The sequence below is a fragment of the Abrus precatorius genome, unplaced genomic scaffold (assembly GCF_003935025.1).
Source record: "Abrus precatorius isolate BTA unplaced genomic scaffold, Abrus_2018 Scaffold9, whole genome shotgun sequence".
Taxonomy (NCBI): domain Eukaryota; kingdom Viridiplantae; phylum Streptophyta; class Magnoliopsida; order Fabales; family Fabaceae; genus Abrus; species Abrus precatorius.
In genome coordinates this window covers 28,550,095-28,622,183 of record NW_020874439.1, presented here as the reverse complement: position 1 = coordinate 28,622,183, position 72,089 = coordinate 28,550,095, and the positions used below count along the sequence as shown (strand labels likewise).

Sequence of the window (72,089 nt, the reverse complement as noted above, 5' to 3'; positions counted from 1 at the left end):
AGAAAAAAATATTAACATTGTATAATCACTGTGTGTTAATAGAACTAATTATGAGTGGTTGACAAATATTTGGATACCAATATCATGATTAAATTAATTAGAACATAAAGAAGTGTAGTAGATGAACCATATGTCCTAAGGTCATCTCATCTGATCTCTCTTATACATCGTATTACTGTTATTTTAATTTATTGTTAACATTAAGCTCTATTTTTGCTCTATTATAATCCTGTTACGTTTAAACAATCGAATCAAGTTATTCTTGGTACTTAAAAATAATCTTTGTGGAACGATAACTTAGGAACAATTTTTGAAAATCCTTTATTACTTTTTGATAGGTACACTTGCCTACAAACACACAAGGCAATACGTTTCTGCTACCAACCTTCTTGCATTTTTCATAAAACCTATATTACGTCTTTCATAAATTGTGACATTCATTATGTTACCCAAAGGATCTTTAAGCTTTACCTCTTTGTTGACAAGTTCATAACGTCATTTCTTATAAAAGTCACCATTTATAATTATATCATCCTACAAACTCCGAACACCGTTTTAAATATATAACATTACTTTACAAAAATCGAAAACATATTAACTCAATACTATGTCATTTTTTAAAATTAATATAAATAGAGAGAATAAACTATTTCAACCATATTAGAAATGTCATAATTTTGATATATGTGAACTATGTTATGATTCTCATATATGTCTTTGTTGTAATTATATAAACCAAAGTGGCCGAAATTAATAAACTCATACTTACCTCATAAGGCTTCAGTTGATACCGAAATATCCCATTGTCAGCATCATTTCCTTGTTCAATGTATATCGAATATCTAATAGTAGCCATGTCTAATGCTTCACTCTGCTCTCTTAAGTAGAATCAAAATTGTGTCAAATAGTTTTTTCGTTTTATGTTGTAGTTTCACCCTATTAATGAACTTTCATATGTTGTTTTAATATTTTATGCATTGGCGACTTAATGGAATTTTCTTCAATTAATACACTTTACATACTATAATAAATATATATGTATGAAAAGACCCACACTGATGCAGTTACGTTTAAATCGACTTTACAATTTGCACTGTTTCATGATTCGTTGGTACGCTTCTTCACTTATTTGTGCATAAGGTACAGAGATATTTGTCTACCAATCATGATGACTCACGTAATTAGGCGCACATGTGAATCAGTGAATGACTTTACGATTTCCAAACAATGTCAAGTCAGGCTGTTAGCCCACTCAACTGCCATATTAAAGACAATGGTTCAATAGCATTGGTTTAAGTATCCTATTAATTTTATGACCCACATGACACGTCCACCTGACACGTCTTGTTGCTCATACATTCCTCCAACAAATATCATTGAAAGTTATAACGCAATATTGCTTGGACCCATGGGTCAGGCCCACTGCCCTTCCTCTTCTCCTTCAACAAAATTTTTTTAGTTTCATAATTTGTATGGGATGATTACCGGTAAAAGGCCTATTAAGCCAATAATTGCTTCATAACATGAATCTGGGTTTTGGAGTCATAGTTTAATGTATATCCGTCATTTGCACAATACAAATAGTCAACATTTTTATCATAAGGAAAAATCAGTTATTAATATAGTCATGGGGGTACTTGTTTTTTTTTCCTTCTAGAAAGAAAGAAATGCATAGGGGACCATCCTTTTTTTGTGTTGTGGCATGCTCCTCAGATTTATGGATTCGCAGGGGACCTCAGGCCTTATTTAGTTGACTGACAATGACAAAGGCTTGCGAAACTAAGTAGGGTTTGAATGAATTGAATCTTTAGTAGTCTGTCTATCAGTGGTGCAAAGCGGCTTTGTGCCCCTTTTCAGTAGGGGAGCTAAAGGTTAGACCTTAGAAAGTAAGCGAAGGTTCTTCTATGTAGGTATGGCCTTCCCCCTTGACTCTCCTAACGTCGAGCTAAGTGACTTCGTAACCTTTGCGTAGCGTAGTAGAATGAAGGCTACGCACTGACGCTCTCTTATCTATTAGCCTAAGCGTCTTCGCTAACTCGCTCGCCTACTATACTATACCCTACTATACAATACATTAGTAGGGTAGGCTAACCCATAGGTCCTTAGTAGCGTTGACAAAGAAGAACAGCCGGTTAAAAGACAGTGAATCTTTATAAATATATATTAAAAAAAAAATTCTATAATAATGAAAAAGATATTTTATATAGGCCAGCTTGACAAGCTACCCTTCCTCTTGATCTTAGGTGCGAAGAGAAAGATCTCTTTTTTATGACTTCCACTTATCTATCGATCCCGGCCCGGAAAAGTGACCGACCAGGGCCCTCTTTTTGAATGAAAGAAAGGCTTTATGAGCCCTAGCCCTGTAAGCCCACACCTGTGTAGAGTAGATCGTTCAACACCTGCGGCACAAACCCATTTTTTACCTATTGGTCCTAGTATCATAGGCGACCGAACGGCCGCCCCCTAATTACTAGACCAACCTGCTGTAATAATTCCATAAACACCTAACGAAGATATGGCAAACAAATAAAGTAGCCCTATGTTCGAATCTGACAATACCATACCAAATCAAAAGGTACAACGGCCCGAGCGACCAGACTTAACATAAATGTAGCCACTGGAGCCATTCTAAAAAGGGAGAAATTAGCACTACTTGGTGAAATAGGTTCTTTTAGAATCAATTTCAAACCATCTGCTAGAGGTTGTAACAATCCGAACGATCCCACTACATCAGGACCCTTTCGACGTTGCACAAAAGCCATTACTTTACGTTCAGCTAGCACTAAAAAGGCTACTCCTAGTAGAAGTGGTAGAATTATTCCAAGTATTTCAGCTGGAACAGCTATGTACGTTTTCGATTTTCTATTCACTCATGATCTGGCCTGGTCGACCCAATCATGATATTGAAGGATGGGACCTTTTCTCGAAAAACTTTTGTTTCACATTTTCGGAACTAGAAGACATAGTTGATTAGATCTAAAAAGTGTTCGCATAACCAAGCATTTTGGCCATGTAACATGACATCATAATAGTCATTTGTCAGAAAGCCCGGACTGTCAATCCGATCGTCGGAAATAACAGCCCGAACAAGGCTAGTAGTATTAAGCGGGCATCGTCCATTCGGGAGGTAATTGCCTCCCGCTTCTCCTAACCCACTTAGTGTATTCATTAGAGATTCTATTAAGTCTCCCCTCAAAGTCAGGTGGAGCGCTTTCCGCATCTGACCTAGTGGAAGAGGTACTTGACAGACTATCTAAAGACATATTCCTAGTATCCGATAGCATAAATTGGACATCACTGGACGTTGGATGTCCATAGAGAACTAACGCCTGCTCATTCATGATATATTTATTTGTTTGTAAACGTGCTCTGCCCCCCCAAAAAAAGATAGACTTGTTGGAATTTGAAATCACCGGTTGGGTTGGTCCAACCAAGAAAGACATGGGATTTGGGGACATTAATGAACACAAGACTCAGTCAGCTTTTTCTATTTATTTCACCTTCTCAGGTCTTTGTTTCCTTATGAAATTTTTTATTTCACCAATAAGCAAGCTATAGTAAGTAAAGTTTTTTCATGTGTGGTGTGCTTTGGTGTAACCAGGGGCTGAGGCAAAAAAAACTGTACCGGGTGTCCTTTTCTCTCGTCAGGCAGCTATCTCGAGCTCATTGAACACTAACTTAAACCTTATTCTTTTCAGAACTTTTCCTTTAGTTTTGTGTAATTGAGCTTGACTTAGTTGGTTTCAAAGGGGCCCGTGGCAGGTAACCAAGTCAGCAAACCAAAGTTATACAACATTTCATTTACCAAAAACTTGGACTTTGGTTGTCCACGAGAGAAAGAAAGAATTTACCTTTTAGTTGCACTTTTCTTTAAATATTTGATCATTTATCTTCTTAATAGTTAAACCCTCGAATATGAGCTCCAAACTCGAAAGGTCAGCTGCAAATGACCACGTTTAATATTCCTCCTTCTGCTATTTTTACATGACTCATCATAAATGTCAAAGAAGGTGGACGGTTGAGACCAAGTTCTTTTAACTGCATGTCACCTAAAACACCATGCACGTTTTACACGTCACACAAATAAATCTAAATCCACTATAACTTCCTATGAAATTACCTTGATGTCTTTCATCATCAAAATTGGTTGGATGGACATCCACTATGAAAATGGATGTTCAAAATTTACATTTTTTTCACATCAAACTTCACCTCTACCAGATGTAGAATTCACTGTTTTTGAAATACATCGCCGATATCTGCATTGGCTTTCTACATGACCGATGTTATTACTTTGATGTCCTTCATCATCAAAATCGGTTGGATGGACATCTGTTTTGAAAATTGAATTTAAACATCACATTATTTTGACATCAGACTTCACCTCCACCAGGTGTACAATTTACTATTTTTAAAACACCTCGCCACTATCTGCAATAGCTTTTTATGAGACTGATGTTGTAACCTTTTTGCTTGCAAAATATTACAGTCTACATCGTACTTTTTTTCTAACCGATATACATAGTATATGATCCATAACTAATTTTTAAATACATTGCCACTATCTACATTGTCTTTCTACTTAACCGATGATCAAAATTATTACTTCCAAACATAGCAGTCCACATCGCATGTTTAATCTAACTCATGTACATAGTATAAGAACCATAAATGTAGGAATCCTACATTTTACATTGAATCTTCGAAACCCCATGATATTTTCCTCTTTAACCTTATTTTATCCATCCTTAATCTGAGATAAACTTGCGTAAAGTACCCTTTTAAATTTTAGATAATGCAACCCTTAAACTCTCCACACCCATTGACTAAATATTGTATACCAAAATTGTAACCAAAATCATAACTTAATGTTTGTAAAGACAATAATTTTGCAGATTTGAAAATTGAAATGCTTTATTGTACATAACTGTGTAGTAACTGATGAAGTATACAGTACTCACAGAACAAATGGATACAAAACAATATGAATACGACCGTCTACATTAAATTACCGATTCCTCCTTTTTTAATGTAATTTGTATGACCGGTTACCTCTCTTCCATTTTAGACCATTAGATTTTCATCAACAATTCACAATGATATAACGCTTCTCAAAAAGATATGTATTCCTTAATTTTTTGCAATGAATAGGAGGACCTTAGAATTACCCAGCAAACTACAAAGAAATCATTTATACTCATTTAACAAATATTACTTCCAATTTGTAACAAAACAAGTTGGTTCCTTTTCTATAGTTCTTGGTATATTTCCATATTTAAAGTCTATTTTAAAGTTTTGAGTATAAATTTAAGAATTTTATTTTTAAATACTCTTTAAAGTCTATTTATGGGCATTTAAGTTCATTAGTTACTGCGTCTCTTGTAGTTTTTAATAGTTTTGATACCAATTTAAATTTTTTATTATTGTGAGTTAAGTAGTAATTATAATGATATTTTTATAATTATTATTTTAATTATTTAGACTCAGTTTAAGAAAATTTTTATAAAAAATTAATATAAAAGTTAAATACTTTTTTATAAGTTAAAATTAACTTATATACTCAACAAATTTATGAGAAGTTATATTAAAAAATTATAAAAAAATTATTTTAAATTTATATGTTTCATATTACTATTTAATTTTTTACTTTATAAGAACTTATTAAAATAATTATCTAAATTGTACCCTGATATGTTATTATTGTCTTATATTATTTATTTATGAAAAATATTTAATCTATATTTTTTTTTTTCTAATCACTTCAAAACTATTGTATTATGATTTTTTTCAATAACATGTATTTGAGTTTGACTAAAATAAATAAATAAAAACTGAATCAATTGTATGACAACCTATATTTATTATTGTTATTTTTTAAATAATTTATGTCAAAAATATTTTTTTATTATATTAATAATAAAAGTAGTTTATATAAATAAATAAATTGATAGCAATAGAAGTTCTCATGACACCCCTCCTCCCGGCATTGCAAAAATTGAACCGTAGACGTCGTTACATGTGAACATTACACCGACCGTACATTCATCCTTTTATTTTCCCCAAGCATAGAATCATCTTTTTACTTTATAAATGTTTCAAGTAACCAAAAAAAGTATCGAACAGATCAAATCATTTTTGCAGTTCTTCAAAACCATTCCATCGAATAGGAGTCCAAATTGCGATAGATCAGTTTGGAACCAAAATGTACAACTTTTAGGTGAAAAAGAAAAATGTAACTGTGACACAACCTAATTATGAAACTTTCGTACAAAATCAACAACTTCATTTTTTTTTAATAAAGATATTAGTTGACATTAATGTGTTAGTTTTTAGAGGTTATTTAACATTAATATATATGATTTATTAGTTAATTTTATAAAATAATCAATGTTTATATTTTTTATTTATTTTATTGTATATCTAAAGATTTTGACTTATTTTATAGAATTATTTAACTAAAGTATTCATATTTATTGATTATTAGAACAAATGGTAAGGTTTTAAAAAGTTAAAAAAAAATCCAAAGTCTAATTAGAATCAGAAATCGCATAAACAGGCATCTTAACACTCACAAATTGTATAATTGTTTTGTAAAAACAACTAAACATTTCAATGCTAGTTCTTTTTAACACTCAACATTCAGTCAAAATTTATAAATAGATATTATGTGAATTATTTTTTATATATAGTTCCATTTTTTTTATTTTGTTGAATTTTGTTTCACTTAGAATTTTTTTTTCTCTCATTTTTATTTTCTTAAGAATTTAGAGTTTAGGGTTTGTTTTCTTCTTTTTCTTCTTTTTTGTCTTGTTAAGTACATACATGTAACTAATTATTTCAGGAATCAATTTAATAAATTGTAACTTCACCACAGATTTCAATAAAAAACTAGTTAAGGCACAGTAGAAAGATATACAAATGGATCAATTAATCTTCTAAATCTATTATACTCTTCTACTCTCTCTTTTTTTCATTTTTTTAGAATTATGCTTTGAATTTTTTTTATTAGAGATTGATGTAACCTATTTAGAAATTAAAATTAATTGTGATCTAAATTCTAATTTTTTTATTATATTGAACATTAATTAATTTCTTTTATACAATTCTTAAATTAACTATTTAATTGAATTGATTTTCAAGATTTTACATTAATAGAATTTGAGTGAATATCTCAAATTTGAATCTCAAGATTTATGATATTTTAGAAATAAATATTTATTATTTTGTGATCTCTTAATTTCTTTTGCTTAATGTAATATTTGATAGACTTACACTTTAAAAATTAGGGTAATTGATTAGATATTAAAATCATTGAATTAAAGAATTGAACTTTGATTAAACTAGTGAAATTGATTATTAATCAATTAAAGTACTTAAGAATTTAAATCACAATTAATTTTGTAATTAACAAATAGGTGAAACTAACCTTAACTTCATTTGATTAGTAATCTCTTTTTAAAATCCTTCACTTTGTTTGTTATTTTTTTCTATTTTACTGCACTTTTATGTTTTTGTCTCAAATATTCAAACCTTGTTAAATTTCTATTAAAGTCAAATAGTTTTTAATCTTGCAAATCGGTAATTGATTATTTCAATCCCTAATAACAATATTTAAAACTTATCATTCTAATTTCATTACTTGCTCTAACTATTTAATACGTATAATTGCTATATCAAATTTCAAATATGTAACATCAAATTGACTAAGTAAAAACACTAAATTGTTTAGTTCATAATATATTAGTTATTTGAGATAGCTAATTCTATATATTCCTTGTGATTTCTAACCAAGTGTATTAGCCACCTAATACATTTATTCTATTTTTATATTTTATATGTTTAACCATCTAGCAATATGGCAAAATACCTGCTATAGATTTTAATTCTTCAAAAAAAATTTAACAAAGGGACAAATGTACTAATTAATTGTAGTAAAAGAGAGCGTTTCAAACCTTCCACTATTGTTTCCACAAATATTACATTTCAAATGCCTTGCTACTATTATTCTTTAAATAAAAATGTTTGGATTAAGATAAAGTTTGAAATTAGAAAAAACAAACACAAAATGAAAAAATCACAAATGATTTGATATGGATAAAAGTATGATGAGGTTTTGCTTTCTTCCTGTAATTACCTATATGTTTCTCAATTTAATTTTATTAAATTATATTAAAACAATGATTAATTATCTAATTAATCATTACCATTACTTAATGATCATAAAATAATGATAGACATTTTGTTTATATGTTATATTAATAATCATACAAAGCAACAAGATAAATAAGGGTATTAAAAAATATCAAATTTGTTAAACTTAATTAATTGATTGAAAGGATAGATGATATACTGACTCTTTAACTTCTAAACTCAAATTATCTCTTAATTTTGTTAATATATTAATGATATAATTATCTATTATTTGATTAACTATAATTTATTTTTGGATGGTCAATTCAAGAATAACAACAACATTAAAGGGTCAATAATAAAAATTCATAATCACAAATAAAAAAAATGCTTGTGATTTGATTTTCCTCAAAAAAAAAATTATCTTTTATTCTTTTAATTTAAATAAAGACACCAAAAATTATTAATATTTTAAAATAAAAGTATTTCTAATAATAAGAAAAGGCTCAAAATAACATTCAACCCATCTATTTTCAAATATCAGCGAATCAAATAATCTCCTACACAATCTTAGGAACTGTTGTGCTGGTAACATCAGAAAAGGAGTGATGCATGATGTGCATTTGTCAAATCCAATCTTCATGGTTCTTCAATTCCCATTCAATCGGTCATCATTAGAAACTAGAACCGCTTTTCTTCAGGTAAAGCCAAACCATGCATTGCATTATTAAATTCCGATCCAACAAGCATCGGACAGTCAATTGTTTATTCCTTTTTCTTTTTCTTCATCCTTTTTTTTTTTTACACAACCTTTTAATTTTAAGTCATCAGTCTTTAAATATAATGTATGTAAATAAAATTTTAGACTAAAATATTTATTAAAAATAAAACCAAATCTATTTTTTAAGAGTTAATTTTTTATTACATCAAATATGTATTTTTTTAATTTAACATTAATTTAAAACATAATGTAATCTTTTTTGCTTAACAAGCATAATGTAATATGTTTCGTGTTTATACATCAATTTAATGTTTTTTTAAAGATAAATTAAATAACGATTTTGTTTATCTTAAGTTTTAGACTGATTTTAAATATAAATTTTTTATTAGAATAAAATTGATTTAAAGATTGATATTAACTAAAGATTATGGTTAAAAACTTTAATTTAAATAAAAATGAAACTCAAAATTAATTCAATGTTGTTTGTCCAAAATTGAGTTATTTTTCTCATAATCAAAATTAATTTAATATAATTTAAATGTACTTCATTGATTCATATATACTTTTTTAAAATAGTTGCATAAGAATTTAGAAAATTACCATATAATATGTATTATTGAAGATTAGTTTAACTAAAGTACATTTGAGGTAAAAATTTTAACACGTAAGACCCACTTACCATAAAAGTGAAATTTGTTAAATTTACTCTATTGAAAAATATTATTAATATAAAATTTATAATTTTATTTATTGAAATTCAAGTTTTTAAAATTAATTAATACTTTATTAATAATTTTATTTAATATCATATAATTTTTAGTATAAAAATAAATTTCAATTGTATGATTAATATACATATCTTATGATATTGTTTGTGTGTGTTTTCACTTTTTATTTAAGAATAACATAAAAAATTAATAAATATTATTTTTTATTAAAATTTATTAAATTTAATATTATTAAAGCATGTAATATTTTATTATTTTTAATTAAAATATACTATGTATAAATTTTTAAAGTATGTCTTTAAATATATATATATTAAAAAAATCATATATATATATATATATAATTATTTAAATAATATCATATAATTAAGTTAATATTTAAATTTATTAAAATTCTATTTTATATAAAAATAGTTTTTGGAGCAAGTGAATTTTTTATCGTATTCAATATTATGAATTCATAATTTGATTTTTGTTAATTTAACAAAACAAATGGAGAAAATAATTTAAAAAAAGGGACTAAAAATACATTACTTTTCTTAATCAAAGACTAAAATAAAATTTTAATAATTTAAAAAAAAATAAAAATATATTTAACTAAAAAATAAATAAATACTACCTTTAATTATTTTTATAAAAATAAAGATAAGTTATTATCTTAATCATAAAAAAATAAAAATCATTTTCATATATATGTTATTAATAAAAAAAAATTATACCTTCATTTACCATTAGATTAGTATTACAAAATATTCACACCCTCCGTCCATATACGTGGATAGATGAGAACATTCACAACTTGGTGGGACTGTCTCTCTCAATCATTATTTAAGATATACTCACTGTTACGTTATTTATTAATATTATAAATAATTTGATATTAAGTTATTAAATTAAAACTTTTTATCATATAAATTATATATTTAAAATTATTTATTATCTTATTCATATACGTTACAATTATTATAATTTATTCTTTTAAAATATATGAAAATAATAACCTTTGAATTATATGCTTTTAGTTATTCAATTTTTATAATATTTAACACAAATAATTAAGATAACATATGATTATATTTTAACAGTTTGATTAACGAAATTTACATTCTGTAAAAGTTATTGATATTGTATGAGTAAATGTAAATTACGCAGGCGTAATTTAATCTTTTTCATAAATTTATAATATATAATTATTTTTTATTAGTTTTAATAAGTTAATTCATTTTTTATATATAAAAAAAATTAATCTCTCGTAAATCGTTATACCATAGAAGTTTGAACTAATAAGTCTATAAAGAGGGGGGAAAACATATGCGCATTGAAATGGATGAAGCACAACTAATTTGACTTAGCGCATTTATCTAATTACCAGTTTAAATATTTACTCTTATTAGTGAAAGGCTTTGTTGATTTTTACTTTTTAACCATATTGTTTAGAGCAACAAATTGAATCAATAAAACGAAATTTCGAAGCACCTAATCCAATTAAAACAGTTAAATTTGTTTGTAAAAAAGGAAAAAAAAGAACAAAATGGGATCGACAACGTCCTCTATTTTATATCTTAGGAAATTCTTGATTTAGATGTAGCAAGCAAACAAACAACAACAAAAACGTTATTCATCGCCCGCTATTTATGTCTGGGAGAAAAAAAATGAACAATAGGAGACAAATAAGAGAGAGAAAGGTTTGGTATGTATGCAGCCAACATCTGAATTCCCTAACAAACGAAGAAGGGGCGAAGACTGGTAGAAAAAACACGAAGGGTAGGTAGAGCTTAGTTCTAACTCAGATTTTGTACAAGATCACATGCAGGAGGTGCAGAACAGTTACCACGTTTGAACACAAAACCACCTTATTTTATTTATTTTCTGAAACCGACAAATGCAATAAGGGAAGTTGAAAGGAAATTAAGAAGCAACAGCACGAGAGTGAAGAGAGGATAGGGTGCAATATATGTCCTCTCTTGATAACAAAGAAGACTCGAGAGGCATTTTGATTTTTGGGGATGATGGAAGATGTAGCAATAATTGGAGGGTTGATAGGGGTTCAACTTGTTTTCGCGGGGAATGCTGTGCTTTTGAGTTATCTTATGTCTTTGGGCATCAATTATCTTACCCTTGTCATTTTTACTTCCTTTGCCACATTCCTTGTTCTTCTCCCCGTTGCCTTTTATTATGAAAGGTCTTTCCCTCCTTTCTTTTTCTTTCTGTTTTGGGATCCCATGGCAATTTTAATTGTTAATTTGGAGATAGATTTCATGATCGTGTGTATCTTTTGCAGGTGTAAATGGCCCAAGAAAGTTAGCTTCAAGTTGCTTATGCAGCTTCTGTTGCTTTCATTTGGAGGGTAGGGGCTTATGACCATATACTTGTTCTCAATTTCCTTCATCATTATATTCTCTCTCTCTTTTTCTTTCAATATTTTTAATTCTTTTAATTCCTGTTTTCAAACCTCTTATTTTTTGCTGAATTCTTTTGGGTTTTGACTTTCAAGTGTAGCTTTATAAATTAATTTCCGTTTTATAAAATCCGGGCATGGAAATAGTTTTTGAATTGGTAGAATCTTCAGTCCATCCTAGTAATTAATCCACCAAATAAGTTCTATATAGCATGCAAGGTTTTTGAATCCCCGTTAGGCCAGGAAATTATGAGCACCGCAAATGTTGAAGATGGTAAGAAACTAATTCTAGGGTATTGTTGAAGGCGGATACATTATCATGGATTTTAAGGAATATCTGATCCCTAGGATCTCTCTGAAGACAATCTTGCTTGTGTCGAGCACCAAATTTGTCCTTATTTTCCATCTATAGAGTACGTGCAGGCACCGTTCTTTGTGCTTATCTCTCTATTAAAGGAAGGCCTATCTTATCCTTTTCTTGTTTCACAGCAAAGGCTTACTTTATCCCTTCATAACCAAAGGTAGATAATATTTTAAGGAAATTGAGAGTAAAACGACATAAATTGTTATTGTGTAAAATGGATCATCACCAAAGCATGATGGTCTGCGCAGTAAGTATCTTGATTTTTCTTTTTAAGAAAATGCATGCTGATAGAACTTTACCTCATAAGTGGGTCTATTTACCTCGACTCAAATTAGCGAGTATTGGAAGAAACTTTCAAATACCAAAAGTTTAAGAGGTGAAAAAAAAGTGGTGGATCATGACTCATTAAGGTTCTGGATTTAACGAAAATGTCAGAATCCAAGTATAATTCTTGCAATAACTTCTAGTTAAATTGTCACTCCATTTTCTAATTACCTGAACTTCATCCAAGTGGCTTTTAATATTTTTTAATTCTTCTGCCTTTCCTTTCTATTGTTTAAATTGCAGGTTATGTTCCACCCAAATTAAATATTTTACTTACCAACAATTTATCTTTAATTGTTATTTGTATAGAAGAAATAAAACTAGCAAAAAGACACTACAATCCTTTCTACTCGTCATTTTATGATGATATATTGCAAATAATTTTCTTTTCATCCCTTTCTTTTTGTGTTTCCAATTTCTTATATGTATACCTAGTTTGCCCGTATTCTTTTTCTTGATAATTGGTATCATGGTATGCAGGGTAACAATGTTCCAGTCTTTATTCCTTAAAGGAATCAATCTAACCTCGCCAGCAATGGGAACTGCCATGCCAAACCTTGCCCCAGGTCTTATATTCATCATCGCATGGATTTTTCGGTAATATAATCTTTTTAACATGGTCTTGACAATTTCAACTCTTTTCTTAACACTAGAGGATAAAGGGTGTATTTTATTGCAGAGGAAGATGTATTTTTCAGTTATTTAACAAAATCAATACTTTATATTCTTTTAAGTTTATTTTGATTTGATTTTTGTTTATCTTTTTTGTTTTATTTTCATTTTAAATTTGGCCCTATTTATTAATTGTGATAATTTTTTACCACCACAAGTAGTTATTTTTTGGTGTTGTTAATTATAACAGTTTTTTTTATCAGTATAAATAATAAAGAGGAACAAAATTGAAGTCAAACAAAGAGATAAAGAACCAAAATAAAGAGAGCAAACTAAAATGAAAAAAAAAAAAAATATTAAAAAATGGGGAAAGGGCGGTTGGACTTATTAAGAGGCATTAATGAGAAGCTCATTGGAGTATATTTGATGGAATAAAGATAGGTCTAAGATTTTGTATGCATAAGGTATTATTTGTAGCTAGCATTTCCATGCTGATTAATGAAAACTTTGATGCTAGGCAGGTTGGAAAAAGTGAAGTTAAGGTGTACATATAGTAGAGTAAAAATCATTGGCACATTCCTTTGCGTCTTAGGGGCTCTCACAATGAGCATAATGCAAAGCATTTCTAAACCTACACCTTTGAACGAGGGAACAATTCAATTATCATCTGCACCGCCAAATGTAACCTTTGACAGGCAAAAGTTAATCGGCTGCCTCTATCTCTTGGTCGCAGTCCTCATATTGTCATGCAACATTGTCCTACAGGTCTGCTATTATATTTTTATATTTATTTTTCTCCGGTTATCTTTTATTTTTCAAAATTATTTTTTTAAAATTATGTCAATGTCATGCAACATTGACATAAAAATTATTTTTTTAAAAATAACATAATTTTAATCAATTTAAATAAATAATTAAAAATATATTATAAACATTTCTCTTGAATAAATAAGAGCGACAATATTCATTTCCACTCGCACGTTTTATTAATTAAATTTGCTTACTCAACAAATTTTGCTGTTCTTGCAGGCTTTTACCCTAGGAGATTTTCCTGCCCCCGTGTCCCTGTGTGCATTAACTTCGTTTTTTGGGACCTTCATGACTGCAGCAGTGAAATTACTTGAAGATCACGAATTCAAAACTGGTTGGCCACTTGTGGGTGTTGGAGATATGATTGGCTATTCTCTTCTGGTAATTTCACTTTAACTCGGTACCTTTCCTGTTGATTATTTGAAAGGAGGTTACAAAACTAGTTACTACTCGCATCAATTTTTTAAAATTTTATTTTAATAAATTTTATGATTGAATTGAGAATTTTGTTAACTTAAACTATAAAAATTAATTTAAACATTTAAAATAATAATTTTTTATTTTAATAAAAAACACATTTATTATATCAAAGATATAAAAGTGTGCCAAATATTTTTTTACTAAAATCTTACTATTAGTTGTTTAAACTTAGTCCTAAAAATTCAGATCAATATTTTTCTTAAACTTATGGCATAAACTATTATATAAAATATAATATATTAAATAAGTTTTTAATTAAATTACTTTCTTAATTATATTATAATTTTTAATGTCTATTTAAATGTACAAAATAAAAAATTAATAACTAACAAATTTTTTATTAAAAATAGAAAATTTAATATATTATACATGTATATTTTGAATACAAATGAAAAAAAAAACATTGATTATATACTAATTTGTTTTTACTGTAAAATAATAATACCCTTTGACACTTAATTTAGCATGTGATTTTTGTATAACATAATGTAGCTTTTAAAGGGCTTCAATTTGGGTTGAATGCAATAGTTTTATATTCTCATTGACACGGGTGTTTGGATATTAATATTAAAGGCATAAATTCTATTTACACAGGCAGGTTCAGTGACTGGAATATGCTTAAGCTTCAATGGTTGGGCACTGGAGAAGAGAGGACCAGTGTTGGTCTCCATGTTCAGCCCCATAGGCACAGTCTGCTCTGTCTTTTTCTCGGTTGTTACACTAGGAGACACCATTAATATTGGAAGGTACTTTGTTAAGATTCTTAGCTATTGATGTTTCATATCATGTATATTATCAACTACAGTATCTTATTCTTCAGTACAATACTGCATTGTAGCTCTGCGGGTATGCTCCTCATGTTCACTGGGCTCTACTTTGTGCTTTGGGCCAAAGGGAAAGAAGGCTATGCAAACGGAGGTGACTTAGACGCAGAGAAGCCTCTCTTAAGTTAATGTGTTATCAAATGTCTATGTACTAGACGCAGAGAAGCCTCTCTTAAGTTAATGTGTTATCAAATGTCTATGTACATAGTTTATCCCCAGAAACAGGAAAACAACAAGAAGTTTAATTTAGAAGGTTTTTGTAGTATGCTACTGACTGTGTTATACACGTATATGCGAATTACTTCTAATTAAATATGCAATACAATTAGATTAATAGGTTGTGTAACGCTATTTTAACACCTCATTTGGATGTTTATATCAAACACAGTTATTATGTAATTTGTATAGAGTGTGTTTGTTACATGCATCCAAAAAGTGTTAAAAATAATATTTACGTTGAGACAACATGACAAAGCAAGCACGTGTTAACTTTTTCTGCAGAACCATGTTATGACAAAGGGTATATTTTGAATTTTTCTTGAGTACTCTGGGATGCAACTGAAGCAAATCTACATAGGAGCAGAAGATTTTATGACGCTATTATGCTATTAATTGAGCATGTGCCATTTGGTTTAACATTTCCTTAACTTAAAACAGATATCCTGTGAAAGTGGTAAAGCCACTTTTTGTGGCATGAAAAAGTCAAAGAAATATAATTAATCATAAAGAGTACAGTGAGAACCTAAGTTTCGATCTTTCTGCTACAAGTTAAGAAATGAGAATAAATCTCCCACTATTTTTGCGGTGGCATTAAAGGTTGGAGTTTTTTTTTTAAAAAAAATGCTTATTAATACATGCATCTTCTTCCATTAGTTTTAGTATTTCATTTTTCAAGTTGCATATTCTACTATTTTGAATAGGATATTATTATTTTCTTTCTTGTATTTACAGAGAAGTAATAATTTATTTAGGGAAAAATATAGTGTTATTTGTAGTTTTTCCCTCATTTTTGTAGGCTTTTTTTTAATCTAAAATGTTGTTTTACTTTTTTTAATCCCTATTTTAGTTACGTCATTTTATTTTAAGGACTCTAGTACGTAAGAATGAAAATAAAAACTGCCACAATTTTTACATGAAAATTCATCTAATATTAGAGAAAAAGTATAGGTAATAAAGTAGAAGGTTTTCACTGAGTAAAATATACTCCTTTTGGATTAATTTATATATGATTTTAGTAGACAAATTTATATAGACTGTGTATGATAGGATAAATAAATTAACTTATTTTAAAATTTTCTTTGACTAAAGTAAATTTGTTAGATAAATAAGCCTATTTTACTAACTTATAACATTTTTTAAAAGGTTATTTCATGTAACATTTGCTTGGGTTTATAAATACAATTTTTGTATACTCTCTCTATTTTGTTAAAAATATTCATTTACTTTATTTAATTTCAAAAGCTTAGTATTCTATTTGAATTCTACTATGTTCAAATTTTTTCACGTAACAATCCTAAATTTTGAGTAAGAATTAATTTTGGGGTGCTGTGGTATTTTAAATTTTTTTTGAATATTATATCTAAAAATTTAAATTAATAAAAAAATTATATTTTAAAATTATATATGTGAATTAAATTAATGATTCTTTGACATGTATTTTTAATTTCTTTTAGAATTATAACAGATTAGAGTATTATTTATACTCTAAATTTATTTAGTAATATATATATATAATTATAAGAAATATATATTATTATATATTTTTATTATTAAAGAAAATTATCAGTTAAATATACATATAAATATTATGGATCGAAACGTATCTAAAAGTTTTTAAAGATAACGTAGAATTTATCTTAATCTTAAATTCTGAGTTTAAAGATGCTCTTTGACTTTAGACCAATAAAAAAATTAATACTGTGTTAGATTCTTACTTTCATTAAATATTATTATTTTTATATAAATTCATTTAATTGAGTTATTATTTATGTTATCTCATTTTATTTAATAAATATATTTTTAAAAGGTATTATTCTAATTTTAAATTAATAATTTTTTTGAAACAAATTAAAATATAAATAATAGTTATATATATAATTGAATATATTTTTTATTTTTATTTATTACCTAGTTTAATAATTAATTTAAGGATATATAATAAAATTTCATTAAAAATCAAATGATCAAATAATAGATTTATAATATTAAATATTATAACTTAAAAATATTATTTTATTAATATTATATATATATATATATATATTTTTAAAACATATTAAAAAATTATTTTAATAAAAAAAATTTAATTCAATCTCATATCTTATTAATTTTTCACTTGCAACTAATTTGGTCAGGAGTTTTTTCAAACCCACTTATATTTGGTGGCTCTCCGTAACAGAGCTTTAAGACGTGTTTTTAATTTTTTCATCTGAAGGGCTTGGGATGCTTAACGACAAGTCATAACACTAACATTAATGCTGCTGAAAACACACATTTCGCAATCATCCCTACAGGAATCAAACACTCCATGTGCTAATTTATTCTCTCCTCTTCAAAAAGCGACAAACAACTAACTAGGAAGGATTTTTCTCTATCATAAACATAGTTTAGTTTTTAGTTGAGTAAATGTTTGTTTTAATTTTTTAAATTATAAATGTTGACTAAATTAATTTTATCAAAAATTTAGTTTAATAGTTGACTATATAAAATTACATTAATTTTAGTTTTTTAATATATAAATAAGGATAAAAAATAAAATAAGTAATTTTTAAAACATTAGTTAATTAAAATATTTTTATAAAATTAAAAACTATATTATTTAACGCTTACTATTTAAAAATAAATAAATATCAATAAATATAACTATATATAGTTTTTAAAAAAATTATCATTTGTCTAATTCAAATATAATTGTCATTTTTAAAAAATAATAAATTTTTTTCTGGGTATCAGGTTGTAGAGAGGTGTTCTGTCCTATGTATATTATTTTGTACTTGTATTTTTATTCTGTGGAGTTTACTGGTCTTCCTAACAAAATACTATTCTCCTAAGTGAATATACTTTATAATGTAACTTTCAAACTGAATTAATACAATATATTTCGATCATGATGTTGGAAGTTCATCAAAAGTTTCTTCAAAGCCTAGTCTCAATTCTCAAATGGATGAAATTCAATGCTACTGACCTAGCTGGATAGTTTCGAATTGACTTATTACCCACTCTTACACAAAAAATTAGAAAAAGTTTGTTTAAGTTGGAAAAACAAATAAATATAATATATTTTTTTTATCTTTAAATTATTATTTTTAAATTTCTACAATTTTTTAGAAAATTTATTTTTTAAAAAAGTTTGGCATAATTGTTGTAATTTTTAAATATATCTTTCAACAGTTTAGATATTTTCACACTCAGTAAATGAATATAAAGTGAGCTGAAAATAACAGAAAGTAAAAGATATGATAAAAAAATAAGAATAATAATTAAAAGATGGTAATAGTGAAGATATATTTATTAATTTTTTATACTCTCTCATTTTCTTTAATGTTTAAGATTTTACATATATTTTTTATTATTAAATTTATCTTAAAATGATGTATAAATTATATTATCTATTATTGCAATAATTTTTTATTCACTTTCATGAATTTTGTTGTAAATTAATTTTAGAAATAAAAGTTATTAGTTAACTTTTTTTATTACTTTACGGTCCTATTTGAATAAACTTTAGAAAATATTTTTATATAAAAGAATTAGTATAAAATAAAAAAACTTGTTTAGAAATTAAAAATAATTTATACTTCTTTATTTTTTAAAAAAATTATTTTACTTTTCTAATTATTTTTTAAAAAAATATTTTAAACTTATGATATAAGTTTTGTTCACTTCTATATCAATTTTTTATCTATAAGAACTTATCTAAAACTCACTCAAATTAAACTTATATAAACTTTTAAAATTCTCGTGAATATCTATATTCATATTTATAAAAAAAAATATTATTTTATAAATTTTTTAAATTCTTATAAATACATATATTTATATTTATAAAATTCATAGTTTTTTATATATTATCTACATTACTACAGTGAAAATTGTCCACAATTACTCATCCTCACCTTCATCCATAAAACTTTTTTTTTCCAAAAATTACTTATTTTCATTTGTTTAATAAAATTTGTATTATTCTCAGATTCTCTATCTCATAACCTTTTCTCAAACACCTTCATATGTTTTTTTTTTATACTTCAAAACATGTCTTATTTTTACTTTTTAATGAGTTTAAAATTTACTTTTAATAGTCATATCTCGTAAATTCAAAGTTGTAAATATATATTAATGGCTGATATTTAATTAATTTTTGATAACACTATATAATAAAAATATTATTTTAAAAGTGTTGAAATTTTATTATTTTAATACATATTATTTGTGATTATACAGTTAAGTTAAAAAAAATTTAAAATTATTATTTAAAATATTATTATTATATATAATTATGTAAAATAAAATATTTTTACATTGCATATGCTACTGATTAACTTTTAAAAAATTTGTAAAATACTCGTAGTATTAATATAGTTATTAAAAATAATTTTAAAATGTTTAAATGAATTGAAAATAAACACTTAGTAGTAACAATAAACATACCCTTATAAATTTGTATTAAAATTTATCATATTTCATTTTATCAATAAATTTAATCTTTTAATATTTTACATTATATAGATTCCTATTATATTTTATCGACACATTAATTTTTTTAAAAAAATATCAATAATAAATAGTACATGCATCCATGTTCGGTAGGCGTTAATTGATTAACTGTAGAACTTCATCAACCCCCGCATGAGATGGGCTCCAGAGTTCTGCCTAACTTTCCAAGGCTACCAATCCTTGTCATTCACAAACTCACAAGTCACCACAATTCGATTACCAGTCTTAGAAAGCCAAGAATTTTGGTACAACTTGCTTATCTCCTGTTTTTAATGCAATTCAACAAACCTTGGCTTTTTTTGTTATAAGAAAAAAAATACAAAAAAATAAATTTTGAAATAAAAAACACATAAATATGGAAAATTTCTTTTAAAAAAAGTGGAAATATAGTAAAAATTACTAATGCGTTTTTTTAGTACTTTAAAATTTTAAAATAAAAAATCCACAACCCGCACAACTCTTTTTTTTTTTTCAACGTTTATTTATTACATTTTGCCGGCGTTGATCAAGCAGTTATGGGGATTCGGTAGCATGGCAATACATTACAGGATATGCGTTCCATGCAATGCAACATCAATTTCTCATTGACCCCACCAACTTTGCATTGTTTTCTATTTGTTTATGTAAATATATATTTTCTACTACTGGATACTCTTATCTCAGCATGATCTGTAAAGACCGATAAAAGTGCGGAACGGTAACTTGTCAGATGAAAAAGGATTAAAACAAACAAAATGATGGGTTTTTATATGTTTGTTTCTTCCTTTTGTGTTTGGATACTGTTCTACACTTCTACTAAGTAGTTAATTTTGGGATAACATTTTGCATTTTTAGCATAAAACTTTTGGACATTACACTTATGTTATGAGTCTAGTTAATAATATATTTTGTAAAAGGATTTTGTTGTTGTTTATTATTTTTGGGTTTTGGGTTTTGTAGCTTACATAGGTTGGTTGCAGTTCCAGCAGACAAGGGGAACAAAAGGGAACGACCCGTCTTGTAATGTAGGCCATTCCATAATCTTGACACACGTCTCTCAAGTTTGGTCTATTGCACCAAAGGGTGGTCCCTCATGATTCATCTCTTCTTCGGATGCAAAAGCAATGCCCTCATCGTTGTCATCATGCCTGTCATAATATACTTGACTTGGAAGCCAAAAACAAGCATTTGATAGGTGAGACTTAAAGGTAGGTTGGTCCTTTTTTTGGAGCAAACAAAGTCTCAAAGGGTTGCACATTTTTCATTTTTCTAAGCATGTTATCCCCCTATATGACCCGACCTAGCGTCATAGATATAATACCCTTCATTCATTTCCTATCTCATGTGAAGTCAAAGTCCTCAAAGGTGAACAAATGTAAGAGCTTAAGTGCAAGGAAAGCGTAGTGCCTAGCTACATCCTTTTCTCTGTCAGACTCACTACTTGCTCTCAGTAGCCGGTAGTAGTAGCACTCTACTTGCCAAAAGCAAAATCAACAAAAGAGAAAAGAAGGAAAAGATTTACTACTTTATGTTTGTCGTTGGGACAGCATTTACTCTTTCTTGTTCAGTTTGAATGCAGGAGCAATTTTATATAATTATTTATTTTCTGTCACAAGGCATGAATGATTTGAAGCAGTACATTTGCATTTTGAAATCCCTGGCTGTTAATTAATATGGTAAAGCTGGTATTTATCACTATCACAGAATAGATACTTACTGCTCATAGATGCTAGTAGGCTCTGATGTTGTGTGTTACATATATTTTTATAGTAATTTATGCAAAACATTTTATATACACAATAATAGGAATCAACTTTTTTACAATTTTTATATGTATTTAAATTTTTGTGGTGTCTAATTATCAAAAAGTTTTGTACACACCAACATAAAAATGAGTTGCTTAATGCATTGGTTATCTATATAGCATTTTCATTCATTCAAGAAGAGATGTTATCTAATCGTCACGTTCATAAAATCTGCGACCAGACTTTTTATAACAATTACCATTTAACAAGTATTTTTCTTTGAAAGATTTTTAAAACAGAGTGATCCCATGTATTTGAAATAGCATTTAGGTTTGCTTAGTTAAATAACATTGCTTAAGTCAAAAGCCATCCTTTGTTTAAAATACATTCCCCTTTCGCTTTAGGCGGATGCAGAGTTCCAATTATATCTTCTCCCGTACCCTTGCATGCTTTGTTGAATGTTTTAGTAAGACCATTTGAGAATTAAAACAAGTGCACAGTGTAAAGAGGCAATTATAGCCACAGATTTTAAGATTTTTCGTACCCTTGGGAGATAAGAATTTGTCCTTTGAACATTAACTCGGTAGTCTACTTTAATCTTGATTTCTATAAATGTGACTCTTCTAGATTTATATACTGTAGAGAACAAATTTGTCCTTTCTACATTAAGTAAACGGTCTACTTTAGCATTCATTTGCACAAATGTGACTTTTCTAGATTGAGACACCAGAGAAGAAAGCTCAAGAATTATTTTGCACTACAACAAAACCCATGTTGAACAGCTATGAATGAGACTATCTTTTAAGGGATTATTCTTGTTGGAAAAAAAATAATTTTTTTTTTATCAATCTCTTAATTTTCCCATTAGCTCTTTCATAAATTAACTTCTCCTTCAAAAATTTTGGATTGTCTGTGTTGTAAGGATGGGATGTTCTTTATCATTTACCAAGAGTTAGGAAGGTTCGTGGGATTCTACTACAATTTTCCGGCCTTATTGCAGGCTCTAAGTAACATGTTTTCATTTAAATTTACTAAACCACATATTCCAAATTAAGTTTTCAGTATGAGAGTATTGACCTTGTTTGCCTCTTTGCTTGAGTAGTAAGCATTATGTGTAGAGCAAATTTAAAGACTTTTCTGTTGATGATTATAGTTTTTTAAAATTTCTTTTAGCATAACAATTGTAAACCCAAGTCTTAATGTGAAAATTAGCTCTTGCCAGCTTGTGAGAAAAATAAACTCTCTAAGGAAGCAGCCTCAATCCAAGTTACATTGTGAAACAAAATCAAGAGTGTGACCAGTATCTTGGAGGGTTTCTGGGTCTAGTTTACGTGTCTAGCTGTGAGCCTAAAACTCCAATTGGAGACAATGATCTAATAAAGTCCTTTATAAACTGCATTCGAATCTTTGACATCACAAATAATTGCAGTCAACTTATACTCCAACAACTATTAAGTGGGTGTAACTTTGAGTTTGGATACAAGAACTCTATTTTAGAATTTATATTATATATTAACCAGGTACCAGCCCCCACAGATATTTTATTTTGAATTAAAAATATATTTAGTTTAATAATTAAGAAATAGTTGTTTATATTTTTAAAATAGTTATATATATAATGATTTTTTAATAATATTTTTATTGTATGGTGTCAAAAAAATTAATTAAATGTTAACAATTAATAATCATAAAAATGAAAGATAATTTTTAAAAATAAACTCCAAATTCAAAAAAATAATATTAAAAATTTAAGTACAATAAGTATAAAAGTGAGCTTGCTTGTATTATAAATTTTGATTGAAAAGGGTAATGCAAATAATAGATTAGGTATTATAAATTTTATAAATATATACAAAAGATTTAAAAGTTTAGATAAGATAATAAAAAAATTATAAATATAAATGTGTATTTAAAAAAAAATATGAAAGTTTTTATAAGACAATAATTTTATATAAATGTAAATAAATATTCACAAAAAATTTAAAATTTGATATAGAAAAGTTAAATAACAATTTTTATCTTCAAATTTTAAAATAAATTAACAAAAATATGAGGAAAAAAAGTAAATTAATTATTACAAAAGAAAGAGTAATTAACAAAATATTCTCAATCAATTTTAATTTTAAAAAATAAACATAACTGACTATAAAAAGAATTAATTTTATTAAATGTTTTATTTTATAAATAAAGTATCCTTATTTATTATATAAAAGTTGATTTATGAATTTAAATGATTTATTTTATTTTTTCTTTATTAAATAACTTTTGAATAATTAAGAGAGGATAAAAAATAATATTATATATACAATTTATCTCATAATTAATATATTTTATAAAAAAAACTCAATTGTCTATTAATTATGTCAAAACTTACCAATATATATAATTAGAGTTAGATATTGACACCAGATATTAAAATTGAACATTTATATTATTTAATAATTTTTTATAAAATAAAAAATTGATCAAATTTTAAATTATTTTATATTGTTTTCATTATCATATATATATAAATTAAATTTTATATGATTTAGATATTTGTAAGTATATTATCTAAATTTTACGTATTTTTATATTTAAAAAATATATTACCTATTAAAATAAAATAATGTGAAAATTACTGATTATTTTTATTTTTATATAAAATTTTATAAATTTAAATCACTTGATACAAATTTTAAAATAATAATTATATTAATTAATTTTATATTTCATAAGAGATTATTAAATTATGTAAGTGATGAAATTTAATACTATGCACAGTAAATTAAATTAATTAATTAATTTTAAAAAAAATATATTTGAATCTCTAAAAATGAATGACACTAAATTGGTTTTCAAATGATTATTTCCTTTATGGTAATTTTTAATACACAGGAAGGATATTTTAATTTTGAAGTAACACATTTTTATATGCTAAAGATTGCACTGTAATATTTTGGATAAACGAAAAACACGTCAATTTTTATCAAGAAAGATGCTTACTAATACAAATTCGTATGGTAGGAAAACTCTATACAAAGATGCACTTGATTTGCGTCAAAATTTTTACTTTTATTTTTTAATTTAACATTTGTTCAACAATATGCAAACATATAGGGTCGTAATGCATTCATAGAAAATAAATAAAATTAGTATATTTTTTTTTACCCTTTAAATTTACGGCTATTTGTAATTTTTTTAGAATATATTTATCTTTTAAATTTTATTTTCACCTTAAGTTATTTATTTAATTATAAGGGTGTTAAATCTTTATAAAAACTAAGTTCCTTATGAAACTATAAATTGGACCATTTTGATTCTTTTAACTCTTTATGTGTAGGTAACAAAACACAATAAATTTTACGATCCACGTGTTAGTATTGAATAAAAACTTAATCAAATCATTATACAAAAACAAAGTATTATGTTTTGAAGTAAACAAATCATGAAAAAAATATTTAATTGAAGAACATCTCAAACGATTTCAATAATCATTGAAAATGAAAAAAAAAAAAAAAAAAGATATAATCTGTGATATCAAAATTTGATAAAATTAATGAGTAACTTTTATGCTTTGATCAGTCATTTTAATTAATAAAATTATTCAAAATTTGGATATGTTGATTAAATTATAATTTTAAATATTATAATTTTTTTCAGATTTTGATAAAATCTAATGTTGTTATAATAAAAATACTAACTTAAAATGAAAGTAAAATTTAGAGAAATAAATTAAATAAAACAATTAAAAGATGAAATGAAAATTAACCTTAAATTTGGAAGGTAAATAAACTAGTTTTACCTTGAAAAAAACTAATTTGGTGGTAAAGTAATGCTGTTTTATTATGTATGTACATGTTTAGTTTTGATTTCATTAATACACAAGTTGAGTTTAAAAAATATCATTAATATTTAATCGGATTCCCATTCGTATACTTATTACAAAACGTAAAATGAGTAATTAGAAAAATAAAATAAAACCGTGCATCCTACAAGATCGATAATTAGATCATTTTTTATTTTTTATGATAAGTGAAGTAAAGTCAGTGCACATAATGAACTTGGTTTTAAAGGACTATGATTTCTGTTTTATTGGCTTCATAGTTATTGCGCTCCTACTGTATGGAATCAATGCTGAGTTAGTGCATAGTCTATTTAGCCTCCAAGTTGCTCAACCGATTATCAAAACTAAAGTGCAACCGACTTCTCACTATCCACCATGTGCCACTTTCCAAATATGATTAATTTAGCTCAGAATAACTTACCTTCTGTTTTTTGCATCTGTTCATTTATTTTCATTTGTGTTCTAATTATTCGTGTAACTTAGTATTATCTTTCTTTTCTCTCGCTTAAAACAATTTTAATAAGAGTTGCTTAAAAATAAGTAACTGTTGTGTAATAACTTACATGATCAAAGTTGTTAAAAATAATGTAAAAAATGTGTAAGAATAATGTAAGTCTTTCTTAGTTAGCTCCCAAACAGAAGATGGAATGATGAGTGCATTTTTATGATTTATTGCTCCACAGTGGTCCTGATTTGGCAAAGCTTTCCTCTGGCCGTAAGCGGCGGTGCTTTTGATGGTGATTCTTGCTAATTGCTGTGAGTGGCTGAAACAAGTTATAGGCATACACAAGGAAAATTCTACCAAGTAGATACTTTATTTGTTAGATTTTCGTAATGTGGAAGTTTTATAAAACACGAATTAGAAAGAGGTTGTTACACTGGCAATCACTCTAGTTTGTTGAGGAGAATCATCACTGCCCTCACATTTCTTCATTCCTTTACCGGTTGTTAGATTTAATTTTATTTTCATCCATTTTAATATTACAAAACCAACATACAATAAATCAAAGTTAAAATCGATCACATTTGTTCTGTATTATAATTAATTTTTATATTATAAATTCTTTTTTTTTTGTTTTGTATCCCAGGTTCATTTCTTAAATTCTCTTTCTCTTTATGATATATAGGAGACCGATTCAAAATTAATTATTTGAGAGAAAAATACTCAAAAAAAAATAACATAATTATTTTAACAAATCATATGATTATAATTTTTTATTATAAAAAATTATACACGCACATAAATTGAGGAGAGAGAGGCTCAGATCCCCCATTTTACTTTGCTTTTATCTCTACTTGTAGCATGTGACTTTACCATTACTATAAGCTTTTTATATATATATATATTTTGAAAATTATAAGTTATTTTTAATTTCTTTTTATCTTAAGAATTTTTTTTCAAAATTTAAATTTAGTTTCTTATTTTTATATTATTTTTCATTTCAAATCTTATCTTAACAATGAGAGTTGTTATTTGAAGGTGAAAACACTTGACTTGGTAAGTTAAGGCCGTTTGGAATAGTCTATAAAAATATCTCATACTTTTTATTATTTTTAAATATACCATAAATTTTCATATAATAAGAGCTTATAAATAGTAAAATAGATATATGGAAAAAATAATAAACGCATTAAAAAATAGAGGATAGTAAAATAAAATATAGGATAAGTATATGAAAAATTCTCATTAGCAATTTTTAAATCTGCTAGCATTTAAAAAAAATAGTATTTTTTAATTTTTAAATTTTTTAAATTCACTTTTGACAATTTTTGAATGTCTATATTTTTGTAAATTTTCTAAAAATTTTATCTTTTCATAGATATTATTTTAAATATTATATAAAAATAAAAATTTCTACAAATAGCTATTATTATGTCTATCTATCTATTATCACATTTAAATTAGTATTTTTAAAATACATATATTTATTATTATTTTGATCAACTAAAAATAATAAAATAAAAATTATCTAAATAAAAGTGACAAAATCCAGGATAGAATAATTTATTTTAGTTGTTTATTTTAAATATTTATTAAACTTAAGAATGAAGTAACTTATCATATTAAATTATTATCTTATTTTATCTTCATAATGTGTTACAAAATATTACGATAAGATAACCTTTTTTTACTACCTTCTTATTTATACTTTATTTTTTAATATTTTATAAAAAATAATTATTTTAAAATATAACTTTAAAAAAATTTACATAAAAATATTAAATAAATATTTTTAATAATATAAAAAATATTTAAATAATTTTATAAAATAAAAATTTAATTTTTTTAATTATAACTATTTTACCAAAAAATTGATTTTAAAAAAAATTTAAGAAAATTATTATATTTTAATATCAAAATTTTATATTATATATACACATAAAATTTTTTAAAATTAAATGAAATTTTTAAAAATGATAAAAAAGTAATTTTATTATTTAAATTTTAATTATATTATATTTTATTACTTTTATTTGTCTCAAACATTAAATGAGAAAATATAATATTATCTGTTATAATATCTTAGTGTATATATTTGATAAGATAAAAGTTTATCTTTTTTACCCTAAAAATATAACAAAATCAGATTGGGCGAACAAAGACGGTTAATGAAACAAGAGGCCCAAATATCAGCACTTACAGAATAAATTTTACGGAAAAGCAAAATACACGTAAGGTGCATGTTCAAGAACAACACATAGTAGTAATAAATCTTTTGTTCAGAATATTTGAAGTGATATGATAGGTAAACCAATTTTATTCATTCATTTAGGATTTGTGAAGAATTCCTAATGTACTTGTTTTTGTGCATACGCAAGTGCTCTGTTGCTCTCGTTTAATTATTTTTTAATTAAATTTTAAGAATAGATACACTCTTTTACTTTATAAATAAGCTTAGAATGTTGTGTGATAGATACCACTAACTAATTAAAGGGGAGACATAAAAAGAAAAATACTCTGATGAACCTCTAAGCTAATTTCGTATTTTGGGATTTTGGGCTACACAGAAGTAGAGAACTTAATTTGGTTTCGTATGGAAAATTTTTTTGACTTGATAAAAAATCGAAAATACTAGCGATTTGAGTCCATAACGTGATATTATATCCAATCATACATCTTCGTTACATTTTGCAATCAGAATTTAATATAACCACCAATCATTCAGCATTAGTGAGTTGCACATCACAACAAAATAATTATCCATTGTCGCAGTTTCTATTCCGATGAAAATATATTTCATGGCCCCATATTTTGTTTCGATAGCAATCCTACTCTGTGAAGCAAGACGTACAAGCGAAATTTGCCAAAAGGGTGACACGAGTCCGCAAAATAATCCGATTTGAGCCTGCAAGAAAAAGATATTTACATTGAATTTAAACGAGCAAAAACCCATTTATAAAATTATTTTTCCTTCCAACGCTGATTTGGAGAAGCCACAAAGCAATTAATAGAAAAAGGTTATTCGATTTGGGCAGCAAGGTTTGCATGTTACTTATAGCTCTTTTCCTGTTCACGATCACACTTTCTTAATTTTGGGCGCTGAATAATTAATGTCACTGTTATAATGTGTTTTGACATTTTAGCTTGCACACACAAGTCATATTTTTATATGTGCCCCCCAAAAAAAGTCATAATTTTTGGGTTGTGTGTCTTTTGGTGGAGGAATGCTTGTCACCTACTCCTTTTAAGTCCCCAATTCTCCTAAAAAACTTTTGAGTGAGAGAGAAGAAGAAGGGAAGGAGTAAGTAAAAGGGTTCTTCTGTTCTTCATCTTCTCAACTTGTGTGGTGGTTGATGATGGAAAGGCACAAATGCAAGCTTTGTTCAAGGTCATTTGCAAATGGTAGAGCCTTGGGTGGACACATGAAGGCTCACCTTGCTACTCTTCCCCTTCCACTTAAGCCTCAAACATTCACTGACTCTGCTAGTGCTACTTCTTTGTCATATTCCTCCTCTTCTTCTTCTTCAGAATCGGAACAGGAAGAAGACGAAGAACAAGTGGTGGCAAATAGAGAATCAGAGGAAAAGTCTCTGATTTACGGGTTAAGGGAGAATCCCAAGAAAAGCTTCAAGCTTGCAGATCCTGAGTTCTCTTCTTTTGCACCTGATACTGCTTCTGTGGTCCAAGACAGAGAGAGCGAGACCGAGTCAAAGAACCCAACTGGCCAACGATCCAAGAGGAACCGCAAATCCAACGTGGCCTGTTTCATGGTGTCCACAACGCCACCACCCACCGACCCAGAGCCTCTTAGCTCCGTTTCTGACACTTCCCCTGAAGAAGACGTCGCCATGTGCCTCATGATGCTCTCTAGAGACAAGTGGAAGAGAAACAACAATGTGGTAGAGCAAAGACCAAACGGGAGCTTCAACAAAGAGATCAAGTTCAAGAGAGTTCGCGGGAACCTCCGCTGTCACAATTGTGGGAAATCCTTTCGATCTTCTCGAGCATTGGGTACTCACACAAGTATATGCTTTGAAGCAGGGCCTAAAGCTGAAGGAAATAATACTACTACTACTACTAATAGCAAAAGCAAGGTTTTTGAATGTCCGTTTTGTTATAAGGTGTTTGGGTCTGGTCAAGCACTTGGTGGACACAAGAGATCTCATCTTATCCCTTCTTCTTCAACTGCTAAATACAAAGAGAGCTTCATAGATCTCAACTTGCCAGCTCCGGTTGAAGAAGATGACCTTAGTGTTCTTTCTGATGCCTAATTTACCCCTCGCTATGTTTTATTGGGTAAAGTGAATTTTTCTTTTTTAAAAAAAGTAGGTGAGAATATTTGTTTATGTTTATTGATAGATCAAAATGCTTTTGATTCTACAACAATGGTAGCTGAGTATAAGTTATGTTTTCACTTTTCACCACTGGCTGCTATGTCTAGTGTTACACAGCGAGTGAATTGCTAGTTAACAGTTGAGTTTTATTCGTTTGTACTCAACTCGGTTCATCGTACTACAAGTCTTCATCGTTGCAATGCAAATTTGGGATTTAGTTGTGGACCAATAACTGTGGCCTGTAAAGTACTAAAGCGCTCCTGCAATTCTGTTTTAATGCTTGGGTTCTGCTCCTGCCGATCTCTAACATGTCCTTCCAGCTTGCATTTTTTTTATTAAAATAAACAAATTAGTGCCTTTTTTTTTCTCACTTTATTATTGCCTTCTTTTGTGCTTGTACTGTTTTCTAGTTGAGTTTATGTTGGTATTAGTGTGAAGCATGAAAGCAATGATTCCTAAGACCGAGTCAGAAACTGTTACATGATGAAAGAAGCCAATAGAACTATACAATTCGTTTCTTTTCTGTTCTGATGCTCTTGGGGTTTCAGAGATAACTAGGAAAATTTTAAAAGCCACCTCAATTTCTGAACGAGCTTCTTATTTTGGTGGGTTAGAGATAAGTATATTTTGTTTTATTATAGTAAACTTTTATCTTCCTTGGAAAGAACGAAGTATCAGGGTAAAAGGAGGAGGTCCCATGCTATTCTGGCAGAAGAATCGGTCAGATTTGTCATATGAAAAAAGCATATGCTGATCAAATGCTCGTTAAAATAGATTAATAAACTAATTAACTGTGTCTAGCAACTGAGAACAATTTTTTTTAAAAATATAATAGTAAATAGTAATAAATTTGCCACAGAAATTTAAAAAAGTGGTAAGCAGGGGTCTTTTTTTTTTTTTGTTCATGTGACATATGTTGCTTCACAAGAATTTTACCTAAACAGAATAAGAGGGCATGTAGTAAGTTCTGTCACAAGCCGAATAATAACGAGAAACGAACATGAAGTATAGTTATGGCTCATTGATTTCGATTCTTTAAGATAGACATTCAATGAAGAAAGAAAAGCAAGGAAAGAGGACAAATGAGAAGCCAGCTCTGGTCCTAAGTAGCTTGCTATCCAGGATGCTGCGTAATTGGGATTGGAGGGTGAAATTTGGCCATTAGATAAGATCAATAGACGACAAAATTTACGTTACAAAATTGTCGTCTATTCCCAACCTCAATGTGCTAATTGTCATTTGTGATAAACCTTACATAGTTCATACACTACTTTATCCTTGTTCTGAAAGGCAATATATCTATTTCCTAATCTACACGTTTTAGAAATCATTTTGCATTTTGGCACCGGATACCAAATTTACCTTTTTTCTCTTCTTTTTAATATTGTTAAATTGGCCAGCATTTTAACGTCGTTGTGAAAATAACTGTTGATTTTAAAAAGGATTTTTCACTGCCAAAACGATTATGATATTTGAGTCTTGAGAATCTTGAAGAGGGCCCTTCCAACTAAGGTATGAATAACAACTACAACAGCGAAAAAATGAGAGTGGAAAATGAAAGGAAATATTATCAACGTCATTCAACTTTTTCTATTTCTCAAGGATTCCCACATTCTTCCCTTACCTTGCGGGTTATCAACGTCATTCACCAATAAAGAATAAACATTTTAAATAAAACTCAAATTCGGGTAAACTAAATCACAGATTCACAAATCCTCCAAATGAAAATTCCCGTGTGGCTAATCTCTGTCTGGGTGTTTACAATTTGATTAAAAAGCAATGACCTGTCAAAGCTGAACCAACTCCCACTGCTAAAGGAGCAAAATGCCATTTACTACAAGAGAATTTGTATTTGTATATATTTTTTATAGAATAAAGAGAAAAAATAATAAGAAAATGAATGTGTGCGATAAAATAATTAATATGATTAAAAGAGATAAAAGTAATATTATTAAAAATATATATATCAATAATATGATTCTCGCCACAAAAAAGGACGTGTGACAAAGACTAATGGCCATTAAAGTCACGTGTATGACACTTGGAGAATGCTTCTTAAAAAAAAAAAAAAAAACTAATCTGTGACGGAATCTACAGTAACCACTTACTTATAAACTAAGGAGATAAGGGATGTCATTGTAATTTCTCAAATAATATGGAATGTTAACGCTAACCTAACTTAGGAATACTATGAGTAAAGATTTAAAAACCCCTAAAGTACGTGGATTAGTCAAAGGGTGTAGTTTAATGCTTTTTATCTTTCATTGAAGTATCGACACGTTATTTAGCGCTGGATTACCTACAGTTTAGAGTTTTAAACAATTACATTGTGTGAAGTTTGAGATCCAATAATTCATAATTTCTTAATTAAATTTTACTTTATTATTATAGCATAAAAACAAAAATTTTAAGGGAGCAGATCCTTTATGGTGAGAAGAACTGCAGAGGATCTTGATCTAGATAATATCAAAACTTTATTTTGATAGCTTTAACAAAAAATAAAATAAAATCTCATTCCATGAGATTATCTCATATCATTTGGGTGCAAAAACTGAGAAATTCACATTTGTCTTTCACCACCATTTTCAGTGATATAGCATTAAAGGTGATGTAATAAACATCAAAGTACAGAGAAAACAACCTCTGCTTTGTCCTTCGAAAATCTGGGAATTTCCTACACCACTAATCCTTTATATATAGTAGTGCTTATAGTAAGATAAAAAGTAAACATAAAAATGAGGTGAAGTCCTTATGAATTCCCAATAAACGAGTGATCTCTAATATTTATCTTATCTAAAAAGGTTTAATATAATTAGTAGACAGTTGATCTCTTAAACTTGTTGGCTAGGGGTCAATTCTTACTTGTGTGTCTCAATAAAAAATGTTAAATGAGGTAAAGCTCACTTTGATAAAATCTACATTTAAAAAAGAAAAAAGCCACCGTTGTCGATTGGGGAATTTATTGGGGCACATGAAACAATTAAAGATATTGAATAAAAAAAAATTGTCTCTAATAGAAATTAAGAGTATACTAATAGAAATTATCTCAATATTTGAGAGTTTTATCAGACGAAAAAAACAGTGTATGCTCTAATTATTCTTTTCCATTTTCAGATATTTTATTGATAAAAAAAAATGATCAAAGCATGTGTTGTAATAAGAAACTTGAAAGCATTCACGCCTTATGGACCTATCTACACAACGCACAAACCTTCATTTCCTAGTTTTTGTTGGAGAGTTAAGTTTGATAGACGTTACTGAAGAATGGTTTCGCATTTGGATCACATGCAGCATCAAAGTTTAGGGACCGCAACCCAGCTGGATCCTCCTAAACAAAATGCACTTCCCGCATTTTTTAATACTAACTTACTGCATCTTAATTATTATCAACTCCATAGTCAATGTTCAGTTTCTTCGTTTCTTTAAAGTTTTGTTTATAAGTTAGTTTTTAAGATGAGAGAATGAATGAGAAAAACTTATGCTGTGATTATTTTTGTTTGACAAACACACTTAACTTAACTGTGATGATAAAAAGAAAATTAAAAATAGTGACTCGACTTTCTAAACAGAGAAGACAATTTCACAAATAGTCTCACTTTTTAGATATATTATAAAAATTATTTAATAATCAAAAGTTCAAAAAGTAATGAAATAATATTTAAATATTTTTATTGAAATATATAAGAATAATATTATAGACTATAAAAACTTATAAATATTGTATGGTAATAAAATATTTTATCAATTATTTAAGGAATATAATGATTTTTTAATAATATTTAACAAATATACATATAGTTTTTTAAGTTTAATTTGTTGATTTACCAACATAAATACTTTTAAATTACTAACCGATTAGAATACATGACAGGTATAATTTTTTAAAGATAAGCTATTATATAAATAAATGACTTTGTTGATATGATAATTTATGATTATACGAATATATGAAAAATCTTTTCTCTATTAGTACATTAATTCTAATGAAATTTTTAACTTTTATTCTGTTATTATTTAACATAAAAAATTGCTAATAATATTGTAAAAACTAATATATCTAATTTGTATATTTGTTGAAAATGAAAAAAAAAATTATGTTACCAATATTTCTTTTAATATAAGGTAAATGTCTTATTAAAGTCTTGCATTATTTTTACACATTTAAATATGAATTTATTATTATTAGATAAAAAAAATCTATGTGATTATTATGTGATCATTTAAATATGATACTAAATTTTTTTATAACAATAATTGTTCACATTTTTCTTTTGAAGTGTATGGAATTTGTGAGAAGAAAATGATAAGAAGAAAACAAATAATTAAACGTGGAGTAATGTTGTCAAACGAAATAAGAGATAAAAATTTAAATAGTAATATATAAGAAAGAAATAATAATAGTAATAAATATGATAGATATTATTTTTTTAAAATTTAAGAAGCTTTAATGATACAATTGAAAAGTACGTAACTATAACTAAATGAACAAGTCAAAATTTATATGGCAAGAAGTTAGTATCCATATGAAAAAAATGCTAGAAAAAATAATTTTAATATATTATTACCATCATCGTTATGTTAGATTTTATATACATATTAATTTATTTAAGAGTTAGATAATCGGTCTCTTCAGTGATTCAGTCTTCAAGTTCGATTAGCATATTTAGTAACAAATTTGTTGGTTTATTTAAAATATTTTTTTTATAGAAAAAACATATATTATTAAAGAGAGTTCAAGGAGAACTCAAAAATTATATACAGAACGAAAAAATTAATACTTACTCAAAAAAATAAAAAGTAAAAACACACTTATACATAACTAAGACGGATGCAATTTCGTGAGTTCAAATATCAATCAGCTAACAAAATAATTTTTTTCTTACTAACAAGTGATAGTCATTTTCAGAATTTTAAAATATAGAATCTAAAACTTCTCTCTCATCCAAAATACCATTGGAAAACATAATTCAATTTTTATGTAACCACAAAGACCACATTATATTTACTCAGATAATTAATAAACATATCCCTTTTTTTTTTACTACAACCAACACCAACTCAAGAAAGCAAGTGAGTCGATAAATTTGAAGGCAAAATCAATGAGAATTCAAGCCAACATGCAGTAAAGTACTAGATTTAAAATGAAACTGAGCACATTAAAAATAAATGAATTGGAAGTTTCTCCAAACCATGACAGAAGCAACAAGTTATATCATCAATTTGAACATCACGATCAATCAGCAAACCTTTACAAAGAAGTGCATTCAACAACAATTGTAAAGAAAATATTAGACACTTAAGAGAGACCTTACCTTTCTATAGCCTTTGCAAGACGTCTGTCGTACACTAATCTACAGTATTAAGACCACCAAAAAGTTTAAATAGTCATGAATAAGTAGATTGCACTAAATAACAACCTGAAGAATCTGTCATCCATACTCGTTTATCTTCTTGTAGTACTTTAATAGAAACTCCATCCACAAGCTCTAACATAAAATTAAAGCTTGAGATCTCATGTTGAAAGAGTTCTCTTTGTCAACTAACATCCCAAACTCACCTAGTGCCATTATAAAAATTATTCTCCAATACACAAGATTCAACATTTTTTGTCACTGCAAACAATCGCGAAAATGCCTCATACAATTGCATTCCGCTTACCCACTTATCTCTCCAAAAAAGAGTATGCAAACCTGCACCCAACTCCTATCTAACTTCTCATCCAGCCATGAATTCCCTTGATGAATAACCTCTAGCAAATCACGCCACCACAAAGAACATATGTTGTGGACTGATAGATGCTGAATAGAAAAAGCTAATCTACCATACTTAACTTCCAAAACCCGCACCCACAATGAATTAGAACAATTAACATCTCGCCATAATCATTTACCAAGAAGCGTCTAGTTAAACCACTGCACATTCCTAATGCCCAAGCCACCATTCTTTTGCGGTCTACAAATCGTTTTCCATTTCACCTAGGGGATTTTAGATCTATCGTTAACATCCTTCCATAAAAAATTCTATTGGATAGTAACAATCTCCTTTATCATCAACTTTGACACCTTAAAAAATGATAACGAGTGCAATGACATAGAATTAAGAACGACATTAATCAAAGTCACTTTGCCTCTAATCGATAAATATCTATGCTTCTATGACGTCAACCTCTTTTTAAGAGCCTCTAACACACCCTTCCATACATTAGGCTTCCTTGAGTTTATTTAAAATACTTAATATAAAGTAGGGTGTTATGGAGGATGTTTGATAAAATTTACTGAAATTTTATGATTTTTAAAGTTTTTTATTTATTATTAAATCAAAACAAATTAATTTATTTTAATAAATTTTATACTTTATTTTATATCATAAGTTTTCATGTTATAAATATTTGTTTAAAAAGTATTTATTAATTTACTTACATAATCAAATTAACTCCAAAAAGAATTTTAGATCAAACAAAACTATTAAACAAATTATATAAATCTTAAAAATAACTTATGTTAGAAAAATAAATTAAACCCAAATCTTAAATATAAAAAATTAGTCAAATTTAATTCATTTGTAAGATTCAAATAATGCAAAGATATAAAAAGAACTTAAAATCATTCATTCTGAAAATAAATTGATTTACAAAAGTTTCATGACTTATATAAAAATTATATTACGTAACTTAATAATATATATCTGTCATTTATATTAATTGATAAATCACTCATGTATTATTATTTATCAAATAAATATTAATTATTTATTAATTTTATAAAATGATAATAAAAATCAATAAAATAAAATTTTAAAACTTTGTTGTAGATTTGAGGTTTTTGCTATTAAACATGTTGATATTTGACAATGAAGTATTAAATGAAAAACCAATAGGTAGCCACCTAATGAAAGAAACAGCTCACTTTTTATTTATTTATATATTTTAGATTTATACAAAATATGTTATTACTGTAATCTTAAAATGAATAAATTTTCTATATGTTTTTACAAATTTTTCTAATACTCCTTCTAATAATGTAAGTATTAATTGAAAAGGCATTTTCACCAAACAAAATTGAAAAGGTATATAATTTGTATTTTTAAAATATTAAATAATTTAATAATTTTTTATTTAATAATTAAGAAAATTATACAGATAAAAAATATTTAAAATTATTCAATTAATATATAAATTATGAAAATAACATTTTTATGACATTGCAAATGTACAAAGTTTTTGTTTCAGTGAAAAAGAATAGGAATATCATATTTATGAGAGTTTATTTGATTTTTAATATTTAAATATTTATTTTTGTAAATTTATTGAAATATATACAAAAAGTATTTAAAAGCATAACTTTTGAAAATTATTTGCACAAATCAAAATTTAATTTAAAAAAAAAAAGAAAAAAGGAAATGTTGAGATTAAACTTCACATAACTATATATATATATATATATATATATATATATATATATATATATATATATCATATCTGAAATATGTATATTCTTATCCTAATTTCTTAAAACTATGATTTTAAGTTATAGACAGAAGTTTCTCGTATTTAATATTATGTTTTATATAACTAATAAAACAACATTCTATTCTTAATAACATGCTTTATTAAGTAATTTGTTTCAACTCTTAATTTAAAAAGTGATTTTCTAATAAAACACTAAGTAATTAATTAATTATTTTTAGGATTAAAACGTAATAAGTATTAAGAACGAGAAAGAATGACTAATATTGATAAAAGAAAAATAACATTGATAAATATATTTCAAAATAGTACATAAGAGTTTGCAAGTTATATTTAACCTCAACTAAAAAGAGATTAATTATTCATTGTCATGAGACTAATTTTAATACATCAAAAGGAAAGAAACATGCGAGGTTTTTTACTTCGAGTTCAACGGATGTTGGAAGAAGATTCAACTAATTTTCAACAAGTATAAACTTTTTTTTTTTGTTTAAACTTCATTCTTGGTTATCTTTGTTGAATTAGCCACAATATAAATCTATTCTCATAAAATTTCTTTTCTTACAATTTTTTTTATATATAATTTATAAGAAGCGATTACCATGAATCTTTATTCATTTCTACAACCTTGAATGCTCTTTTAATTCCATTACATGTGGTTGGAAAGTCTTATTTTTCTTTATGGGAGATAGGACAAAAAATAGAGAACTATATATTAAGTTCAATTGAAGTAAATAAAAAATAACATTTTAGATTAGCACTCTGATCTTAAGGTTTAAAAAAAATAAAAATAACAAGCTTTGATCATTTTCAAGTATCATATACACAATGACAATTCAAATAATTGAACAAAATCATCAATTATACTTTTGTGTTGACTCTAAATAATTATTTATGATGCAGCTTTTTTATTTTTTTAATATTTTAAAAATAAATTATTAAAATGATATTATTTGAAAACTAATTCCCTATTTAGAGATTTTTGTCCCGTCGTCACAAGTTTCACACATTACATGTGCGAAACTTCTTTTTAAATAGTTTCATATATTAAAAAGACGAAATATTAGAACGATCTCATATGTCAAAACCTAACAAATTTTGTCTACATTAGGCTAGCCTAAGTGGTTTTCTCTCAAACCTTAACATCAACAATCAATTAAAACGAATTTAATTCTATTCATAAAACAAAGACCAAGTCGAATAACATGATTTCATATATAGTAAAGAGAGTTTCAATAAACTATGAGTAATATTAGTGAGAAGTTAAAATGGAACTAAACTAAGCAAATCGATGAAAGCAAAATTTACATAATAATGTATGTAAATAATCAATAAATAAAGCAAAAAGTTTTGGCTTGCTAAAAATTCCTCCTCCATGTGGTCTTTTCCATCATCACCATGATGTTGTTAGTTATACAAGTCTTCCTCCCCTTGATCTGCTGCATCCTCATGTTGCTCCTCCTCTTTTGGGAAGCTAGGACTATTCTTAGGCCATGAGACATATGAAGTAAAGACTTCAAGTGTGGCCTATGAGAAGGGAAAATGCTATTTTGATGTTAGAGTGAACCGATAGAAGGGTCGTTTAATTGAGTGAAGGCCCAATGATAGGTAGCCCATTATTGCTAGATGTGCGTGAGATGCTTAGTGAGGCAAGCCTCCATGGCTGAAGCGATGCCTGAGGTGGTGATTGCGGGAGACCGGAATGATGGTGGTGCTTTAGCTGTTGTTAATGGCCGGGATTGAGAAGAAGTTGCATTAGTCTACTCTATTAGGTTAATCTAATAGTTCTTGATGAAATCCACATTGATGATCTTCTTCAATCAAATGACTAGTTGGGAGAGGGTGGGGATTTGAATTCCATGGATACAATAGAGGGTGATGATAAAAGCTAGGAATCTCAATGACTTTGTCACTACCAAAAAAGGGAAGGGGTCGGGATGACAAATTGATAAATTTCTTCTTAAAGTATAGTGACAATATCCACTATCACCTCTTCCACAATGCTTAAGTGAAGTAAGTTCAAGGCATATGAAGATTTGATTTGTGTAGCAAAACTCTCTTTTGTACAAGATAGTTAAGTAATCCATTAACCTTACAAGATAGTCAGTGGCAATGTCCTATGTCACCCCCACTCCATAATGTTTGTACTAAAATAACTTTATTTTAGTAGTTGTGGGATCATTTAAGCAAATATCACCTCATTTAAGCAATTTTAGTCTAATAAATTTTTTAAATTGATACTTTGATTCATTTAAACAAATTTTTTAAAGAATTGTTACATATAAAGATTAATAATTCATTGTATGATTCACATTTTTTAAGATAAATTTGTTTAAGCGTCTTTAAAATTCACCTAAGTAAACTTTGAAAAGAACTACTCATTAAAATCCATGAAACTGCTTAAATATATAAATGTGAATGATAAAAAAAATTAAATAAAATAATTCAACCCATCTTAAATTATATAATTTTACATATGTTAAACTAATAAGAATAACTATTTATTTTACCGACATATCAATGATAAATACATTGAAATATTAAAACGTGAAATGAAAAAAATCATAAGTTAAGGTAAAATGCTTAGCAACGTATGCCGATTTTGAAGGTTTAATTTAGGATAGGTAACTCACGTTAGGGTTATTAGATTACTTTTATTTCTTAGCAATTATCATTCTACTTAACGTTGATAGGATGAGCACAATAAACAATTTCCTTACCATTTTGTTAAATTTTGAATGAACTCGAGCCCAAAAATTCCTATACCTTGATCTTGAATTTTTATCCAATTTTTCATCGGTTGTTTTGGGATAGTTAGAAATATTTGGAAGATCCTTCGAGAATAAAGGTTTTAAATTTAACATTATCTTAAAGAAAAATAATAATAAAAACAACCGTTGTGCCGATTTATCGGCAAATCATGGCCACTCTCTATCATTGGGATATCACTGTTATGATAGGAGCATACCAGCATTCAGACCATTTTATTAGGGAATATATGTAGGGTGTTCCTTTTCCTCGTACGTCAAAAATTTTTTATTCTGTTATTGAGCTTTAACTTCTTTGCATGCATATAAAAATTAATAATTTTATATAAAATAATAATTTACCTAAAAAAAGCAATAGTATTTAAAGTAGCTAGAGTTTATTTGAAAAAAAATTATAAACATTTTATAAAAAATAGCTTATGACTGTTATAAGTTATTTAAAATTTATTTTAATAAATTTAATTATTAAAATTATAACATAAATTATTATTTACAAAATTGAATAAGCACTTACATAAGTTATATAGTTAAATGCATTTTAAATATAGTATTAATGATGATAAAAAGGTTAAAAAATAAATAATTAAAAGAAGTTTTAAGTCAAATTAGTAATGCTTGATGATAAAATAAAATATAAATGATAAATGATATTTTATTAAATTGAATAATTTTAAATAATATATTATGTGCAAGTTGTTCTAAATTGACTTGAATATTAATCAAAATTTACCCTAACAAGTTAGGTTTAAACACAACATAAATGCGACTTTCTCATTTAAGAGGTAAAATTTAAATTCAAAATATTCCAGTAAATAATAAATTAAAAGATGAGATCAAGTTCTAAATACCTCTAGTAATTATTACGTTATACATGCATGGTAGGTAATAGTCCAATGGAGTATCTCTTATTAATATTTAATATTAATTATTACAATTAGGATTACAATTCTTAAGAGCGTGGAGACATTTTTTCCTCTTTGGATAGAGGAAGACATAAGATTTTAGAATAAAAGAAAATATTAAATCATATAATATCAAACTGAAAATCTAAGCTTGAGCGTTGAGTAGAGTTCAATATATCTTTTAAAACATAGTTAGAACAAAAAAACTTTTAATCAATAAAATTTCTATGCATTGTATGAGTGCTTAAAATTTAAAATATTAAATATTTATTTTAATTTTTTAATTAAAATAATTTAAAAATATATTAAAACAAGACATGTAATTTATTCAAAAAAGAAATATACTTTAATTAAATTAAATAAATAAAAATTAATAATAAAAAAAGTAAATACTCAATACAAGAAAGTTATATAATTTAACAAAAATACAAATAATTTGAAAAATGAAAATAAGATTTTTAATATAAAAATAAACGAAAACAACCACATTGAATATTTGCTGTCAGATACAGGTGGAATCATTAGTTTAATTTAGTAGTTTCAAGCTTTCAATTATTCAACTGGTATTGATAAGTTAATAATAACAGGGATGAAAGTTAAACTAGTTATGGCATTTCCTATTAACAAACAGAGAATAAAAATTCTTCCAATTATATATTACTCAATTATCTTTCTAAATTTTTGGGGTCATTTTCTACAGTTTAGGAGTTTGACCATAATACCCTGTCCTATGACACATGCAACGGCTGCAACTAAATACCGGATGTGGAAGTTGCTGTTGCATGCAAATACACGTACTCGTTTTTGCTTCTTTCAAAACACATAATAACTGCATTATTTATTTATAGGTAAATGATAATTGCATTATACATATCTGGCCGTAAAATGTAAAAAAAAAATAAAATATATATATATATATATATATATATATATATATATATATAAAGAAAAACCAGAGAAATGTGAATAAAATAAAACAATGATAAAAACAAAAATAATCTAAAATTGAAAAAACGTCGTAGTTGTGTTCTTGGTAGTAGGTGGCGTGGTGCGAAATCGAGGGCTTTCCTCTGTTTGCTGACTCGCTCTCTCTCCCTCTCTCTCTCTCTCTCTTCTCTTTTGTTTTTTCTCTCTCTTATTCTCTGTTAATTCTGAAAATGGATCTCTAACGCAACTTCATTTTTTTATGTTTTTTTTTCTGCTCCGCGGCACAAAACGCTGCCTTTGAATGAGAACGAAAGTTTGCAGATTCCGGGTAATGTTTTTTTTTTTTAATTTTTTAATTTCTTCGTGGTTTTTGGATTGCGTGAATTTCGAATTTCCAGATCCTATTTCTGTTTCGGTGGTTTGCGTTTACAACTCGAGGTAAGGGTTGAGAGAACGGTGGCTTTTTCGAACTTGGATCTCGACGTTTGGAATCATAGGAGATGAAGTAAGGGATTGTTTGGGCGTAATTTTTAATATTTCCCGGCGAATTGATTATCAAAATTTTCCTGTCGATCGAGAAGGGTTAGGGTTTTGGCGTGATGGCTTCGAATCCTCCATTTCATGTGGAGGATCAGACGGATGAGGATTTCTTTGATAAACTGGTTGAGGATGATATTGAGCCTGTTAAGTCTGGCAATGATGATGAAGGCCATGATTCTGATGACGTTAAAGCTTTCGCGAGTCTAGGTATTAGTGATGATTCTGGGGAAAGTGGGATTGAGATGAAACGGGAAGAAGAGGAAGAGGGTGGTGTGAAATTGGACGGCGGAAATGCACAAGAGGGGAGTTTTTTGGTGCCCTCTAGTTCATTTGAATGTGATAGTGCAATGGATCATGGTGATCGTGGGACGAAATCGGAGATTACATCGAGTTTGACTGTGAGCAAGAGCAATGGGATGACTGATTCAGGGGTTAAGGAGGTGGATTGGAATTCTTTTTATGCTGATTCAAATGGAGATGTTGGGTTTGGATCATATTCTGATTTTTTCAGTGATTTGGGAGATCAATCTGGCAAAACATATCATGATTCTAATACTGAGGTGAAAACTGGTAATGAAATTCCAAATGATGGGCTGAATTCCTCTGCTAATCATGTGCAATATCAAGAGGATCAAGGTTATGATGCATCTCTGGGAAATAGCACAGATGGGCAAGATCTTAGTAGCGGTCCGTATTGGGAGAATCTTTATCCTGGCTGGAAGTATGACCACAGCACTGGACAATGGTATCAAGTAGATGACCATAATGCATCAATTGGTACTCAGGGAAGCTCTGAAGCCAATACGGCTGTGGATTGGACAGCTGCTTCTGATATGAAAGCGGAGGTCTCTTATATGCAGCAAACTGCTCAGTCTGTTTCTGGAACATTAGTTGAAACTGGCTCAACTGAAAGTGTATCAAGCTGGAATCAGGTTTCACAAGGGAATGGTGGGTATCCAGAACATATGGTTTTTGATCCTCAGTATCCTGGTTGGTATTATGACACAATTGCCCAAGAATGGCGGTTGTTGGAGACTTATAATTCATCTATTCAATCAGCTGTTCAGGGACTTGAAAATGGACATGCTTCTACTAGTACTCTTTCGCAAAATGTTAACAATTTGTATAGAGAGTATGGCCAAGCTGGCAATTATGGGACGCAGGGCGTTGGTAGTCAGGTTGCAAATAACAGCTGGAGTGGTTCATATGGTGTTAACCATCAGCAGGGTTTGGACACTCACACATCTGACACTTTAACTAAAAGTGGGGATGGTGCAACTACTGGTGGAAACCAGCAATTTGAACATTCTTTTGGTACAAGTATTTCTGTCAATAAAAATCAGCTAAATACTTCTAGCTCCTTTGGAACAGTTGCATTGTACAATAAAGTGAACCATGATCACGGTTTGGCAAATGGAACTCTTGAACCGCAAAACTTTGCCCCTAGTGGGCATGTTGTTCAACATTTTAATTATTCAAATACGCAGTTTGATGAACGAAAAAAATATTTAGATGAATATGCCGAAAGTCAGAAGCCCTTCAGTTACTCCCAGGCCCAGCAATCATTTCAGGGTGGGAATCAGTATTCTTATGCCCCTCATGTTGGAAGATCATCAGCTGGACGTCCTCCTCATGCCTTAGTAACCTTTGGGTTTGGTGGAAAACTCATTGTAATGAAGGATTCTACTTTTTCAAACTCATCATATGGAAGCCAGGTTAAATCTTGATTCATGTTTTCAGTTTTGAGTGATGCTTCATTTGGTTTTTGCAATGATTAACACAGCTTCACTTTTATCTGAAGACTGCTGTGCAAGGTTCTGTTTCTGTGTTAAACTTGATGGAAGTTGTCAAGGGAAACATCAATTCTTCCAGCATTGGGAATGGCACTGGTGATTATTTTCATGCTCTCTGCCAGCAATCATTCCCAGGTCCATTGGTTGGTGGGAGTGTTGGAAGTAAAGAGCTGTACAAATGGATAGATGAGAGGATTGCACACTGCAGATTAGCTGACATGGATTATAAGAAAGGTGAAAGGTTGAGACTCCTTCTCTCCTTGCTTAGAATAGCTTGTCAACATTATGGAAAACTACGTTCTCCATTTGGTACAGACACCATACTAAGAGTAAGTTAAACATATTATTTTCTGTCTATATGACTGTTCATTGAATTTTCCATAATTTGCAAGATAGATAAAAGTTCTGTTAAGAACTGCTCTGTGCATTAAATTAATTTCAACATTATTAAGTGTTAATTCTTAATGTTATCTTATCAATTTTCATCATTGCATTTATTGGATCTCTAGTGCTCGAACTTTTATGTTTGCTACCTTTGAAGTTTCTTTAATGCTTCTGTAGATGACATCTGCACCTTTGTTTCCCTTGATTTTTTAATTGCCGCTTTTTTTAGTAGTTTATAAAAGTGTAATTGCTTTTCAAAATGACTGCAATGCCATATTCTCTTCCTTGGTTCAAAAGGTCATTCTTGTGATCAATTATGTCAACCTTAATTATCATTCATATTTCTTTAGGTTGACAAGGAAACAGATGTTAGAGGGTGTGATATCTTCTGTACCTACTTTAGCACAAGAAGAACTTTATGGATTTAAGAGGTCCAAATAGGGCTTAGGAAGTATTCAGACAAACTGCAGATTTTTTTTATTGATGATCTATATGGCTGCTGAACGTCATGGGATTATTTAGGTTGACGTGTAAAAAATATGATCCACCTACTTTACTTATCATGCTCAATTGATAGTTTGGATTTAATAGTATTAGTGCATTAATTCTATTCCCTGATGGCATCACTTCCAGATTTGGTTACCTACTGGGTTTGTATTTGATACAGGAAAATGATACTCCCGAGTCAGCAGTTGCAAAGCTTTTTGCATCTGCCAAGATGAGTGGCAAGGAGTTCACTCAGTATGGTGAACTAAGCCACTGCCTCCAAAATTTGCCTTCTGAAGCACAAATGCTGGTGTGTATTCAGTTAACTCCTGACCAAACCTTCTCTGAAATTTTTAAATATGCATCTTTTACTGATTTGTATTCCAATCTAGACAACTGCTTCAGAGGTACAAAACCTTCTTGTCTCTGGAAAAAAGAAGGAGGCTTTGCAGTGTGCACAAGAAGGTCAGTTGTGGGGACCTGCACTTGTTCTTGCTTCACGACTTGGTGATCAGGTCAGCTGTCATTTTTTTAGTGAATACTGTGAACTACTGATTCTTGAAATGTCTGAACTAGACTGTCCCTTATGTGTCCTAAGTCCTTTTTCATCTGCCTTTGTTGGGTAATAATTTAGCACATTTTTGTACTGCAGTTCTATGTCGATACAGTGAAGCAAATGGCACTTCGTCAGCTGGTTTTAGGGTCACCTCTGCGTACACTATGCCTTCTAATCGCTGGGCAACCAGCTGAAGTTTTCTCTTCTGATAGCTCAGTTAGTGGAGATCCTAGAGCTTTTAATATGCCTCAGCAGCCTACACAGGTGATCTCAGTAGGATAAACTGATAAACCATGCAAGAGTTGTGCAATTCAGACGTTTTCTTACTTCCAAGTTTCAATATTGCAAAGGTTATTGGTTTTTCATTTGACTTGGAAGCTCATGCCTTTATTGTTGCCTTGCAACTTCAGTTGGGATCTAATGGCATGCTTGATGATTGGGAGGAGAATTTGGCTGTTATAACTGCAAACAGAACCAAAGATGATGAGCTTGTAATTATTCATCTTGGTGATTGCTTATGGAAGGAGAGAAGTGAGGTATAGTTCTTAATCTATATTTTCCACTGTTCAATGTTTTTTGTAGATTTCTATTTTGTTTCTGACTTGAGACTTATTATAGATCATTGCTGCACACATCTGCTATTTAGTTGCTGAAGCAAACTTTGGGTCATACTCAGATAGTGCAAGGCTCTGTCTTGTAGGAGCTGATCATTGGAAATTTCCTCGAACTTATGCTAGTCCAGAGGCTATCCAGGTGCTCTGAAATCTCTTTATCCCTTAGGTTGCTTCTTGCACAAAATTTGGTGGTTCTATTGCATTTGCATGAGCATGTTTGGGGTCTATATGTAACACCTGTCTCTCTCTGACTTTTATTGTTCCGATTTGCTTAATTGGCTGGAATTTTACAAGGTTCAAACTTCGATCTTTCATTACATGCTTAAGAAGATTGCATGTATTTTATCTTACTCCTTAATCATTGGTTTATCAACAAAGGAATGCGACATTTTTTAAGCATTGTGTTCTGTAAGGTTTTTAAATAACCTGTCTACGTGATGTACTTGTGCCTTAGCATCTCTGTCTCTTAAAAAATGTAATGTTTAATATGATTCAATTTTTTGTATGATGCGTTAGTGGAACCACTCAAAACTTATCTTACCTGATGGTTACTTGAACAGATGACTGAGTTATACGAATATGCAAAGGTGCTTGGAAACTCTCAGTTTATTTTGCTTCCATTTCAGCCATATAAGCTCATATACGCATATATGCTAGCTGAATTGGGAAAGGTTTCAGACTCATTAAAGTAAGTTTGTAGAATATTGTTTGTGATATTATGCTTTCTGTATTCTGCCTTATTGTTATTATGTGACTTCAGGTACTGCCAGGCAGTACTGAAATCCTTAAAAACTGGTCGCGCACCAGAGGTAGAAACATGGAAACAGTTGGTATTTTCTCTTGAGGAGAGGATTAGAACCCACCAACAGGTACTTCCTTGTCTTTATTGAGTTTTCACTATTTTGATAGTTTTGTTATTTATCCTCATGTTTCATAATGTGTTCAGGGTGGGTATACTGCAAATTTGGCTCCTGCAAAATTAGTGGGCAAATTGCTCAACTTTTTTGATAGTACTGCACACCGAGTTGTTGGTGGTTTACCACCACCTGCTCCATCATCATCTCAAGGAGTTTTGCATGGAAATGGACAACATTACCAGCCTACAACAAACAGAGTATCCAATAGCCAATCAACAATGGCCATGTCATCCTTGGTTCCATCTGCTTCAATGGAACCCATCAGTGATTGGACAGCGGACAGTAATAGGACGACAAAGCCTAATAGAAGTGTTTCAGAGCCAGACTTTAGTAGAAGTCCCCGACAGGTGTGTGACTACTGTCAAGGGTCTACTTTGAAAATTTTCAGCTTCATGTTCCTGGTTGAGATTTTTGTTGTATTTATTGGAAAAAAAATTTGTTTGATTCATCACAGGGAGCCTCACCTGATGCACAAGGAAAAGCATCAGTATCAGGAGGCACATCTCGCTTTTCTTTTGGTTTTGGCTCACAACTTTTGCAAAAGACAGTGGGGCTAGTCTTGAGACCTCGCCCTGGCCGACAGGTATTATTATTTGTTTTATATTCCACTCTTTTTTTTTCTCCTTTCAACTGTGCTTCTGACTGTGCCAATTCAAATGGTTCTTATTCTGCTCTATATGAAGGCTAAATTGGGTGAAAAAAACAAGTTCTATTATGATGAAAAACTGAAAAGATGGGTAGAGGAAGGTGCTGAACCTCCTCCTGAAGAAACTGCACTGCCGCCACCTCCAACTACTGCTGCTTTCCCGAATGGTTCAATTGATTACAACTTGAAATCTGCATTGAAGAATGAAAGACCACCTTCTAATGAGGGCTCTGATTTATCAAGTTCTGAACTTACTCCAGGGATTCCACCAATACCACCTAGCACAAATCAATTCTCTGCTCGTGGCCGCTTTGGTGTTCGATCAAGGTAAGATACTTTTTCATTCTTCTTATGATTGTGTTGTTGGAACTCAAGTGAAGTTCAACTTTAATTAGTGCAGTAGTTGTCAATTGTCAGCTTTCAAGCATTGTAAAGTGGACCTCCTTTTTATTACTCCATTTGGTTATAAATTTTGAAGCAAGAAGAGCTGTTCTTAAAATGTTGAACTAGCATGATAGCTGAGTCTTTAGGTGTGTAATTTACTTTCATCAGGGCTGACTAGAGTTATAAAGTGGAGGGTAGACATTGTTTCTAGGCCTAATTAAAAAATATATACTAGAAATATCAAATATAGAAAATAAATTAGGAAGAACATATGGTGCTGGCTCTTATATGCAGCCAGATCCTTTTTCCAGAAACAAGAGTTCTTATTGATAATCTCAATCATTGTCAGCATCTGAAAAGCAGATCAATTTGATGAAACATTTGATGGTCTATACAGATATGTTGATACATTCAACCAAGGTGGTGGAAGCTCTGCAAACTTGTTTCAGTCACCATCTGTTCCATCTGTAAAATCTGCCCTTGCTGCCAATCCAAAGTTTTTTATTCCTGCTCCTGCACCATCATCCAATGAGCAGGCAATGGAGGCTATAGCAGAAAGTAATCAAGAAGATAGTTTAACTAATGAAATTCCTTCAACGTCTTCTAGGAATGATTGGTCATACCAATCCCCTCAGCCCCCATCAGCAGCGACCAGGCAAAGGTTTCCAAGTATGAGTAATATCTCAATCCCTGAAGCAATGACGGATGGCAGTAACTCTCATTTGCCTCATTCACGACGAACAGCTTCATGGGGTGGGGATATTGGCAATATATTTAGTCCCACAGAAATGGGTGAAATTAAGCCTCTTGGTGAAGCTTTGGGAATGCCACCGACAACATTTATACCAGATGAATTTTCTTTAAGGCATACACCAACGAAGAGTGGGAGTTTTGGAGAAGATCTTCACGAGGTCAAACTTTGAGCAGATAACTAAGCTGTAAATATCAAATTTTGTTTATGGTTGTCAGAGTAGTTGGGTCGTCCCTGCCTCATTTCTCTGAAGTACGAAATGATGATACACATCAGTTGAAGTTCATAAAGAGACCAAAGTCCCTGGGCCCCTTTTCTCCCCACCCCTTATTTTACTATAAATGCCGAGGGAGTTGACACTTTTCACCGTTTATGGCTCGAGGAACTGATGTCTTTTAGCAAGGGATAGACTGCGTAGGTGAGTAGTACAACTCATTTGTTCATTTTATTAAACAAGAAAACACGAAATGTCCCTCGAGGAAAAGAAGCCTCAAAGATAAAGGCAAAAGAATAGAATATGGAATTTGTGAAATATAAGTTTTGTTCTTTTGTAATTGTTTCAGTTATGAAATGGAATATAATTTAACGATAATTGTAATGGTTTGTCAAGGCAATCTTACTTGGTAGAAATATAAATAATGCTGAGGGTTGCATAACCTGCACTTGCCTGCCTGTAATTTTATTTTCTTTGACTGTTGGAAAAGGATTGAAGTTATATATAATGGGTTTGGTTGGAAGAGAATGAAGAGGGGAAGGGGAGAGGAGATTGTTTCAGTTTTATCTTATTTGGTTTAGAAACTTGAGGGGAGAGAAGAGGAAATGAAGGGGTCAAAATTTCTTCTATATTGGAGAGATTTTTTTTAATGGAATATTGGAGAGATTTAGAGGAAAAACAAAATGATTTCTGATTTTTGAATTATATTGATTAAATTGTTCTAAAATTTTATTTTATCTTGCATTTCTTCATTAATAATTATGGCGGTATAATAGTATATTATTCATATTTTTCTTTCCTTTTCCTGACAAACTAAAAAAAGAGATCCTTCTTTTTCTTTCAATTTTAAATTAAATCAAATAAGCGATCTTTCCTTTTCATTTCCGCCTTTTTTCTTCCATTCTATTAAAACCTCTTTCCTTCCTTTTCTTCATTTGAACCAAATGTAAACTACAAATGAGTATTCAATGAATCAATTTAAAGATTTGGAAGAATCCACATGTTGTCGCAAGCACAGGTCATGAGGTGAAATTTATATCGATCACTAGACAAAATGTTCTTCTGAGTGTTTTATTTTTTACTTATTCCATTCCAAAATAAGTATTTGCTAGCATTGTATTCAAAAACATTTGGTACTTTTTTTTTTGTTCAGTTGTATTTCTTGCTTTAAATTAATGTTTAATATTTTTTTTTCTTTTTCTTTTTCTTTAAAGAGATAAAGCATTAATAGCTTAAGCATCTAAAAAGGGTAATTTAGTCATATGGTTTTTCTCTTTACATTTTAAGAAAAAATTCACTTTTTAATAACATTCTAAAGTAACACTTATTTCAAAACTGAAGAAGTATGCTTAAATCTTTTTATAAAGAATAACAAGTTGAAGGAATCATTTGTCACGATAAAGTAACATTTTTAACATATTATTTTTAATGATTGAACTACTTTTAAAAATTTTAATATTTGAGTTTAAATACTTATTTGATTCCTGTATAAAGTTTGTTTTTTTATTCAGTTCCTATAAAAAAACGTTTGTCAACAAATCTTTAAATGAAAAACGGTATTTTCAAAATAGGTTATAACAATATTATGCTTTATTTAAACATTTTTATTTTTATCCTTATAAATATTATTAAATATTTTTTCATTATAGTTCTTATACATAATAAAGTTTTCATTATAGTCCTCCAAAAAATTTAAACTAATTTAAACTACATGAATCAAACTATAAAGAACGCGTTATGTATAAGGATTAAAATGAAAAAAAAGTATCAAATATAGAGAGGTAAAAATGAAATATGTCGTCAAAATAAATTGAAAGATTTTATGATGATTCTCGTTTAAGTTACAAAAGTTAATTTATTAACTTTAAATAATATATCTATACATTAATGTGGTTAATAAAATTGTTATAAAAAGTTGGTGTTTGCTAGTTTAGTAAAAAAAATTTATGTTATACTCTTGGTATATTTAAGAAATTATTTAAAAATTTATTGAAAGATAAAACTTACATTCAATACTTTAAAATGACAGTTTACTTTAACTAAAATTAATTGATGTTTATCTTTAAAATTGATATCATCCTTTCAAAATACCTTTATTAAGTTGGTTAGAGTTAAAATTTAATTTTAATTAGAGACCAATACTTACAAGGATTAGGTTTAACCATAAATTTTAGCAGCCTATCAGATAAAGGAACAATACTAAAATAGGGCTATCACTACTTTCTCAAATGAAAAAAAAAACGGCTTTAACATTTAAAAATTAATTAACATTTTCTTATTGTAATCTTTCAAAATGTATAAAAGCTAAAATATTTTTTACTTAAATCTTAAACGTCATATTATCATAATAATCTTCACAACTACGTTAAATTACAATAATATTGTTTAAAATCATTTAATCATATTTTTTTTAGACAATAACTAATTTTTTAATGATAGACAATCTTATTTGAGGCAAACAAAATTACTATAGACAGCATAATTTTTTTCCAAATATTTAATATAGTTGTTTTTACTAAAACTTAAATTTAAGAATCATTAAATTATATCTTATAGTTTACTTTTAATTATTATAATACTTTTTAACTTGGTGTTTGATGATTTTCTTTTACTTTTATATACATTTTTTTTTATTTTAGTTCTTTTATAAAACATATTTTCTTTATTTTAATTCTTATAATTGACTTTTTTCCATATAAGGGCTAAAATAAAATTTGTAAAGATAAAATACATATGTAAATATGAGATAATGATTTTGTAACGAAAGTTAATATCAGGGACTATTTTAAAAATATATTTTTATTGAAAGATTTATTTAAATCTTATATTTATTTTAAAGTAAAATTAGTCTTTTATCTTCTAATTTCATAGATTTTGATTTAATTATTCAACTTTTATTTATTTATTTTTGTTCTCAAATTTATTTATTTATTTTGTGTTAATACTTTTTATAATCTTTGTTACATAATTTAATAAAAACATTCTATGTAGCGAGCTAAAGTGATTTAAATAATGTTAACTAGTCCTATCGAAACTTTTTAATTAGAAAGTCATCTTCATACATGTTTGATATCCATCTTTTTTCTTTCTCCTTCTGAAAAAACTAATGAAACTTACAAAATTATAATCAACTCTTATATTTTCGTTAATCACAAAACAAATCATTCATGCAAGAAATTGGTCCATTTTGCAGCGAAAAAATCATCCAAAGTCTAGTGAACCAAAGGCCATAGAAGAGTCCATAAACAAGAGATTCTCATTTTCCACTTCCAACTCCTCGTGATAATCATTAAAGTCTCATAAACCAAAGGTCACGAAAGAGTTCATAACCAAAGGATCCTTGTTCTGCACTTCTTGCTCCTAACAATAACACACACTTCTTGACAAATAAGTCTCATCTCTTCCATCACCATTATTCTTAGTCATACACAGAATCACCACCCTTCAAAAATTCTCTTTTTTCTTCCCTCTTCAACTCTCTTTCTTCAATTTCCAATCTAAAACATTGATTTTATTTCTCATGCCTTCTCCACGATTCCCCTAAGACGCTTCATTTTCCTTAAACCCGATCAACTACGACAATCGAGCATAGTTATAGTAAGTTCATCACTGCAATCACTGTACAACTCCAATCCCACTGCAACTTAGCGCAAATTTTGCTTCTCAGTGTTGTTCCTAATCTCCACAATTCATCTTGCTAAACTCAAATTCTCTAAGTTGTTGTTACCATTGACAAAAGAACAAGCAAAATTGCAATCAGAGAAAGCATAGAACAACGTTATGGCATTGCACATGCTCATGCTTGTGCTTAGGGTCCCCATCACGAGTAGGAATGGAGCGTGCATTGTGTCGTCATTGTTGGCACGTCAAAGTTAGTATGAAACCCTAACTCATACAAGAAGACACAATTATACTTTAATTTCAAATAAAAAGTTAAGTTGGACTACTTTACTGTTTAGGTCACTTCACAGCCATATATAATATTTCTGATAGCTAAAGTAACAAAGCTAAGAAAAAGAATCAATTTGAAAAAAAAAAAAAACTTTGAGAACAAAAATAAATAAATAAAAAGTTAAAAAACTAAATTGAAATCTACTTTAAAATTAAAGGATGAAAAATTTAATTTTATTTGATTTTAAAGAAAATAATAAAAAATATTAAATATAATGTGTTGCTAGTATCATAAAAAAAATCTTTCTAGTATTTGAATTTAAGTTCGAACATTTCAATAACTATCTTTTATCAATTTACTTGCATTTGCAAAGCTAGCTACCCAAGACAAGACTTAAGCCTCTTCATGAAAACCTTAAAGATTTAGTCTGAGTTTATTTAACATTAATTTTAAAATGGGATAAATGATATTTTAGTCTCTATACAAAATACACTTTTGTAATTTAATCATAATAGATACAAATTTTATATATTACTATATATACAAAAATTTATTTTTTATTTTATTTCTACCATTATTGTATGTTCTAATGATATTATCTCTCTCATAAGTATCAAACAGTTATCTAACATAATAAGTGTAAATTATCTTTTAATCCTTATACAAGACATTATTTTGTAATTTAGTCTTCATAGGTAAGAGAATTTGCATATTAGTTCTTAGAAAACTTATTTTCAACTTTGTCCTTATCATTAGTGATATTTTTATATTAGTATCAAGTGAATTTTCTCATTAATTTTGGAGTATTTTGAATTCTTCAAAAAAAATTCATTTTTTATTTCAATCTATTTAATTCATGACATCAAATTTTATTATACAAGGTAATACATTTTTGCTTTAATTATGTGTAAGTACTATTCTAAAAAAAATTCATATTTTGATTTGTCATTACATGAGTATCACTTCAAACATTTTTATCTCACCTATCATTATTTATCTGCTCAATTTTATCTCATAACAATAATTATCTATTATTTTATCATTCTTATCTCAATGCTATTTTTTTAAAATAATTAATTTGTGATTATAGAAATAAATAAAAATGATGATGAGAGTGATGATTTAAAGGGTAATTTTGATTTTCTTACAAATATATCAAAGATACAAAGGAAGAAAGCTATTCATTTTGGGCACATATCAGGGAGGCATAGCCGAGCTTCGAGATATTGGGATGAAAATTATATGAGAAAGAATGAAAAATAAAGTTATACTCATATAGAAATGAATTAAAATATGAAATTAGATGAAAAAAATTATATGAAACAAAATTTGAGACTTATTTGAAGAATCTGAAATGTCACTCCAAAAATAAAAAAAAAATATCACTTGACATCGATATAAAAATGTTAAAAATAAAATTAAAACTAAATTTTTGTATAAAGATTGATATATAATTTTTTTTATTTATAGGAACTAAATTTTAAAAGAAGTCTTCTACAAGAGTTAAAAAATATTTTAAACATGTGTTGAATAGTTGATAAAATTAAAAATAATTTTTCATATATGTAAAAATTAAATGATATTAAAAAACTATTATATAATACAAAATATCATCTATCCCTTTAAAAATTCTAATAAATGCTCAACTTCAAATAAAAGTTAATGCAAAATTATTTGACTCTAAAATCACTTTTTTTGTTACTTCGATTCTAGGAATTCATATCCCTATGATATCTTTTTTGTAATTTTTTCTTAAAAGGTTTTTGAAAAAGCATACAAATATTTTTAATAAAATGGTTTATAATTTTTATTTTTCAGTCTATTTTAATAAATTTTTTAATATAACTTATAAGAAAAAATATTCTAAGAAATTTTACTATCAAATTTATAGGATCAGGCACTCAGTTTATTAAATAAATTCTTATTAAGTTGTATTATTAAATGTGGTTAATCTTTTTGCATTTTGTTAATAGTCAAATTATAAATAAAAAGAAGAGACTACATGCATGTTTGTTAAAATCTCAAGTTACACTGTAAAAGAACCCTGTTTTGTTTTTCTTTTTTGTCAAACAGGGTTATACAACGTATCCTAATATATTTGAAGGCCCATCTTAGCCCACAACCTTCAACTCTATCAATACAAATAGAACATCTCTCTCGCAAGTAGGGTTTTTACTTGCAGCCGCTGCAACTGAACAAAGCGAAGAGAGAGAGAAGCAGCAATTCATCAAAATGGGTGAGTCACGTTATAACTCTCAATAAATAGGAATTGGTAATTTTTCAGTGCTTCTTCTGCATACGATATGAAATTGCTATGTTTGAATTGCAGGTAAGGTTCACGGATCTCTTGCCCGTGCGGGGAAAGTGAGAGGGCAAACCCCCAAAGTGGCAAAGCAAGACAAGAAGAAGAAGCCACGTGGCCGCGCTCACAAGCGAATGCAATACAATCGCCGATTCGTCACAGCCGGTAACTCCATCATTCTTCCCCTTTTCGTTTGAGACCTATATACCCACATTGTTCAACTTCCCTACTTCTTTTCGTTTTTCTACCCAAAAATCTAATTTTGTTGTGTTAGAATGGTCGAGCTAGTGAATTTCTTGCTATTATGATGTCGGTTTTTAAAATTTTGATTTTTTTTCCTTGGTTTTGTGTGATTGTAGTGGTGGGATTCGGAAAGAAGCGTGGACCAAACTCGTCTGAGAAGTGAGGAAGATGCCTGGATGATGGTTTTTGTTAGTTTGCGATATGTATTACTTGTTTTGATTTGGTCGATGAACCGAAGCTGCGATAGTTTTGATTAGGGTTTTCAATGAACTAGTTGTTTTGCCAGTTAATATTAAACTATATGTTTCTTCCTTGCAAACAATTGTGCAAGAGTCTCTTCTAAGCGCAAGATTGTCATGTTTTTTTAATTAGAAATAGGGTTTGCAAATGACATATGGGGAATACCCAGCTTAATAATTAAAATTACTACAGTATGTTTTAGCTATTGCAAGCTGTTGGTGCGATTTCCAGTACTTGATTACTATCACACACAACCACTATGTTCATCATATTCATTCCCCCTCCCAATAATGTTGAAAGTAACTGGTCTGTATTCTCAAACTATAACACAGATACCACTTTGCCAAGGAAATGTTACTTAATAAGAGCATGAGGTCTTTTTGTTTCCAATTCCTGCATTTTACTTGTTAGTTAAAATTTTTATTTTGCAAAATGAAATAAAAATTAAAATAAGTTGACGGTGGTGTAATTGTAGTTGTAAAGAAGAAATGAAAGTAGATGTGTTCTCAAACTAAAACATAACATGCCTACACTTTAGGATCATATAATGTGCTTTGTTAAAGATGGTTTTATGCAATGGTCTGCATATTTTAATGGCTGTGTTACAAGCTGTTGGACCAGTGATGGACTCGCGGGAAAGGTGTACCTTAGTGAACTGAATTCATCACAATACAGATCATGATATCGCAAATAACCTTATATTACTCCCTTCAACGATTAATACTTGAAGCTACAGTATGAAAAGATATCGGATCAACATTAAGAATTGGTATCAAACCAATAAACCATGAACTAAAGCTTTTATTGGTCAGTGATCAGTTTGTTTTAAAAGCAATGCATGAAGCCTTACCTTGTATCAAATTTGTCCCAACCTATACTCGGGCTTTAACCCTTCGTGAGCTTCATGTGAAATCAATTTATGACCTTCAAAAGTGACGATGATTTTGGAGTATTGATGTTACTACTAAGCCTAACCCGAGTGAGGCAGTGCTCTGAAATTGTGGCTCATATATTAGAAGCAAGTAGTACAGAAGACAAGGTCTTTAAAGAGTTGTCACATGTCAGCAATTCAAAATCCTATTCTGATAAGTACTCTGCCAGTACTAGTTGTATATAAAGGCACCATCGACATATTTTCTTATTAATTTGTAACTTTCGATAACTTTAAAGTGAATTGCTCAAATAATTTTATCCATTTATCTACAAAAACAAGAATGATATCCATTAATTTTATATTAACAACGCTTATCAAATTAATAAGGCATTTAGTCAAAACGTTTATCAATTCCATATGGAATAAGTTGTAATTCAACGGAAAATGTTGAATTTTGTTTTTTTTTTTAGCGTAAGTAACTAGTCAAAACATTCATCTTGAACATTTGCAGAAGCATTTTAGAACAGAATTTAAACTAGAACATTTATTTGTAATATAATTGGCTTCATTCAACCTCATTACACTGCATTATTGAATTTATTAAAAAGTACATGCTTCATCATGTGAATGACAGTAATTATTTTAATTTATCATTAAGATCAAATTTCTTTTTCGGTCTCAGCAGTACCAGTAAATTGCCGTTATAGGTTGTCCTACATCACCAATATCCGATACAAATTTGATACTTACATGGTTGGATATTTGACTGCAACCTTCATACAAATGAGATAAGGTAAATATGCTCTGGAAACGCCATCATATTGCCGCAACATGGTATTCTACATAGTTCATGATATATAGACACTTCAAATAGAAGCGCTGCTTTCTTTTTCAAATAATAAGAAAAGGACGGCAAGAGACTTTATTGTCCAAAAATGCAGTTTGAATCGTAAAAATGAATTTAGACTCCTTATATCTGCAAGGTCTAAAACTCAGCCGAGCCAGGTGTTCGAGGAAAAGGAATCACGTCTCTTATATTGTCCATTCCTGTTGCAAATTGGACAAGTCTTTCGAAGCCCAAACCAAAGCCTGCATGAGGTACTGCACTCAAGAAGACACTATCAAGTCAATATCACGAGTTAAAAGTAAAAACAAGAATAAACACCTAAATTAGTGCTATGAAGAATGGAATCACCATGTTATTCTTTCAAGATTTCTGTTAACAAATTAATTCCTCAAAGCAATGCTTGTCTTTATAGAGGATTAAAATAGTGACGCAAACATAAGTATGAATTCAGTAACTGTTTAATATTTACTAATTTGACAACAAATATCCAGTGAACTAATGCAGTGACAATGGAAGGCCAATTTAAGTGTTTTCTCAATAAAGAATGGGACCAAACATTGCACAGGGCTTGCAAATTATTCACCAGCTGCATCAGCATGCATAAATTCGGTGTATAAACCAACTAATTACGTAGGATAAAAACAGCATCTCGTTTAGGCCTTCCACAGTGGACAAGTGGTTTACAACCGGTCTTCTTGTATTTCCTATTCCTTAAAATAAAGCTTTCTTTTTTATAACCCAAAAAAAAAAATTGACGCACATTAATTTATTTGGGTGGAGAGGTAACATGTGCACACTACCTCTGCTCTTCAAAAAGCCAGCATTACTTTAGATTTGCTTTCCACAAAAGATCAGTATCTGCACAAGCTCCACATATATGCAGAGCTCATGCAAAAAGTTCAAACTTGACAATATTGTAGAGAATTTGGAAAATATGACAGTAATTTTAGGTGCGTCAAAGTGGGGAATGAGACAGTTCAAATAGAAGAGAAAGAAAGGTGGTTAGCAAAAGAAAAGAGTATTTTTTGAAAAGGTTTTATGACTTAAACAGTGTTGCTCAAAATTTTTATTACAGGGAACTTAAGGTAAGAGGCTTAAAAGAGAGAGACATCTGACCTGAACCATAACGACGCAAATCAAGATACCACCAATATGCATCCTTATTCAGCTTTAAATCATCTAAACGAGCCTCTAGATACTCAAGCCGTTCTTCTCTTTGGCTTCCACCAATAAGTTCACCAATCTAACAGAGACAACATATTACAAGGACACATACATAGTTTTGCATTGTCCAAAATTAAAAAACATATTACTGGTATATTATATGATCAAAAGACTTCACCAGCTCTGGATCATTGAACTGTATACCTAAGAACTCCCATGACACCCCATCAGACAAGCATCCCTGTCCCCAGCTTAAAAGCAGTATTCTGACACAAAGTAGGTTCTTTTCTTTTTTCCATGTATTATTGAACCTAAACCACTACTCTTTTGGACAATACTGAAAATTTGCTATACACAAACACTACTTGATCGCAATAATAAAGAAATACAAGTTACCTTCGGAACCAACATATCCATGGCTGCAACTGTCCTTCCATCATCATTCTGTCTCATATAGAATGCCTTAATATCCTGAAAATATCAAATTCAACTACTTCAGTACAGTTAATCTTTCTCTCTCCCTCCCTCTGTGTGTGTGTGTGTGGAAGCATATTAAGAGGAGTGTTAGAAATAAATCTTGATCATTGGTTATATCATGTGACTTTTTAAGTGGTGGCCTTTCAGTAGCTTCTACACCATAAAGAAATAAAAGACTGAAAAAAGCAGAAGGTAAATTTGCATTTATTTTTCCTTTCATTTTTACATTTTATGAGAAGGGGGAGCTAAGCAGAAGAAAAATAGTTTGGAAGAATGTTACTTATACTCTATTTTCTCAGCCACTTCTCTTATATTTTGCAGATTTTACATCTTGCCTCCCAAGGTCAAACGTTATTGCCAATTCCTTTACAATGTCACCCATTATAAAAAATATTTACAATGCCAACCCCTAATGTCATCCATATGCCATGAAGTGAACATAGTGATGTCCAGAAGATGAGGGGGAAAAGTAACATGCCTTTGGATAGTCTCTGATTATCACAGGGCATCCGTTAAATGCCTCTTCAGTTATATAACGCTCATGTTCACTCTGCAGATCACAACCCCATTTCACCTATGAAGCCAAACAGAAAAACATGTCAAATACAAACAAAGGGAAGCACCTAACAAATATAAAATTATAAAGCTAATGCAATAATGACAATAAAATCTTGAGTCATTAGTTTGGGCTAGCTACAAGGATCAATCAACATCAGGAATAGTATTTGTAACAGAGTGAATGAAATGCAGGCTAGAAATGGAGAGGGAATGTCCAAAGGACGGGGGGAGCAAACAAAAGAGAAGTTACAAATCCTCTGGGTACATTTGATTTCCTTAAAAATGAAGATTATACAGCACAAAAATACCTACTTACAAGCTTGATTTTAAAAAATGGTTGTGGGATTGGGACAGAACAAAACAAAAGATGAAGCTCAGGACAAAAGCAACTGCACATTCAACAGTTTTATTGAAAATGAAAAAAAAAAAAAGAATTATTGAGTTACCGGGAACTCAAACTTCTTATTTGTCCGTGACAGCAGATCAATTGCTTCAGTGTAGGTTATTTGTACAACATCTTTATCTGCTACATCCTTTTTATAATGACAAAAAAAATTCAAAGACAGAAGATCATTCTAGTGATTAGAATTAAGATATATAGGTATAAATCAGATAAAGGAAAATAATATGATGGTTACACTGAGAACTCATACACTCAAGCGATCAATGATTCCCTTGTCAATCCACGTGTTGAAAAATTCCATGTCTTCCTTGCAGTTATCAAGGACGTATCTTATCTTCAAGAAACAAATTCATGAAACACACAATCTTTAATATGAATAAAAATTATAAAAACAAGCTTTGCAAAAAAAAAAAAAAAAAACTTAAGATCGCAGCAACTTTATATTAGTTCTAGAAGGTAACGTACTACAAACTGAAGATAAGCAGTTGCACAAGCCATGTCATCATTTAGATCAGCAAATGCAAGCTCCGGTTCAATCATCTGAATAAACAAGAAGATACCCCTCCTTTGGTCATTGTTCCATTATACAATCATCATAATAACTAATAAGAAATACTATGAAACTCCGTAACAAAAGGAATTTATATTTGGACTTCCTATGCACTCAAATTGAGCAAACAACAAAAAATAAGTTACAGACCCAAAATTCAGCCAAGTGCCTAGAAGTATTAGAATTTTCTGCTCGAAATGTTGGACCAAATGTATACACCTGTATAAGTACAAGATCAAAAGTTTATTTCAATTGCCAATTCTAGAATACTATATTTTAAAGAAAACAGAAACAACTATAAAAAATTATGAGAAAAAAGAAAAAGAGAAGGTGACGTATGTACATCAGAAAGAGCAGTAGCATAAGTTTCAGCATTGAGTTGACCTGAAACAGTTAAGAATGCTGGTTTTCCAAAGAAGTCCTGATGCACAGAATGCTTCTAGTTATCACATAACATATAATAACCACTTTGCAGACTTCTTGATTATTGACAACTTATAGCAAAAGATTAGGGACATAAATCTGACTCACTTGTGACCAGTCAATTAATCTGTCATTCATTTTTGGAATAGCATCCACAGGAGAATCAATAGTATCTTGAGAACTTGGGATCTATAAATTCAAGGAGAAAAATATAAAACCAAATGCTTAATAAGACAAGAAATCAGTGCTAATATTTGTGAAGATTTATAACATTATCCTTGTACCATTTTTTAATTATGGAAAATTAACTTCCTTGGTTGAGGAAAAAAATTATAAAAGGTTACTATTACAAAGTAATAAACTCTGGATAACCTATAGAAATTTAAAGATACAGTTCAAAAAATAGAAATAATAAAGAATTCATATAAATGCTGACTTCATAAGATTTGTTGGTTTTGCATTCTTTCAAAGTATTGACTATTTTCCAGGCAAGAGTGACTACATCAAAGAAAACATTAGGAAAAACCATCACAAGATGCTTAGCTCCAACTAGTTTTCCTAAAAGTTTTGTTTCTGATACAGTTCAGTGATGTTGATTGATCCATGTGGCTGATTGCACATAATGAGATGAGTTTTGGTTGTTGTTGCTATAGCTAAATTGATAATAATTAACCGGTGTTTGTCAAGCCAAAGAGCACCATCCATAGAAGTTCTCTCCTGCTTCAGAATCTAAGCTAAAATTAGAACTTCTGCGGTTCTCCCACAGCCTAAAAGTACAGGATAATGTGACATCCTCTTTTATAGGTTTTAGTTCACTCTACTGTGAATAACACAAGTTATTTTGTTGTCTATTTCATAGTAATTTGGAATGCAGGACTGCTTCCCCCACAAGCACGGATTTTGTAACAATCTTTCTCCTTATGAGATTTTTTGGTGGTGCAGGGAAAGAGTAAAGATTTGAGTCTCGAGGTATTCAACGGTCATCAAAAACATAAATTTCATTAAAAATATTCATACAAAGGGGAAGTAGTTCATGGAACTGTGAATACCAAGGTAGTAACACAAAACTGTTCTCCCGCTCCCTCACAATCTGAAGCTGTGATGATAGGACTTGTGACCCATACAAACCCATTTTCTTGGAAGAACTTGTGTGTAGCATATAACAATGCATTCCTAACCCTTGCAACCTGAATTCATTTTGCACCATAAAAAGAAAATGATAATATTAAAAAAAATAAGGTCATTTCCCAAGAGAAAAATAGTAACAGAACTTACATGAGTTGATAAATTAGTCAAAACTTTATACATAAAGAAGTACATTGAAAGTCAAAAACATCATACATAAGAAAAGATAGGGGGAAGGAAATTAAGAGCCAGCAACTAAAAAGTCCACTGTCCCTATATGAATACACTGCATAAACCTATGAAGATGATAAAAACTGATTGTGTGGCCACAAGGTAGATAAATTGCAAAAGCTACAAAGTAGCTGCATTGGATTTAATTGATAAGGTGGTAATTCAAATTTTTTTGTGGTTGGTTTTAAGCATTTAAATCGTTACTTATAACTCCTACCAGTTTAAGATACGCTAAAACTAGTTAGGTCAGATTATTTTTTTGTACTCGGTGTGAGGCATGCAATCAACACCCATCATCTCACCAATTATTACATGTTCATATTCCCAATATGATAAATAGTTTCTTTTCCAATAAAAGTTTATGACTTTTAGTTGCTTATCCTCAATCCTAAGGGTTGAGTTAACATTTTCCATCATAAAGTGCAACCAATTTTTTGCTCATAAAGAAATTCTTCATGATGAATGACAAGAAACCATCTGCATATTCAATTGTCTAGAAATTGGCATCACATTACAGGATAGAGTAAAAACAAGAATATTAGAAGAATTTCAAGACAAAAAAATTTAAACTAAAGCAGATTAATAAATTGTTACTTTTTCCATATTGCATTAAAGGCATAAACAGGCAAGGTAAATAATATGCTAAGAAAAGGAAACCATACAGCACCGAAAGTATTTGTCCTTGCACGAAGATGTGCTTTTGTTCTTAGAAATTCCCTGCTGACTCTTTTCTTTTGAATCGGAAAGGAGGGATCACTTTTGCCAATCTATACATGCAAGTCCAAATTTTTGCATGAGCCAGCTTGAAGTTAAAGTAAAAGATTCAAACGAAACAACTTGGAAACACGTGACGTCTCTAATGACAGGACAACAAAGGGAAAAAAAACAAAATCAAATATAAACATTAGTCTCGAAAAAAAAAAAAAAATGGTGGTATCATACGATATCTTATCTTAGAGAACAACATGGCAAGACCTTGACTCGTTGAGACATAAGAATGAAGAAGCACTAACCAATACTATTTTGTTAACCTTCAATTCCATTTTCTGCTTCGATCCTTGGCTCTCCACCGCAACTCCTTGCACCCATACAGAGGCACCAGTAGTAACCGAGCCAGATTCTACCTAGTAATAAGTTCCAATGCTCGAAGACAGAGAAAGAGAGAGAGAGAGAGAAGCTAAAACAACAAAATAGCAAAGGTAAGCATACCTGATCATAACCTTCAGCCTCCGAATTCAACACACATTGCATATTGGAAAGACACGAACCATCGTTAACCTAGACACAACGAACAAATTACTCAATCAATAACACAATTAATCTCCATCTAAGTACGAATTCATGCGCACATTTAGATAATTGCAAGGAAATGAGACAGAGGTGATGTAACCTCAATGAAGGTGACGCTACTCTGAATGCGAAGGGTACGGACCCAACCTTGGACGACGAGGTTGCGACCGAGCATGTGGACGCCATCACCTTCTTTGATTTCAGAAACCCTAAGCTTCTTCCGGAACCGTGAGACTTTGTTGTCGGCGGAGCGAAGGGTTGCGGTGCAGAAGGAGCGGCGAGAGGAGAAGGGAGAAAGAGGGAGAAAGAGAGGTTGGTTATAGTTGTAGAGTGAGAGATAAGTAAGGGTTGCTGCATAAGGTGGTTTTAAACGGAGGTGCCTTGTTGCTATTGCTAATGAAATTGCTTTTGCAACGCCGAAGCCAACGCTACCCATTTGCTGTTTCTTGGCGGCTGGCGCTGTTGCTCACCACCACACCCTACTCACTCTCCGACAACCGTTATATCCGTTGAGTTCTCGGCACCTAAAGGCTAGAACCCAGCTCCTACTCCTCCACTCTTTCTTCTTTTTTTCGGTCTTTCTCTAATTAAAAAATAATATTAACTTTTAATATAATAAATATTTTTTAATAAAATTTATCACTTTAATTATTTAAACTCAATCTAAAAATTAAAAAAAATTAAAAAAATTCATTCAATTTTCTTACCCCAAATAACATGTATCCTCTCTTGTGGGTAAAAAATATTTTATATAAAATGTAATTTTATTAAAATAAAATATTTAAAATTATTTTATAAAATAATTAATTATTCTATTTATTAATATATAAAGACTAAAATATCCTATATTTAAAAAAATTTAGATAGTAAAACAGCCATTTTCTAAAAAATTTAAGTGCCTTTAATTTTTTTAACATTAATTTACATATTTATCTTTTATTGATTTAAAAAAAATAGATAAAAATTGTAATTATGTAGTATTAATATTAATTATTTATATTCTCCTAAAAATTGTTAATTTTTAATATAAATATAATTATAATATAAATAGTAATGACAATTGTTTGGTTTAAATTTTAGTTAAATCAACATTATCGTTGTAACACATCGAATTTTGGTAATATTAATTATTATTATTATTATTATTATTATTATTATTATTATTATATATATGTGTGTGTATGCATGACTGGATAGGACTGGAATGGACTAAGTGCCTAGGTACAAGGTGAGATATTGGATTGTTCTCGCTGAAGCGAGAGAATTCTCACTGTAGCGAGAGGACCCTAGCAGTAAGGATTGAAACTGTCACCTTCTTGCTATAGCGAGAGACATCTCGCTGTAGCAAGAGAGCGATAGTTTGGAGGTGCAGTCTCGCTGTAGTGAAAGGACCTCGCTACAGCGAGATTCTCCAGAAACTAAAGTACAGTTTTCTCTGGTTTTTTTCGCTGTAGCGAGAGGGCGTGTCGCTGCAGTGAAAATATCTCGCTGTAGCGAGAGTGTTGCGACTAGAAAAGGATTTAAAAGGGGTTAGGGTTCGGGGAGAGTTATTTCTCCCTCTCCCTTCGATCCTCTCATTCCCCAAAGCCCTATTCTACTGATTAAATTGCCTTCAAAGCCGTTCGGGAGCTTGATTGAAGGTTAAATCCGTGTGAAAAACGCTTGGAGGTAAGTTTTAATGGTTAAGGTTTCAATTTTTCATTCCCTTTCTCTATTTCCGTGTTTCTCCTAGGTTCTCATGGAGTTTTTCCATGTGTTTAGAATGAAATCTGTGAGGGGGAGCATTTCTTGGTGGATTTAGCACATGAGACGTCAATCCAAGGTAAGGAGAGACTCTATCCTACTATTTTGTGCAATGAATTGTTGTTATTTTGCTTAATATTGTGTTGTGGCTGAGTTAGGGAGTAGAAAATTGCTAAAAAATGTAATGTGGGCCATGTGACGTGATATGTGAACATTATGTGTGTTGACCCAAACTTGATAGATGTGGATTGTATGTAAATGTTGCATGATAGATAAATATTGGCTATGTGTCGTGTGATGTGAAATGAATATGGGCCTAGTTCCGTGTATTTGAATGTAATGTGGGTCGTGTGCCATGTGTAAGCATGATCATTGCATGCGTGAATGGAATATATGTGTGAATGGGCGTATTAGCGCCGTTGTGACGTGCTGTGAATGGTTCAGCAATACACTGGAGTGTGGAAGATGAGGATGGTAGGAATATCTTGGGAGGAGAGAGTGGTGGTGACACTAACTGCGGAATGGGTGCACCACAGGCCATACACTCTCTTCCTGACTAGACCTCTGACCACTATCCTTGCTGAGCGACCCATGACTGCCCACGTGATATCCATGAGGCGGGGGTAACCAGCGACCATTTATAGTATAAATCTGTGATCACAGTACTATAGTGAGTGTGACTGGTATACGTATGCATGGATTTGTGTTTTGTACTTATGGATGTAAATTGCTACCTGTGATTGTGTTTGTTGAATGTATTGGGAAGGTTCTGGAGGTGAGACTGTATGTTGATTGTGTGTTTTTGGTAGTATAGAATACTCACCCTTACATTCATTTTTCAGGTAATCAAGACGATCAGCACCGGACTCAGTGAAGAGGTGGATGGAACTGCTATAAGACTTAAAATATTATTTTAAAAAACTGTTGTATTAGAATAAGTCCTGTAGCAATTGTTGATATAATTTGTAACCCCTTCCTTTATTTGAAATGGTTGATGAAACTTGAATTAAAATGAAAATTTTATTATTTCAAAAATTTATGAAATTTCTTATTTATTGAAAAATTAAATTTAGGGTGTTACAATCGTTATTTAAACGTGTTAGAGAATATTAACTCATCTCATTTTAGTAGGTTGACCTACTTAAAAATTAAAAAAATTAATTAAGAGAATAATTTAATATATTTAACTTGATAGATCAATTTAATATTTAAAAATATAGGTTAAGTGATCACAAGTTAAACAAATTAATATATTTAAAATTTTAACTTATCCTATCAAATTTAGCAAGTTAGGTGGATTACTCTTACTAATTTTATTTGAGCTTGTGAGTCAATATAGTCTAACTCAATTTATTAAAGAGTCATGTTTTAAAATTTATTCTTTAGAAGAATTGTAAGTTTTCATGAGATGGGTACCTAACTTTTGAGTTAGATTAGGTCAAGCCACCATAACCAGTCTAAAATTAAAAAAAAAAAAAATTTAATCACCTAAAAAGCATAAAAAATGTGAGCATGCAAATAATTTGCTAGTCAAATTTTGTATGTAATCCATTGTAACTAAACTTGTCTTTAAATTTTGAATTTCTTATTTCTAAAAAAAAAAAACTTCCTAGAAGGTGGAATAATATTTTTCATCAAAATTTTACCTTTTCTAAATTTATTTTTGTATTTTCATAAAATATTTCTTATATTTTTTATTTTATAATATAGTGAGTAAAGTTAATCCATTGAATCGATATGTTGAGTGAACTTGATATTTTCTTAACTTACCTCAAATGTGAGTTGTGATGTGTGTTGTATTGTTTTATTTTTCTATCATCGGGGAAGGTGATTAGTCATTAGGAGAGAAAAATGTGAAAATTTGTTAAATAAAAAAAAATATTGTTTATGATACAAATGTTTAATTAGTTCTTATCATTGAGGGGCTTAAGTAAGTAGAGATATTCCATTTTAACAACTCTACTAAGCACTTTTAATATGTTGTTAACTTAGTATTTATGAATCTCACAATTTTGTCTTAAAAAAATTTCTTAATGAATATGAGAAAATAAGTATTTAAAAATTATTTTAACGGTGTGAGCAACACATTTTTTGTAAAACATTCTTTATTATTAGTTAAAATTTGTCAAAAACTATAAAAATGATGTGAGTTTTACTCTTTTTCACTCTTAAATTAATATTTCTCTCTTATAATTTTTTTAGTTTTCAATAAAATTTAGACAATAATAAATAGTGTGTTAGAGAGTGTGATATTAATATTCCTCAGTCTACTTTAACATTTTCTTAAAAGATTGAACATGAATTTATGAAATATCATGCATGACTTAAGCCTTCTTTTTAACATAATTTTTTATCCAAATTCTTATGAAGTCTGTAGTATCATTTGACTCCTTGTATTCAGGGTGTTGTATATGTATCTTATTAATAGGTTGAAAAAATATTTATTATTATCTTTAACTTTTACTCTTATTCAATATAAAATATTGAGAGATAAAATAATGATAAATTTTAGGGAAAAATAAGTCGTATAGTTTTATTTGCTAAATTTTTATACAATGATAAATGATAATAAGGCTTAGAGTTGTATTCCTATTGTAATTAATTAGTCATTTTATTTTCTTTTTAGTTTTTCATTTTATTGTTAAGTTCTTATAAAAGTTTTGTTTCCTCTTTTTTTTTAAATTATTTGTTAAATTTTTTTGCAGCATATCATTTTTTTAAAATTTTAAAATTTGTTTACATGAAGAAGTTTATATTAATTTATTTTAAAAAATGTTTTTTGAAATAATAAGTCGAGTTGCATTGCACTAACTTCAACTTGTTTGATTATAATTATTTTAATATCTCATAAAAAAAAATACTTTTTTGCTTGAAAATAGACTCTTATTCAAGTGTTTTATAGTATCTATTTTGTTTTTCTTAACAAGTCATGAATTTTTTTTTTATCAAAGTTTACTCATAACGAGCTTTTTAATATATATTTATATATAAAAATAAAATAGAGAGATAAAATTAAACATATTACATAAATTAAAATCAATTTGCACACATTAACTTATTGTAAAAAAAAATTCATTTAAGTTATTCATAAATTGATTTTGATTTACAAGAAAATTTTCCTTTTATTTTATTTTACTATAGTTATTTATTAAAAAATTTACCAAAACTAGCTGTAAACAAAGATAATCATGAGTTAAAAAGACTTGAGTAGCCCATGTCCCACGTTGAACCCCAACTAAATTGGCTCTGTTGTTGATTTTAATGTTTTCTACCCTAAGCAAACCAACCAAACCTAAACATATACAAAATGTTTAAAAAAAAATTAACTATCCCATTAACATGTTTAGATAAATTCATAAATCTTTCACCTTCACTTATTTATTGCCTTTACATTTATTTAATAAGAAAAACCATTTCATGTTTCACTATACTTATATTGTCAATTATTGTAATATGTTGTTAAGACCACACCATTTATTACTATCTTTGATTGTTATTTGATTGGTCGTTATGTCAAAGAAGCTATTTAACATATATGCCTTCATGATTAAGAGATTGTACAAGACTATTGTCAGAAACATCTATAACACGATATGATTAATTACTTTAATAATTATTGTAAACAAAATTTTATTTTAGAAAAATTAAGCATATATCATTCAGAGTTGCACTTGATCTCATCCTAAATGGTTGTGATTCTTGCTGTATCCATTGTCACGTTATGAATAGAATTTTAAAACTTAGATGCATTATAACCTTTTCAGAGCATCTTTAGCAAGATTATTTAACTTTTTGCATGTGATAAGAAACCGTTTCATAACTTCATTGCACTGTTAAAGTTGCATGAAGTGTAAAATTTGGTTCCTTACAGAAAAACAATTTCTTTATTATTAATAAAGAACAAAATAAATAAAATAATTGTGAATCTCATTGGTATGAATAAATTTGTGAGATACTCCATGGGAAATTGATTCTCTCGAGTGACTTTACCATTGCATAAGATCTGACACTTGAATAATGTTATTAATATAATATAATTTATTTTAAATAAAAAGTTTAAATGAATGAAAGGTGAGACTAATAGAATTGATAATATCCTATTTCTCTTACACGTGAGGATCCAGATCTTACTTTGTGTGAGTCATTTAAATGGGACAATATTAGATTCACCCATTCTAGTTTCTACTTTTCATATTTAAAAAGACATCTCAATTTTTTTCTCAATGTAGTTAGTTGTTCTTTTGTTTCTGCCTCTTTTATGTATAAAAGAACATTTATCATTATTAGATAATGAAAAAAATTGATGGATTTTTATTCATATATATTTTTAACTTTTACTTAACGTTTAAAATGCTCATAATGAAATAACTACTATAATTAGTAGTTTGGGGTAAGTTATGATTTGTTTTTTTTAATAAAGAAATGTAAAGGTAATAAATAAGTGAATGTGAGAGATTTGTGTGGGTACTTAAACATGTTAATGAGATAGTTCATTTTTTTTTAATAAGATCGGTTAATTTCACCAAAACACATATTAATACATCAAACAATAAATATTTTTACCCAGATTAAATACTTAATAAATAAATGAGTAATAGATAATCTTGATCTACTTTTACATTATAAATTTAAGACTTTGTTCTTAAATTTAAAATTATTAAAACTTTAATCAATTCAGAATAAATTTAATTTATAAATTTTAATATATAACAAATAAAATCAACACATTTTTATTCAAATATTTTTTTTATAATTTTTTAATTTCAAAAAATTTATATTTAATTGATTCTTATTTGATATAATAAAATACTCATTATATTAACAATTAAAAACATACACATTTTTAATTTACATTTATTTAAATTCAATCATATAAAAAATAAAAAACGTTAATTTCAATATAATAATTTATTTCTCTTCTTTTAATTAACATTTAAAGTAGCCTAGCGGGGCAAATCTTAAAAATACTAAGAAAAAAAGGGAAATATAAAGAAATTAAATAAAAATATTTAATTTGAGAAATGAAAAGAAATTAATTGGAATTGGATATATATATATATATATATATATATATATATATATAGAGAGAGAGAGAGAGAGAGAGAGAGAGAGGGCTTATATATTGCATTGGTCACAGTAAGGACTCGGTGGTGACTACCATGGCCGACTCTTCTCAAGACCTCGACCAACTCCTCGATAGTACTCTCTCGCTCTCTCTCTTTCTCTCTCTACCTTTTATTTTTATTTATTTATTTTCTCTCTGAAACTGCTTAATTCAATCATTTCAGGTGCTTTGGATGATTTCCAATCCTTCAACCTTAATCCGTCCCTTCAAAGGTTTCTCTTTTTTCCCCTCCGATTATTTATTTATATATTCATTTTAATTTACTGAATTTTTGGAGCTTTTTTTTTTTTTTTCAATTTATTTTGATGTGTGAGAAGTGGGGAAGCAACTGCAGCTGGGAACAAAAAGGAGTCGCTTTCTTTGCCTTCGGGGATTCAAGGATTGGGCGCAGGGTTACCTGATTTGAGAACCAAGAAAAAGGGTAAACTGAAGGTTTCGAAAGATAGCCATGTCTCGGAGGCCCTCAACAAGCTTAGGGAACAAACCAGAGAAGCCGTTAAAGGCCTCGATTCTATGTCCCCACACGTTGGGGATGATCTCGGTAAGGATGCCATGATGGAGGATTGGGTCAAACAGTTTGAACAACTTGCTGGTTCTCAGGTCTGTGCATTTTTGCTTTGTTATTTCTTTTATCCAGGTGCTTGTGATTGAATTCTATTGTATTATCAAGTTGTGAAATGAAGTCAATATCAATATGATAGAAATGAATTCTACTATATTGTACGGATTGGAGGATTTCGACATTATTATACCCTACAGGATAGAATTTGAGAATTGTCAAGATGTGTTGGTTAGTTGCTTTGAGTGAAGGATCTGGGGTGGTGA

General features: G+C 29.0%; 7 protein-coding genes across 9 annotated transcripts in view; 5 read left to right on the top strand and 2 right to left on the bottom strand.

Annotated features, from left to right (window-relative positions):
* Nucleotides 1–2,463: 2,463 nt before the first annotated feature.
* LOC113851155 (NADH-ubiquinone oxidoreductase chain 1-like) lies at nucleotides 2,464–3,220 on the bottom strand. The gene is given in 3 exon segments (XM_027481634.1): nucleotides 2,464–2,567; nucleotides 2,570–2,862; nucleotides 3,018–3,220. Coding segments are annotated over 3 exon segments (600 nt in total).
* Nucleotides 3,221–11,585: 8,365 nt separating this feature from the next.
* Nucleotides 11,586–15,520, top strand: LOC113851380 (WAT1-related protein At5g47470-like). Its single transcript, XM_027481844.1, has 7 exons — nucleotides 11,586–11,761; nucleotides 11,861–11,926; nucleotides 13,146–13,262; nucleotides 13,799–14,042; nucleotides 14,307–14,468; nucleotides 15,162–15,313; nucleotides 15,406–15,520. Exons 1-7 carry the CDS (start codon nucleotides 11,586–11,588, stop codon nucleotides 15,518–15,520), a joined length of 1,032 nt encoding a protein of 343 aa, XP_027337645.1.
* Nucleotides 15,521–29,011: 13,491 nt separating this feature from the next.
* LOC113850246 (zinc finger protein ZAT4-like) lies at nucleotides 29,012–30,603 on the top strand. The gene has a single exon (XM_027480701.1). The coding sequence runs from the start codon at nucleotides 29,450–29,452 to the stop codon at nucleotides 30,365–30,367; it is 918 nt and encodes a 305-aa protein (XP_027336502.1). The 5' UTR covers nucleotides 29,012–29,449; the 3' UTR covers nucleotides 30,368–30,603.
* Nucleotides 30,604–42,611: 12,008 nt separating this feature from the next.
* LOC113849221 (protein transport protein SEC16B homolog) lies at nucleotides 42,612–50,440 on the top strand. The gene is made up of 13 exons (XM_027478965.1): nucleotides 42,612–44,747; nucleotides 44,834–45,154; nucleotides 45,877–46,005; nucleotides 46,088–46,210; nucleotides 46,348–46,515; nucleotides 46,662–46,787; nucleotides 46,870–47,004; nucleotides 47,426–47,553; nucleotides 47,626–47,734; nucleotides 47,812–48,129; nucleotides 48,237–48,365; nucleotides 48,466–48,755; nucleotides 49,210–50,440. The coding sequence occupies exons 1-13, from the start codon at nucleotides 43,092–43,094 to the stop codon at nucleotides 49,733–49,735; spliced, it is 4,158 nt and encodes a 1,385-aa protein (XP_027334766.1). The 5' UTR covers nucleotides 42,612–43,091; the 3' UTR covers nucleotides 49,736–50,440.
* A 5,409-nt stretch (nucleotides 50,441–55,849) lies between these two features.
* LOC113851332 (40S ribosomal protein S30) lies at nucleotides 55,850–56,606 on the top strand. Its single transcript, XM_027481794.1, has 3 exons — nucleotides 55,850–55,905; nucleotides 55,999–56,136; nucleotides 56,331–56,606. The coding sequence occupies exons 1-3, from the start codon at nucleotides 55,902–55,904 to the stop codon at nucleotides 56,375–56,377; spliced, it is 189 nt and encodes a 62-aa protein (XP_027337595.1). The 5' UTR covers nucleotides 55,850–55,901; the 3' UTR covers nucleotides 56,378–56,606.
* Nucleotides 56,607–57,850: 1,244 nt separating this feature from the next.
* On the bottom strand, nucleotides 57,851–64,979 carry LOC113848956 (asparagine--tRNA ligase, chloroplastic/mitochondrial). Its single transcript, XM_027478409.1, has 15 exons — nucleotides 64,497–64,979; nucleotides 64,316–64,384; nucleotides 64,120–64,230; nucleotides 63,769–63,873; nucleotides 62,800–62,937; nucleotides 61,859–61,939; nucleotides 61,671–61,748; nucleotides 61,478–61,546; nucleotides 61,243–61,317; nucleotides 61,028–61,111; nucleotides 60,821–60,907; nucleotides 60,295–60,390; nucleotides 59,736–59,810; nucleotides 59,292–59,418; nucleotides 57,851–58,429 (listed from the first exon to the last, which is right to left on the bottom strand). The coding sequence occupies exons 1-15, from the start codon at nucleotides 64,830–64,832 to the stop codon at nucleotides 58,314–58,316; spliced, it is 1,647 nt and encodes a 548-aa protein (XP_027334210.1). The 5' UTR covers nucleotides 64,833–64,979; the 3' UTR covers nucleotides 57,851–58,313.
* Nucleotides 64,980–71,223: 6,244 nt separating this feature from the next.
* The window catches only part of LOC113850045 (peroxisome biogenesis protein 19-2-like), a 4,208-nt gene continuing 3,342 nt past the window's right edge, over nucleotides 71,224–72,089 (top strand). Inside the window, exons 1-3 of one of the 3 annotated variants that reach the window (XM_027480366.1) lie at nucleotides 71,224–71,338; nucleotides 71,428–71,476; nucleotides 71,582–71,864. In XM_027480366.1, the coding sequence (XP_027336167.1) occupies nucleotides 71,299–71,338; nucleotides 71,428–71,476; nucleotides 71,582–71,864 (372 nt within the window). In that variant the 5' untranslated portion in view covers nucleotides 71,224–71,298. Of the gene's footprint in view, nucleotides 71,339–71,427; nucleotides 71,477–71,578; nucleotides 71,865–72,089 lie in introns of all 3 variants that reach the window. The other 2 variants (XM_027480367.1, XM_027480368.1) reach the window with 2 other exon arrangements.

What these genes read in the sequence shown, in the direction of transcription:
- LOC113851332 (XM_027481794.1), top strand. An exon ending in TCGCCGATTCGTCACAGCCG is followed by an intron (nt 56,137 to 56,330) that starts GTAACTCCATCA and finishes GTGTGATTGTAG; the next exon opens with TGGTGGGATTCGGAAAGAAG.
- LOC113848956 (XM_027478409.1), bottom strand. Translation starts at nt 64,832, where the DNA reads ATGGGTAGCGTTGGCTTCGGCGTTGCAAAAGCAATTTCATTAGCAATA. An exon ending in AGTTTTGTGTTACTACCTTG is followed by an intron (nt 61,940 to 62,799) that starts GTATTCACAGTT and finishes TTGAATTTATAG; the next exon opens with ATCCCAAGTTCTCAAGATAC. An exon ending in GAATCATTGATCGCTTGAGT is followed by an intron (nt 60,908 to 61,027) that starts GTATGAGTTCTC and finishes CATTATAAAAAG; the next exon opens with GATGTAGCAGATAAAGATGT.
- LOC113849221 (XM_027478965.1), top strand. Translation starts at nt 43,092, where the DNA reads ATGGCTTCGAATCCTCCATTTCATGTGGAGGATCAGACGGATGAGGAT. An exon ending in CTTCTGAAGCACAAATGCTG is followed by an intron (nt 46,006 to 46,087) that starts GTGTGTATTCAG and finishes ATTCCAATCTAG; the next exon opens with ACAACTGCTTCAGAGGTACA. An exon ending in TATGGAAGGAGAGAAGTGAG is followed by an intron (nt 46,788 to 46,869) that starts GTATAGTTCTTA and finishes GACTTATTATAG; the next exon opens with ATCATTGCTGCACACATCTG.
- LOC113850246 (XM_027480701.1), top strand. Translation starts at nt 29,450, where the DNA reads ATGATGGAAAGGCACAAATGCAAGCTTTGTTCAAGGTCATTTGCAAAT.
- LOC113851380 (XM_027481844.1), top strand. Translation starts at nt 11,586, where the DNA reads ATGATGGAAGATGTAGCAATAATTGGAGGGTTGATAGGGGTTCAACTT. An exon ending in CATGCAACATTGTCCTACAG is followed by an intron (nt 14,043 to 14,306) that starts GTCTGCTATTAT and finishes CTGTTCTTGCAG; the next exon opens with GCTTTTACCCTAGGAGATTT. An exon ending in GACACCATTAATATTGGAAG is followed by an intron (nt 15,314 to 15,405) that starts GTACTTTGTTAA and finishes ACTGCATTGTAG; the next exon opens with CTCTGCGGGTATGCTCCTCA.